We start from the raw sequence: 72,089 nt of genomic DNA on the forward strand, positions 1-72,089 counted from the left end.
TTTTTTGTTGGTATTCAGACGGGTTATCTTTTGTATTGATTGTTGTCATCATTGTAACAACCACAAAAATTGACTTTTTTTCTAGATTTCGTTTTTTTATTACGTTTAAGGCCACATCAATGAAAATTTGTAGGCTGTACATGTACGTTCATGTTAATTTAAGGTTGTGGTTGGTTTGAAAATTTGTAAGAGTATGAGTTTAAGGAGAAAAAATTTTATAATATAAAAGGATTATTTTTTTGTATGAATGGCAGCTTTAATGTAAATTAAGGTTAATATGAATTTAAATGTAAATTTTGTGTTGACCTAAAAAAATAGTTTAATGCAAAACACCTAAAAGTTATGCTATAGTTTTTTAAACAAGATTTCTTTAACAAATCTACATAAACTGATTTGCTTTTTAGGGTTAAAACAAGCATTTAATGAAATATTTTATATATATATATTGTAGCAACATATTTTTATAAAAAGTAAAGCATACTTTAAAGAGTTTTAGTAAAACTTGATTAATATCTTTAAAATCTTTTAAAGTATGCTTTACTTTTAATGTAATACCATAAAAATAAACTGCAATTTGCCAAAAATTTGTTTAAACCATTAAATTTGTTAATACTTCAAAACTTCCCCCTAAAAAAATTTGTTTTCCTCTCCTTTTAAACCCAGTTTGGCATATTCAATTTGTTAAACATTAAAGTTAAATTAATTATAACATCAGTGATGTATATGGTGTCAATTTTAAAATGACTTCTCCCCTAGTTTTTTTTTTAACTTACGTCTGCTAAGTAAAATGCAGACAAAAAAAAAACCATATTGAAGCTATTAAATTGAATAAAAACATTGCATACATTTAGGCCAAAATCGATAATCTTTAAAAAAAAATGAACGCAAAAATAGAATAACAAAAAAACAAGTACCCAGGCATTTTAGAAAACACAAACTTACTACATTTACAAAAAACCTACACACACTTAAACATTAAAGTGGCCAAATTATCTCTCACGCTTGCTATGCATTAAATTTGCTTTTAAGTAATCGAAAAGCACTTCAAAGTCTAGCGAAACGTAAACAATAATATAATGATGGTTGGCTGGTTAGTTGGTTGCCTAGTAGCAACATCAACACAGCAGCACAGTAGCAGCGTTATAAGCAAGCCACCCAAAAAAGTATGCTACAGCAAAACAAACAAAAAACAATGTGTGAAAATCTATAGAAAAAAACTGCTGTTTAAATAAAATAAAAAAAAACCCACGACCTACATCTGTTATAGGGAAAATATTCATTCTAACATAAAATCAAGCTTATAACCAGAGAGCATAAGAGCACAAGAGAAACCTTTAGAAGAGGTTGGTTGTGTCAGAGGCAAGAGAAATAAATATTATTGCTAATACAAACTAATGCCTGGTACGCGTTACTGAATTTAAATGAGGAATTAATGCCAAATATTACATTATTTTGGTTTTCTTGTGAAATTCCAATAACACTCTAAACGAAGACAAGCAACCATGTTGCTTCTCTTTTATATTCACCATTTTGTTCACTCATTTTCATTTTTTTTTTTTTTATTTTTATTTTTTTTTTTTTTTTTTTTGAAGATGAACACGTTGAAAATTAAGATGATGATAATATTGACAATGTAGATTCTAATAATGATGACTAAGTTGGGGAAGGAGGAAAATTTTTCTTTTTTTTTTTTAACTAGGGTCAAACAAAACCATAACATTTACGTTTTAAATAAAACGGAAATATTGATGGTTTTGCCATAATGGAAATATTTATATTTCCAAAGAAAATATATTTGACAGACGGCGTAGTGTCTTAAGGAATTTTAATATTTAGTTGATGCCTTTGTAAATGTTTTGTTTTTAGGTGTCTGTCGTCTGTATTTATGATGACAAACGAAAACAACAACAACAAAAAAGAACTGTATCTACTTACTGTTTATGGTTGGTTGTTTTCACAATAAGTAATTTTAGTTTCATAAAACAACATTTGGAACGGGAAGCGTTACCATGATAAAAAGCAATTGTAGTGGGTGGTTTGGTGCTGGCTAAGAAGGGTGAGTGGGTGCTTAAGTGTTAAGTCTTAGCCCAAGAAGACTATCATGATAATAAATAAATTTAGCACACTTGAGAGCTCACAAACATGCTTTATATTCTAAAAGGTCGCTGGTTCATTTTTTCCACTTTTATTAAATCTATTTTATTGCCATTGTATGTGTGTGAGTGTGGACTGCTAATAAGCTAAATAAACTTCAGGAATTGCCCAGTAGTTCGCGCTGAAAGTCCCCTACTTATGATATCCTCTTTTACTTGACTAGACTATAGACTAGACTATAGACTAAACTATAGACTAGACTATAGACTAGACTATAGACTAGACTATAGACTAGACTATAGACTAGACTATAGACTAGACTATAGACTAGACTAACTAGACTAGACTAGACTAGACTATAGACTAGACTATAGACTAGACTATAGACTAGACTATAGACTAGACTATAGACTAGACTACAGACTAGACTATAGACTAGACTACAGACTAGACTATAGACTAGACTATAGACTAGACTATAGACTAGACTATAGACTAGACTATAGACTAGACTATAGACTAGACTATACACTAGCCTATAGACTAGACTATAGACTAGACTACAGACTAGACTATAGACTAGACTACTAGACTAGACTATAGACTAGACTATAGACTAGACTATAGACTAGGACTATAGACTAGACTATAGACTAGACTATACACTAGACTATACACTAGACTATAGTCTAGACTATACACTAGACTATAGTCTAGACTATAGACTAGACTATAGACTACACTATAGACTAGACTATAGACTACACTATAGACTAGGCTATAGACTAGACTATAGACTAGACTATAGACTAGGACTATAGACTAGACTATAGACTAGACTAGACTATAGACTAGACTATAGACTAGACTATAGACTAGACTATAGACTAGACTATAGACTAGACTATACACTAGACTATAGACTAGACTATAGACTTGACTATAGACTAGACTATAGACTAGACTATAGACTAGACTATAGACTAAACTATAGACTAGACAATAGACTAGACTATAGACTAGACTAGACTATAGACTAGACTATAGACTAAACTATAGACTAGACTAGACTATAGACTAGACTATAGACTAGACTAGACTATAGACTAGACTATAGACTAGATTATAGACTAGACTATAGACTAGACTATAGATTAGACTATAGACTAGACTATAGACTAGACTATAGACTAGACTATAGACTAGACTATAGACTAGACTATAGACTAGACTATAGACTAGACTATAGACTAGACTATAGACTAGACTATAGAGTAGACTATAGACTAGACTATAGACTAGACTATAGAATAGACTATAGTCTAGACTATAGGCTAGACTATAGACTAGGTTATAGACTAGACTATAGACTAGACTATAGACTAGACTATAGACTAGACTATAGACTAGACTATAGACTAGACTATAGACTAGACTATAGACTAGACTATAGACTAGACTATAGACTAGACTATAGACTAGACTATAGACTAGACTATAGACTAGACTATAGACTAGACTATAGACTAGACTATAGACTAGACTATAGACTAGACTATAGACTAGACTATAGACTAGACTATAGACTAGACTATAGACTAGACTATAGACTAGACTATAGACTAGACTATAGACTAGACTATAGACTAGACTATAGACTAGACTATAGACTAGACTATAGACTAGACTATAGACTAGACTATAGACTAGACTATAGACTAGACTATAGACTAGACTATAAACTATACTATAGACTAGACTATAGACTAGACTATAGACTAAAATATTGTCTAATAAAAACTTTTTAAAAAGGATACTTTGTCTTCTTGTAAAACTGCCGGAAATGTTTAAGTTCAAAAGCTTTGTGTCAATATATAGGTAAGTTTCGTAACTGTGTATTGAAGTTTCGAAATGAAAAGTAATTTTTGTGAAATTTGTCGATTGATGGTGGTGGTGGTGGGTCAGAGGCCAAATGTGTCAGCAAATTCATTAAAATTTAAATTTTTACTTGAAAATATTAGCAAATCTAATCGATGTTTATGTTTTAACAAGCCAAACATGACATGTTTTAAATTGGCCAGATGTCATTTCTTTAGAAACAACAAATGACACATTATGTTGAAACTTTTTTGTCTTCTAATTTTTGGCTTCGACAAGTAATAAAATAAAACTTTTTTGATTTATTTTTTACATAGAGTGAAATAAAGAATTGCGGCGGTAGCGAACTTTTAAAAGATTTTGTTAGACATTTAAAGAAATTATTTTTTAGTACAGCTTTATTGCTATTTTGCTGAAAAATGCTGTGGCGTTGTTAGCAGTAGAGACTTGAGACTTGATTTTATTCAAAAGCAATAAAAAATTTTACTTAAAGAGATATGACATAAGAAAATAAATAAAAAATTTATTACGTTTTAAATCAATATCTAAACTCCCTAATTTTAAGTTAAACTTTAGAAAATATGTTAGTATTTTTATTTTATTTTTGTTATAAAGTAACTAAAACCTATTTCCCCCCTAGGACTGATCTACTATAATTAAAAGTTTTCACAACAACAACAAAATCCTTTATTTCTAATGAAAATTATTTGCCATTTAATATCCTGCTTTGGTCGTTTTATTGATTTTAGCCTGCATGTATGCTTTTGCTTTTTTTCCTATTAATAAAACGACTTAAGTGCTGTTTGAGTACAATTTCTATTGCAGTTTTTATGTGTTTTGTTCAGCATCTTCTTCTTCAACTACTAACATCTAATGATAAAAATAACAATTTCTATATGTTTTTTTAGACCAATTTCTTTACTTGTCTGGCTACTTTTTAGTCATTAAAGTTGCATTGTCTTAGGATTATTGCTATACTAGACTTAACCACATTATATTGTTTTCTTTACTTTTTGCAACAACTATTAAAAGAATGTGGTTGCAAGCTTAGTACATGTCCATAATCATAAAAATCAAACACTATATATATTATAATATAATAACATGGTACAGTTACAGCTAAAAGTTTAGCAACAATTTGAGCACAAAATTATTTTAATAAATAATTGAATATTTAATAATTTAGTTTTGTATTTCAAACATTTAGTTAGTTAATTTAAAATATTTAAAAGTGCTTAATTATCCAAAAGTTATTATGTGTTTTAGTTTATATAAAATTCTTTTAGGTTTATATTTTGTTGTATTATTACTTTTTAATGTTGCACCATTATCTACTTTTCCCCATTGCTAGGGCATTTTTAAAAGTCTTAACATTAAATTTAATTAAAAAATATTTTTGGTTTCATTGCAATTTCTTTATGTTACTTTTGTTTTTACATCTTTTAACTTTTTTTTTTTTTTTGCTTGTATTTTTGCAAGAATGCTGTGGAGACATTACCGCAACATGCTGGAAAATATGAAAATACTACTGCAAAAGAAACTCATAATAATAACTATAAAAATAATTGCAAAATACATACATATTTATGTATATATTGTACATGAATGTTAAAAGTTTAAAATAACAAGTTCTAATGTTTAAACTAAGTTAACATTTTTTAAAAATATCATTAGTCTGAAAAATTTTATAAAATGGTATTTAATCCGTATTAAACATGCCTTAGCAACATGTTGCTTAAACATGTTTAAAAGTTGTATTTCTTTAAACGCGTAAACTATAATGAAATATATAAAACTTTCAACTTAAAATACAATACAATTTGACATATTACCGTTTTATAATTGCTAGCAACATGTTGCTTAAACACTTTGTATAAACAACTTAACTATGTTTCTATAATTTCAGCAACATGTTGGTACAACATCTGAAACAAAAAATCTTGGAAAATTATCTTTTTATTAGAATTAATTTTATACATTTATTAGTCCTTCGGTAGGTGAGTGGTTATTGTTCTAGTCTGTAAGACCGGAGGTCGTACGTTCAATTCCCACCTGTGGCTCTGCTAAAAGAGCGCTCTACAAGTCCTATTGAGGCCTAAGTGTATTTCTTCAAACTTGATGTATGTATATCCTGCCCTTTCCTTTTAACCAACTAATTAACTGCTTTATACAGTGATGTTTTGGATACATATTTTCTATGCCAACATGTTTTTGAAACATTTTCAAGATTTTTAAAACCATTTCCTAAAAAATATTTAAACTTTTTGAGTTTGTTTTACAAGAAAGAATTGACATTATTTTTGCATAATCTTATTTAGAAAAACTGTTAAAAAAACTGAATAGATTTGATTCAGCAACAAGTTTATATATGAAAGTTTAGCAACTTGTTGCTGCATCATTTGAAATTTTTAAATATTCTTTAAACATTTTTTCAGTACAATTCACTTAAAAGGTTATATTTCCATTAGATTTTTCATGTTGCCATGTTTTAGTTACATATTTTTTATGGCAACATGTTGTTGAAACATTTTAAAGATTTTGAAAACTATTTTCTTAAAATGATTTGAACTTTTTTATAAAAAAGAATTGTTGTTGTTTTCGCTTAATCTTGATTCAAAAAGTTGTTAAGAAAGTTAATAGATTTGATTCAGCAACAAGTTTATATATGAAAATTTAGCAACTTGTTGCTGCATCATTTGATATTCCAACATATTCTTTAAACTTTTTAAGTTAAATATATATAAAAACTTTTTTGGTTTGTTTCATCTAAAATAGAATTGATTTTAATTTCGCTTAAACTTAATTCAAAAAGCTGTTAAAGAACTTAAAAGATTTGATTCAGCAACAAGTTTATATGCATATTAAGCAACTTGTTGCTGCAACATTTGAAATTTCAAAAAAATCTTTATACCTTTCTTTTTAGTACATTCCAATTTAAAGTTTATATTTTAATCAGTTATTTTTAAGTGCAACATGTTGCTGCAACATTTTGAAATGTTTTTAAAAACTAGTTTCATATATAATATTCCAAAAAATTAAAAGTCAGTTCAATAAAACTTGCAATTTATAGCAAATTCAGTGTTTTTAAGTTTATACTTTAAAAATTCTAGTAAAGTATATACCTAACAACATGTGGCTGCAACGTACTTAATAAATTTTGCTTTTGTTTTCCTCAAAAACCTTCTAAGTATATTAAATTTTTCGTAATTATATAACATTACTTAATTCATATTCTTTCTCTTTAGTAATAAACATTAAATAAAGTAATTCATTTACAATATTACAGTTGCTTATAAATTATATTATATTACAACTTTTACAAACCCCTCAGCCCCTTACCAACTACTTATAAATACTTTAGACATTACATTGGTTTGTTTATAATGCTAATAATTTTATTATTATCTTTATCTTGTGTCCTAGAATTTCTTACAACTAGTTAATAAGACGTCTTCTGTTAGTGATATGAATTGTATGAATGTCTTAAGTTTATAACCATATAGTATATATATACTTCATAATACTTAGATAACTCTTAGACTATTGTATCAGGGATAATAAGTAAAACTTACTTAGAAACTTATATTCATAAATAGTTGCAATAAACAATGCAAGATTATAACTACTATATACATATATATATATGTATGTATATCCTTATGTTGCTAAACAATTAAATATTGTAACTAAAACATATATACAAATGTCTATGTTTTCATATAAATTTATTAGAGAAGTAAATGTGTATACAAGTTAAAAACATTTTATTATGATTACAACATATTATTGCTATTGACCACCTACTAGAAGAAAAAAACAACAAAATTAATTTCTTAAATCGTTTTAAAGAACAATTAAATTATGTAATTGTATTTATATAAATTAGAAATATGTATACAGTAAAATTTTATTCTATATACACATGGAAAACAGCTTGTTTAAACGTTTGTTTTATATTAAATTTAATTGCCTACTTTTAGGTTGGTTAGTTAAAATGAACTAAATTTCCTTTAAATCCAATTATTTCTTTTCAATTGTTTATTTATATTATATTCTATAGAAAAGTTTTTCAACTAAATTACTACAAAATTTTGAGTTAATCCCTAAATCAAAGAACTATAGCATATTTTTAGGTAAAAATTATATTGATTATTAATTGCCTAACTTAAAGCTAAAGTATTAATGAATTGTAATACGATATTTAATAACTTATTAAAAACTTAACATAACATATAATACTAACAACAAAAGCTGGAAAAATTTGAAATTTGTAACAATATTTAATTACTTTTCTAATTCTCAGTAAGCAATAAAGTTGCTAAACTTAAACCTACTGCTTTTAGTTTTAAACTTTTCTTATTAACTGAAAACAAATATGGCTAAACACATTTATAACAAAAAATACCTAATAGTCATGACTCATAGTTACTTATTTTCTGCATAAATTTATTACAAAGATTTTCAATGGTTTTGATGATAGAGAGAAACAAATGAGCAAATAAATATTTATATTATACTTTGCCATATTATGACCATATTTGTAAAACATAAAACAAATTGCTAAAACAGCAAACACCTGTGTCAGTGGGGCAAACATAAACCATTAAGAATTAAAGCTTTATAGAGTTAGAAGCGATAACTTTAAACTATGTTTGGGTTAATAACTGGCAATGAACTTTTGTTTTGTACATGATTTGTTTGGTTAATAATATGAATTGTATGCAGTATAATGAAATTTTTTATTATAACAATTAAATGAATGACATTTAAAACATAAATTAAAAAATGTGATAAATTTTAGTTTTTAATAAAATAAATTATTTATTTAGAAGTAATAATCATGAAATTCTGTTCAGACAAAAAGTTTTGCGATTTTAACAAAACTTCATGCTATTGCTTTAATAAGAATAATTCATAGGCTATAGACAAGTCCATATACTAGTCAATAGACTAGTCCATTAATTTTCTACAACAGTCCGTAGACCAATCTATAGACTAGATCATTGACTGGTCTATAGACTAGTCCATTTACTGATCTATACTCTAGTCCTTTGACTGATCTATAAACTGGTCTATAGACTAGTCCATTGACTGGTATACAGATTATTCCATTGAACGATATATAGATTAATCTATTGAGTGGTCTAGGGACTAGTTCATCTACTGGGATATATATCAGTCCATTGACTGTCCTATAGATTAGTTTATTGACTGGTCTATAGACTAGTCTCTTGACTAGACTATAGATTAGTCCATCGATTAGGCCCTAGACTAGATCATTGAATGGTGTATACACTAGTCTATTGACTGGACTAGTACCTTGACTGTTCTATAGAATAGTTTATTGACTGTTCTATAGACTAGTCCCTTGACTAGTCTATAGACTAGTCTCTTGTCTGGTCTACAGACTAGCCCATTGACTGGTCTATAGAATAGTCCATTGACTGGTCTATAGACTAGTACATTGACTGGTCTATAGACTAGTCCATTGACTGGTCTATAGACTAGTCCATTAACTGGTCTATAGAATAGTCCATTGACTGGTCTATAGATTAGTTCATTGACTGATCTATAGATTAGTTCACTGACTGATCTATAGGCTAGTCCATTGACTGGTCTATAGACTAGTTCATTCACTGGTCTATAGATTAGTTCATAAACTGGCCTATAGACTAGTCCATTGACTGGTATATATATAGTCCATTGACTGGTCTATAGATTAGTTCACTGACTGTCCATTTACTGATATACTAGTCCTTTGACTGGTCTATATACAAGTCCATTGGCTGGTCTATATACCAGTCTATTTAGGAATAGCCCTTTTTTACCAAAAGTCTTGTCCTTCCAATTTTTTTTCTTACTTTGCTACAGGTCACTATTTAAACCTTGAACTAATGCATTAAAGGTTGTTTTTCCTAATCCAATTTGGTTTTAATCCTCCTTCTGCTGACAACAAAAAAAATAAAACTTTTTAAATTATAGTTATTTAAACAGTTAACATTTCTTTTCCTAAGAACATCTCAATGATAAATAACGTAACAAGCTTCCAACACAACACATTAAGGGAATTTAAGTTGGCATGACAGTAATAACTAACACTAAAAAAAAAATTTTTCTTGCTCATATCCGTTTCCTTAAAACGTATACACACATAGCAAAACAAGCACACCAACACAAAGCTATAAACATTAAAAAAGAAAACTTACACACAAATGCAATGACAAAACAGAAATTATTTTTCAGCATTCATTCATTCGTTCTCTCATTCATTCTCATATAGAAAGATTCACAGTATTAGTAGTTGCGTAATGTAGTGTTAGTTATTTAGGCATCAAATCATGCCTTTTTTCACTCTCATACACACACTTAAATACAAAACACACATACATACATATAAATTGTTTTACTCTATACGAGTATTTATTTATTTGTTAAAGAAAACTTTTTCTTTACAGCATTTCTTTTTATATGTTGTTTATGTATTTAGTTTATATACTTAGTTATTTCTTGTTAAAAGCAAATAATATTATGTGTGACAAGTTAACAATAAATATTGATAAAACAAAAAATGAAAATTGAAATACAAACAGCCAGAACAAAAACAACAACCAAAAAAAAATTAACTACATAATTTCTTATCCAAGCTGAGAAAAACAGAAAATTTATGGCATAAATATTTTAACAATAAAGTAACTTGATACAGAATTTTTTAGACACACAGCTATATGTTATTTGTTTGTAAGTCTATATTTTACATTTAATGAGTTGAAATATGTATAAATGTCTATTTGAGTGTAAATATACATTTTGTTCAAAATGTTCTAAATACACTGTCATCAACAAACTCATGCTTATTATCATGATCATCGTCATCATCATCATTATTATGGCAACATTTGCATTTGTAACAATTAGTTGTATAAATTAACGCTCTTAACTGTAATAACGTTACAAATATTTGCCTAAACCCTAACCAGCTGGTTTAAAAGGAGTCAAGGTATCCTTTTGACTCAAGCTTGTATGTTTTTAGTTCATTTGATACATATTAAGTACTTAGTAGTTACTTAACATAACAATTGTAAACTATTGCAGAACCAATACATTTGTTTTCGTTTAAAAGTTTGTTATCTGTAAATAGTCTTTTGACCGCGAACTGCCGAATATTTATTTGTTTATTATGTAAACACTTTAGTACCTAACGTTAATACACTAATATTACTATAAGTACACATACATTTACAAGTACCCCTTTATTTATGCTTCAAAATGTTTCTGTTGTTTACATTTTACTTTAACGAGTACTTTTGTTTTGTATATTCGCAGCCAAAACAATTGATTCAATTAATTAATTATAAACTCAATTGAAAATTTTTGGCAATAACACTTTTAAGCTGTAGTTGTTTTTAATAAACAACTAATTTACATCAAGTTCTTGTTAATATTTAAATAATTTATGTTTATTTTTTTTTTTAATATTTATTGCACTTGAATATTTTATTAGTTAAGAGGAAGGGAAAATTATTAAAATATTTAAAAATATAAGGGTATAACTTTAAAATGATGTAGATTTTTGAGGTTTTTGTACAATGAAAATGTATTCAAAGTATTTGCCATCTTTAACTTCGAGCTTTTTCCCATCTTGTTGGCTACAAATGGATTCTTCGCCAAAAGAACTGTTTGTCTTTGGAGGCCAAGAGCGACTTAAGCTTATATCAGATAACCTATTCGGAAGTTTTAGCCATGTTTAGCTTTTTCTCATCTTGTTGGCTACAAATGGATTCTTCGCCAAAAGAACTGTTTATCTTTGGAGGCCAAGAGCGACTTAAGCTTATTTCAGATAACCTGTTCGGAAGTGAAGCGTATCCTAGAGAGAGAACATTCTAAATCGATCGGAACAGATATCAGTCGAATGGTTCGAGGTCTACCAAATACAGAGCATTACCTGGTTAGTCTGGCTTCACATACGATCCCTTACGCTTCGGGTTATCAAAGTGAATCCATTTTTCATTGCATGGTATCACGTCTTGTTGGCTACAAAGTGTAGGGAGTCATTCCGTTTGTAACACATCGAAATATGGGTAAAGACCCACAAAAATATATATATTCTTGGTCATTATTAAATTTTAAGGTGATCTAGCCACGTCCGTCCGTCTATCTGTCCGTCTGTCTGTCTGTCTGTCTGTCTGTCTGTCTGTCTCTCTGTCCGTCCGTCTGTCTGTCTGTCTGTATACCTCTCCGTCTGTTAAAATAACGATAGAGTCGGAATGAAAAGTCCTAAGGAACTGAAATGTTGCACAAATATTAGTTTGGTATTGAAAATGGGCAATATCAGCCAATGTTTTCACCTGGTCCCCATACAAGTGGCCTCCCGGAATACAGTTTAAGCAGACGATATTCGACATAAATAAGTTTCATATGACCCAAAATTTCTCTACCAAATATTATCGTTCTTAAATTGACCCTACTCCCCATATAAGGTAGAAAAAACTCGGTCCATAATCCATAGCCGTATAAAACACTCTTACTTGTTTATATTTTGAAAAAATATGGAGCCGAAATGAAGTGTTTAAACCCATATAAGTGCCACTAATTAATATTTAAATGCTGATATTGTAAATTCAAAGTATTTAAAGGATTTAACTAAAACATATTTCAAACTAATAAATTCGTCGTTATTTTTAGTTTTACACTAAAATTAAATTATAGACAATCAAAAACACACAACTTAAAATATAGTTTTTCATTTAGTAACACATTTGCCATTTGAAAGCAAAAAGGAAACAAAACCAGATTTTTTTTTGCGTTTTTGAAAATTGTAAAACTTTTAAATAACCACATACATACGTATGTGTGCGGAGTATAGCTATGTATGTGTGTGTGTGCTGAACATAAATAGCATAGGATGGCCAAAAGAACTGAAATAAATAACGCGCCAAAAAAATATTTTCAAAAACTAAAAAACATTAATCATTACACATGAATAAAATTTTTGCTACACTGATGCATAACTTAGCTATTACTTTGTAATACTTAAACGCAGTGGTTGGTATAAAGAGAACACGAAGTTGATTTCGTGTAAATAAGTAACATTTCATTGAGTTAGTAGTAAACTTGTCTCTTGTATATATACAATTGTTCTTACATACATATGTATGTATGTGTGTGAATAGCCGACTGAGCTCGGACTCTGCTTTTCTTTTCGCTGCCAACCTATGATTTAAGGTTTAATATAATACAAACGTTCATATGTATGTATGTATATGTAAAGTTTTGACTATTTTTAACCATAAATCTATAAAACTAAAAAAGAAAGATTTTTTTTGGAATATTTAAACACGGGATTTCTAATGGAGATAAATGTAAAAGAGGATATATACTATTATACATAAAATTAGTTTAAAGGAATATACATATATAGTTAAGCGAGAAAAATGTAAAGCAATTATTATTTTTGAAATACCATTAAAATGATTTACTGTAAAATGTAAATGATAAAATTATACATTAATTTCAAATTCTATTGTTATTCTTATTTTAGAACATTAAACGTTTGTTTGTTTTACACAAATGGTCAGTTTTTTTTAAGTAAAAGTAAAAAATATTAAACTTATTTTTATTGAAATATGATATTTTTATTGAAAGTAAAGAACCCTTTCACATACAATAACTAAAACGCCGAAAAGTATACTTTGATTTTTATGTTATACGTGTTAAACGTGTAAAATTGGTTTATTCTGGATATAAAACAGTATTTGTGTGTGTGTGTTTTTTTTTATCTATATAAAGTATGATATATGAGCCGTTAACTTGTAATTTATAGAAATAAATCTTATTGGAAATAAATATCAAAAGTATACGCATGATAACTTCAACTGTCTGTAGCTGTAGCCTACGACTGTGTTTATGGTTCATCAGTTGTTTCTGACTAACAGCCATTTTTTTTTTGTTTCTTTGCTCTTCTGCGTGTGTCTGTGATTTATTTACTACTAAATCCCTTTTCTTTGGGTTTAAATTTTTTTTATTTTGGGGGGAGAAAAACTGCTTGTGTGTGTTAACAATATTGTCTAACGATGTAATTTAACGCTTTATCTATTTCAAAAGTGAAAGGGTAGTAAAGCACAAGTCATTTTTTAAAATATAAAACATAAAAATTCTCATTTATTTTTTTATTTTTTGTTCTTGTTTTATTTTTATTTCTTTATAAATTACCTCAAATTTATACTTATTACAAATGCCTATTGAATGATATATATTCGGGTAGTAAATATGCCAAATTATTGTTAAAAGAAATTTATAAAAAAGGTGTTTTGTTGAGATATAAAAATGGAAGACATGATAAATCTAGCAACATAAAGTATGCTATGATATTTTTAGACACCTAAACATATGCAAAATGTTTTAAAAGGTTGAGTTTTTAAGTTGCAAAATGAATTAACTCGGTTTGTAAAATGTCCAAGCTTTCCTACAACTTTTTTTAAAAAAAATATAAAAAGGTGTTATTTTAGATATAAGATGGGAAATATCATAGCAACATAAGTTATGCTATGATGTTTCCAAGCACCTAAACATATGCAAAGAATTTTTAAAGTTAAGTATTTAAGTTGCAAAAAGAATTAACACCATTTGTGAACCATTCGTCCAGCTTTTACTAAAACTTTTTACTTTAGAAAGAGTTCCAATGAATATTTAAGAAACTCTTTCTTTTCAACTACCAATTTAAAGCATATTTTCATATTTTCCAGCGCCTGAAAATATGCAACGAGTTTTTCAAAGTAGTGTATTTAACTTGCAAAAGGACTTTTTGCTTTAGAAAGAGTACCAAATGAATATTAAAGAAACTCTTTCTTTTCAACTAGCAGTTTAAAGCATATTTTCAAATTTTCCAGTGCCTGAAAATGTGCAACGAGTTTTTCAAAGTAGAGTATTTAACTAGCAAATTGATTAAATTCCATTTGCGGGATGTTCTCAAACATTTCTTCTTTAAAAATATTACGAAATGTAACTTATAGGAAAAATCTTTTCATTTTACTGAAGTGATAAGTGAAGAGATCCCTTGATCTTTCGTAACACATTTCAGATTTTTTTAAAAAATTTCTATTCCTTTCAGTTTCATAATCCCAATTTGAATTTAGATTATGTGATAATAACTTAAATCCATTGATTTTGTAATAGCGTATCTTTGAGTGTCTTTATTGCTTAATAACATTAAATCAATTGCCCTTTTTACTGTTTTCTTTTTGCTGAACATGGAAAATCATTTAATTTTTTTTCATATTGCAAAAAAATATATATATTAATTTTATTTCCTTTAATAGAAAATGTAAATCAAAACATTAAATCATAAATCACCACATAAATCCTTTAAAGACAGCATATGTTTTTTCCCTATATATTACCCATAATATCAGAGACCCTGCAGTATGGAGACAATGTCAAAATCAAAACACTTGTGAAAGTATAACACACCAAAAGGTTTAAAGTGACTACCCTTTTGATTACTTAGGGACTTTAAAGGAACAATTGACATATCGCCTGACTAAGGGGACAGCAAAGTATTTACTTTTACAAATACAAGTTTTCTAAGAAGTAAGAGATTGCGTAAAAAAGGATACATTGACTGCTACAAAATCCACTGGGTTTATGGTGCATGCTTAAACACACTCATACACACAAATCTTAACCACAAGCCAAAATAAAACACCAAAAAGAGAAAAAACTTATGGTCAATTCTCTGCACTTTCTTTTAACATAACGTTATATTTTGCTTTCACTCAAAAAATGATTATATATATACATATAAAAAAACACACACACAAAAGCAAACATATAAATGAATATAAAAAACCATAGCATACTGTAAGGATTTAAAGCCAATTATTTTCACAGTTATCAAAATAATTTATTACTCTGAGATTTACAGCGATTGCAAACAAACAGATGTACAAAAAAAAACCAAAAATATAATACATACAACAACAATAACATACAACAACATATAAGAAAAAAAGAATATAAATAAATAAATTTCAAAAACATAAAGGAAAATTTAAAAACATATTTCATACACTTACAGTCATTTCCAACAGACACCAACACACAGTCATTATACATGTTTTTTTTTTATTTTCTTCAACATTTATAAAAGAAAAATTTATTTCCAAAAAGAAAAAATAATTCAAATCTTCTTATCTTATTATGTATATTGGTTGTATTTCTATAAGATTCGTTTACATACATGAGTGAATATATCTAAATTTTCTCTTTTACTCTAAGCAACTTTTTCATAAACCGCCTAAGCTTAATAAAAAATATAGAAAAAAAAGTTTATTATTTATATAAACTTAAATTCATTTATTTACAGCTGTATGCTAAATCAAATTTCTTTCTTTTGGTTTATTTTCTCAAAACAGAGTATATTTGTATTTGTTATTGGCTGAGTGTTGTTGTTGTTGCAGTTAGATAACAATTTTTATATGTGTCTAAAGTTTGTTTACAATTACCATAAATCATTTAACAAATAACTGCCTACCCCTTCTTTAACTACTCCCACCCCCTAAAAGCAGGCAGTGCTTTTGTGTATGTATGTATGTCATTTGAAATCATAAAAAGAGAGAAAGAAAAGCAATTACTTTAAATGCAAAACGATTAAAATTTAAATTGTTTATAAAACCCTAAAATTCTCTGTATTTTTTTAATATTTTTTTACAATTATGCAAACAATCAAGCCATACATTTAACGCCATAATAACTTATCAACTATAGTCGTTATTGATGTTTAATTTTTCTTGTTTTTTTTTTTGTTCACCATCAGACCAAAATAAATATTTATTTTACAATATTAACCAAAGGTTTACACAACATTTATTTATGTTGAAATAACTGCGTCAATTCCGTGAGTACAAAGGTAAATCTCTGTTGTTTGCCAGCACTATAAGTATTTTTAATTGAGTTCGATTATTAAAGCATACCGTACAGGCGCTAATTGAAATGGGAAGAAAAATTAAATTTTTAATTTAATTACAGGGGTTTTATTTTTTGAAGAGCTTAAAGCTTTTAAAAGGATTTTTAAAAAACATGTTTGGTATTCAGGATGGTGAAATGAAAAAATTATTAATTATTGTTTTAAAAGCATATCAAACAGGCGCCAATAGTAACGAGGCAAAATTTAAGTTTAAATTTGTGGTAAAGCTGCCAAATCTATGTTTTTTATAAAATTCTGAAAATATCAGGCAATATCGGTGCTAAACTGATGAAATTACCCGAGTAATCAAAAATCCTTGAACTATTGGTTTGTCCGTTCGTCCGACCATCCAACAGAATTAATAAATCTCAATGAAATAACTCAGATAACTGAATATATAATATAATTTATTTTAATTTTATTAATATAATAAAATAAAATAAATTTAAGTAAAAAATCTTTGAAATTTTAAGAAAAGTTTTTAAAATTTATTTTAAAAACTATTTTTTTCTAATTTTTTCCAAAAAAATCGATTTTAGTTCATATAATATTTCCATTCCTGATTTCAGCTTGTATTGTTATTGTTTTCAGCTATTAATATCTTGTATATAAAACTAAATACAACAACAACATATAACAATTAAGCTGCATTTTGTTGTAGTTTTCATTGTGTTTTGCTGAGTAATGACGATTATTTTTATGGGTCGTTTTGAAATTTAGCTGATATCACCATTATTTAAGGGACGATTTCACTGATTTTAAATCTCAAACTTTTTAAAAGCTTGACTTATAGAGTTACTGAAGATTCGAATCACGAAGATATCTGGCGTCTTCAGAAAATTGATTTCAATAGACAAACAGACAGACAGACAGAGGGACAGCCAGACGGACAGACATAGTTTAATCGTCTCCGCTATATATAAGAATCCAGAATATATATGTACTATATAAAATCGGAAATTTATATTGTGAACTTAATAACGACATTACAAACTTGTATAAACTCTTCTCACGTAGGTGAAGTGTATAAAAATCCTTTCTTAAACCTGTACAGTTTTACTAAAATCTGTTTTATCAATCTTTGACTTTGAGTTAATGTTAAAAATTGATTTCCCCTGATAATGCGGTAAACGGCAATAGCTAAAATTTCAAAAGGGCGTAAGATTGTTTATGTTAATGTAAAGGTAAAAATTACAAGTTTCCAACTCAAACACACAGGTTTTCATTAAAATGAAAATAAACTTTGTAATGTTTACTTGAAAGAGTTTAACTACTACACCATTTCCGGTTAAATATGAGAAATTTTTGGAAAAATTACAAATCTTATTGGGAAATTTTGTAATAACAAGAATTCTGAAATAAAAGTTTCCGAAATGGGAAATTTCTGTTATACCATTAGAATTTATAGAAGAACAATTGAAAACGGTGTAATTGCAGTAAAATGTTTAATATGCCTGTAGTAGAGATGTATGTGTAAGTTTCTTTGCCCAAGGTCTCTCAAAAAAACATCACACAAATGTAAACAAATTTTGTCGGTATGCATGACAAAGGTTCTTCCTATTGAAGTATTTTAATCAATTGCATTTATAAAAGTCCTTAAACATTTTCAAGCCTCCTACAATGAGACAACTACAATCAATAGTTTTATACTATACGAAAGAAGAGATAGAGTAGTTTTTTGCAATCTATTGTTAGGGATAAAACACCCAAAAAAAACTGTATAAACAAAAGTTTTGTATGTTATTGTCATTTGCACAAGATCTGCTTGTGGCTGCAACAAAATGTTATTTTACATTAATGTTGCAGCTGTTTAGAACCACATGGTTTTGCTAGGAGTCATGGTATTCATAGTATTCCAATTATTTAAAGAGGTCCCGCTGATTCTTACATAATTTAAGATGTTTAAAGGATCTACTGTAGTATTGAATTCTAATCGAATTGTAATGGGATTGTAGTTTGTTCTCTTATCCTGAACTGCAGGGTATTGCGAGTGTTTTTGTGTGCGTGTATGCATAAATGTGTGCTAGTATATGTTGGTAAATGTTATTTATAGTTTTTCCTACTGTCTGCCCAAATTAGTTAGAGTATAATCATAAAATATTGTTAAACTTTTAGTTATGTAAATTTTTTGTTTATACATTAGGTTGGATCACAGAACAGAAGTTGCAAAGTTGGGTAGTGGTATTCTATCATTATTTGGGTCTTGAGGTTCGATTTCCACTAGTAAAGGGGCACACAAGAGACCCTCTATTGGTCTTCTGTATTGGGTCAGATCTGATATAACTTAACTTTTAAAATAAGAGTTTAAATCAATATAACAGTACTTACTGGTGTTCCATAATATGGTTCCGCTTGTATCAGATAAGAAGTCTTTTTTCAAAGTTTTTGAAAGCTACTCTTAGATGGAGTAAATATAACCTATTGTCTAAGGCCCCTCTTTACAAAAAACCTTGTTTTTCCCTTGCTAAAATTAGACATGAAAACACACCCGTTTCTAACCAATTTTTGTATATAATTTACTAAACAACTTATTCTAAATACTACCTTTCATCAACCTACAAAAATATACTGTTTCCCTTTAATTGCCATTCATTTACCTTTAAAAATTCTTTTCCCTAAAAATAATATTTAATTCTCATAATGTTGTTTTTATCTACTTTGTTAGAACATTTTCCTCTTTCATGTCTAACTGCTAATTTGTTAAAATTAATTTCTTTAATTTTAAATTACATTTATTATCAACTTCCCCCATTAGCCGCAACGCACATACACACACACACACAAAATGGCGGAAAAGGAAAATAGGACATGAAAAAGAGTATTCAAATGTATGGATGCACTTTATAGAATTGAGGAAAAACTTTGTTTTTTTTTTTTTGGCTTTTTAAATAGCTCTGCACACATACTTAGAATAATGGTATATAAAAACTTTTACACACACACACACATTTTCATATAAATAACCCACATTAATTGCGTTCATAAAATGTTATTATTTTGAATTTATGATTATACATGTTGGCACATTAATTTCACGCCAAACTTTGAAAAAAAAAACATATTTATACAAACCAACAAAGACCAACCAAACCATACCAAACCAACCAACCAACCTACAGATAGACATTCAAAATATTTTATATAATTTACTGAAACTGATGTATTTTTTCGAAATAAATTTCAAAAGAAAAAATGTAAATAAAATGATGCTACCGCACATTAATGCCACAACAACAACAACAATAACAACACATAACAATGTTCATAAATTTTGAAAAGAAACAACAATAAATAAATAAATGGCTTTTTTGAAAAAGAAAAAAAGAAATATTCATTCTGAGGTAAATTTAAGTTGTACTCTGGCTTCTCAGTTAACTAACCAAATTGCAGGGAAATTGTTAATTTTCCATCTTCTTAACAATAAACTCTAGTAGCAACAGCCACATTTTAGGGGCAGCCACATAAAACACTTCAGTTATTTATGACAATTGTTAAGTATGAACAAATTGAAATTGAATTACTTTCAGTGAAAAATGTTTTTGCCTTCTACTCCTGCCAACAACAACAACAACAAAAAATACATAAAATTAACACTTACTTACTGGGGTAGCAGTTTATTAAAATCATCATGCAAACTTGTGTGTCTGTTCCAACTTCTGTTATAAAAATACCCAAAATGGTCAAATTATATTAACAAAAAGATTCATGATAATTATGTTGTAAGGGAGCAAAAACGCCCATAAAATCATAAAAATGACATACTACATTATATTTATGTCTGCAGCATGATTATAATGATTATTTATATTATAATTTCTTTCTCTTTCTTTTCAGACCTGCTACGAGTTAGAACGTTATTTGCGTGATGAGCCCAAATTACAGTCCTATAAAAAACTACACAGTGAAATTGATTCCTGGGAAATATTCTCAGCACCTGCACGCATTCTAGAAGAACTTAAAATTAAGGAACAAAATTTGGACTCTATCTCGACTACATCCTCAGTTTCATCACAATGTTCGGGCATGTCATGGGACAGTACGGGTTCTCAGTCATTAAGCTGTTCGGTGGTGGTTAAGAAAGAAAGACTGGACGATGAAGATGACGAAGAGGCTCTCAGTTCGGATAATGGTGAGGAGAAAATGATAATTGGTGGCATACATCACAGTACGGAATCATCACAATCTGCGCTACAACATGTTTTAAGTACAAGCCATATACTAACAACGACGACTGCTACGCCAACCACTACCACAACAACGGTTATGCAACAATGCCCGTTAACGGAAAAGGCCATTAAACTAAGGGTAGTGGCGGCTAAAACTCCTACTGATCAACATCATCATCACCATAGTCCTCAGCTTATTAGTCACACTAATAATCATGATTATGCTTTACCCACCCTAACACCGCCCTCATCGCCTGAATCCATACGTACTAACATCTCATCCAGCAGTTGTCATCAGCCACAGCAGCAGCAACAACAACAACAACATCAAGCAACAGCCCAAATTGATGCCAATGAATTGGCTGCTCTGATACAACAACAGCATAAACAGCAGCAGCAACAACGTCTTGGCCATCAACAGCAAAATCAGCAACAAACCCATGTGCCACCTACTACTACTGCCATTTTACGTTTTCCCGCCGCTGTCGCTACTACAGCCACTGTAAGTCCCACTACTAGCAACACAGTTCCTCTGTTACAACAGCAACAACAACAACAACACCAGTCACATAATGTACAACCAATAACCACCACTCAACAGCAGCAACAACAACATCAACAGCAGCAGCAACAACAACAACAAAAACAGTCTCAGTCTCCAGCAAATCATGTCAGCACAGCTGTACCTCATCATTTGACTATACAAACAGCTAGTGCTGCTACCAATACCGATCCCCAATCGGTTAACACTACCACTACACATCAACTCAGCCATACAACAAACATTCCCCGCAGCACTATTGTACGCTTGACCACTACAAATGGCAAACAGAGTGGTGCCATTAGTTTGGCCCGTGTCATACAAATGCAAAGCAACAATAGTGGGAATTTATCAGTGGCCGCTGCTGCTCTACTCAATACAGCTCAGGCGGCTGCCGCTGCAGCAGCAGCTGCTGCTAATGGTGGCAATGTTGTGGGGAATACGACGAATAATTTGACATCGGCTCAGATCACACAGAGGGGTACTCAGCTACAGAATCCTCAAGTAACAACACGTAAGTTTAATATATGCTCGAAAAAAATAGAATCCTTGAAATATGCTTTATATTTCAAAATGTTAAAATATTCCACTTATGCTTTACTTTCCTTATCCCTAAAAGTATGCTTATATTAAAAATAAAAAGAAACTCCCTCATGTCACAAACACACTTGTATAAACTATAAAAGAAAAATAATGTTATTCAATATTAAACCAAATCTTTTTCCTCATTTCATCATCATCATCATTAAATATCAATATATTTTATTAATTACTTTTTGTTTGTTCATTTGCTATTGTTATAACCTTGAAATTCATAATCAATTTTCATTCTCCCATTCTCTGTCTCTCTCGGTGTTATTGTAGTGACCACAAAACCTCATCAACGTCAACAACAGCAACAGCAGCAGCAACAACAACAGCCAACCTCAGTACAGCAACAACAGCCACAACAACAACAGCAATTACATGAACAACACAGTCCTGATGCTAAGCGCCGGATACACAAGTGTCAATTTGTAGGCTGCAAAAAAGTCTATACAAAAAGTTCACACTTAAAAGCTCATCAACGGACACATACCGGTAAGTGAAATTCATTTATAATTCACAATATGTATCAGCAACAATTGTTGAAATGAACTCTCATCCATACATAATATAAAGTATACGAAAGCATTCAATCTTAATAATAATCAAGTTGAAAACATGCAATAGACATGTGTTTATTAGGGGGGGAATTCGGAAATAAATTCTTATTCATTTTTTATCGTTTGAAATTTGTTTTGTTGGCTTTCCATTAAAATTGTATCAATTTTAATTGGAACCATCCTAATGTACATACATATGTAGGTGTATGTTTGTATGACAGAAACTGAAAACGAATGTATATAAATCCAAAGGCCAAGTAATTAATGACCATTCCATCCGTATATAAACAGACTGTGTTGACTCATTAGCATTTATGGACGTTTTAGCGTACTTTTCTATGACAATGGTTCTTGATGTCTTATTGGTACTCTCGGATTGATTAGTCTATAACTAGTCTACTGATTAGCAAACTGTCTTATCTACTCACTATTCAACTGATTAGTCTATTGACTAGTCCACTGATAAGTAAGCCTATTGACAAGTCTACTGACCTGCCTAGTAATCAGTATATTGACTAGGCTAGTCCGTTGACTAGCCTATTGACAACTCTATTATATTTTCTATTAACTAGTCTTTTGACTAGCTTATTGACTAGTCCATTATCTATCATATTGACTAATATATTAACTAGTCTACTGACTAGCCTTTTGTCTTGCTTATTGTATATTGAACAATCTATTGACTAGTCTACTGAATAGCCTATTGACTAGCCTTTTGGTTAGTCTACTGACTAGCCTTTTGAGCAGTCTATCGAGTAGTCTATTGAATAGTCCATTATCTATCATATTTACTAGTCTACAGACTAGCTTATTGACTACTCTTTTGACTTGCCTATTGATTAGTATATTAATATCCTATTGACTAGTCTACTGTCTAACTTTTTGTCTAGCCTCTTGGCCAGTATATGGAGTTGTCTACTGACTAGCCTATTGACTAGTGTATTGACTAGCCTTTAGTCCAGTCTACTGAGTAGTCTATTGACTAGTCCGTTGACTTGCTTACCAATCTATTGTCTTTTCTATTGACTAACTAATTAACTAGTCTATTGACTAGCTTATTGACTAGTCATTTGACTAGCCTATTGATTAGTCCATTATTTATTATATTGACTAGTCTACTGTCTTGTCTATTGGCCAGTCTATTGAGTTGCTTATTGACTATTCTATTGACTAGTCTACCGAATAGCCTATTGACTAGCCTATTTTTTAGTCTACTGACTAGTCTTTTGCAATGTCTTTTGTCTAGCCTTCTGAGCAGTCTATCGAGTAGTATATTGGATAGTCTATTATCTATGCTATTGACTAGTCTACTGTCTAGTTTATTGACTACTATCCTATTGACTAGTCTATTGACTAGTTTTTTGACTAGACTATTGAGTCCTTTTCTATCCTATTGACCAGTCTGTTGAATAGTCTGTTCCCTAGTCTACTGACTAGTATATTGACACGTCTATTGATTGGATTATTGACTATACTTTTAGTTAGTCTATTATCTAGCCTGTAGACTAGTCTATATAGAACCAAATAGGTCAATTTATTGGCAATCAGTGTCCGCATATTTGTAGATTTACCAATTTTCATCACATCCCTTAGTCTACTCCACTGGTTTTAGTAATTACTATGACAGCAGTCTCCTAAGTAAAAGAAATCCAAATAATACTGGCTTTGACATGTCTAATGAATGTAAAGAAATTAAATACATACCATAAACATACACACATACATACATAAATGTATAACATTTACAGGCATAAATAAAATTTCATCCATCATACCAATTTCTCTATACATTAAAATACAATCATATTTATAAAGCAAAAAAAAAAACTCCTCTCTTGAGATCAAATTGAATACAAAAACACATACATACACAGGGGGTATACAGTTTCATATATGTGTGTGCAAACACATACATAAATATTAAAGGATATTTATAACATAACGGAAGGACAATTGTTATATGATTTTATTAATAAATCATGGACACATACAATGTATATTACATATACAAACAACGTCATGTTTAATATATACAATGTATACATCTACATATGTATATTAAACATACATACATGTAAATTTATTATTTATTCATCTAAAGGGACCTTTTTTCGGATGACAACAAACAGAAATTTTTGACATTTCAATCTAGGTATTGAAACCATGTCATCATATAACATTTTACTTTTACACCCTTTCGTCTGGCATTGACACTGCTTACGTCCCACCATTCAACTATAAATAAATGTTGACAGGCTCCAGCATTGTATACAATTTACATTTAAGTTTCTTTTCTTTTTTTTTTTTTTTTGTTCAGTAACTTTTGGTGTTTGTAAGCGTGTGTCGAGAGTAGTTTGGTGTTAAAATAAAGCTTTAAAGGATTTAGTGGCAAATTTTATTTTGTATATGTATGAGTGTTCGAATGCCATAAAGTGAATTTTATATTTGAGAGATATTAAAGCAAAGTAACTATCTCCATCTTTTCAAAAACTGATTTGATAGAGTCTTCTAATTAAATTTAATAATGAAATTAAAATAAATTAATGAAACTGATTAAAGCAAAGCCGGCTAAGACCAAATTCCAGATCTGAATTTCCTACAAACATTAATAGAAGTTAGATTCAAACTTTCTTTAAGATCTTTAAATATTTTATTTAAGAATATGAAATCTTTTTTCTTCTATTTATTTAAGAAATTTACAAAATTGGAGTTTGTAACTTTTGCTTCTAAACTTTACATTTAATTTTAGGCATTTATAACAAATTTAGTTTGATTTTGTTCTTGTCTATGTGACATTTTGTAAAACAATTCTTTAATGTTGTCTTTATTGTTGGAATTTCAGGGGATTATTTTCATAATTGTAAAGTTAAGGGTTTCAAGTTTAAGACAAAGTGTATTTTCCTTTTCATTCTAAGTATTAAATTAAAAAGGGGTTTACTAGGAATTTGTTGTTTGTGAAAGTAGTTTTGTGTGATGTATGATTTAGAGGTTAGAGTGTATTGGGTGAAAAGATTTTTCACTATTATTCTTTTTAGTTAGAACAACAGAATTTTTGTAATATTTATTGATATGACTTACTTTTTGAGCTTTGAGGTTTTTAAAGGGAGGATTATATAAAATAGTTTTTGCTGAAGAATTTTAAACTAAAATGTTTATGATTTTTAGATAATTGGAGGGGATATTATGTCTCCCGAATGTTCTCTTTTGATAAGAAAGCCTTTTTTCCACAGAACAAAATGCAGAAATTCTTGTTTTTTTCTTAAATTTCTTAAAAGCTTTTTTGTACCAACTTTTCTCTAAAGTTTAAACTAAAGAACTCGCTCCTCTTACAGAAAACATACTTGACATTTGTGTCTTAAAAGTGTTGTTTAAGAGCTTTTAAAAGCTTATTTGTGAGATACAAGCTTTTGAAAAATAGTAGAATGTCATATGTTTAATGAATTTCCTTTTTTGACATAAAATATTCTTGACATTTGTAAATGTTTTAAAAGCTTCACTTAAAAGCTTCTTTATTAAGTAAAAGCTTTAACTTATAACTTTTTAAGTATAATGTAATTCGCTTTTCTTGCATAAAACATTATTGACCTTTGTGGCTTAAAAGCTTTTTTTAAGAGCTTTTAAAAGCTTATTTGTGAGGTATAAGCTTTTATTCTTGAAAAATAGTGGTATATCATATACATATGTTTCATGAATTTCCTCTTTTAACATAAAACATTCTTGACATTTTTAAATGCTTTAAAAGCTTTCAAAAGCTTCTTTATGAAGTAAAAGCTTTAACCTATAACTTTTTAAGTATAATTTAATATCAGTGAAGTTATGGAAAGGTTTTTTCTAAAATTTTGTTTAACAAACTTTTCACAACAAAAAAGCTTAATCCTGTAATAAATTATAAAGCTTTTTTTAAACATTCATAACATGTTTAGTGCTTATTTAGGTGCATTTAGAGGTTAAATAAGACATGTTTTCTTTAAATAACCCACATTTACTGCCAACTTATAAACGATTCTTCTTAATTGTCGTCTTAAAGCTTTTATACAAAAACTTTTCTAATTTTTCCATCTCCAAACTTTTAAGTATTTCTTTAGCGCTCAAAACAAAGATCTAGATTGTTAGAAATTTTCCAAAAATATCCTCCTATGTTAAGAAATATTTAGTATTCCATATTAATTAGTTTTTCAAAATATCTTTAGATGAAAAATTTTTTTTTAGCTGGAACCCATTTTAATGCTCAAACCTTATAAAAGGTTAATTATTTATAACCACCACAAGGAAAAACTAATTTTACTGTTTTTGACATTTTCTTCATTCTCATTATATATTTCCCAAAAAAAACCTACGACGACATAAAAACAAATTTGTTTAGCCTGATTTTCTTATTATTTGTTGTAGGTATTTTGTTTCTGCTAACCAAAACTTATTATCAGATTCTTATAAATTTTGATGTAATCATTACAAAAGATTTTACCCCAACACCTACAGCATAACATGGCTACAAATAGAAAACTTATAGAGTACGTCAGTATGTCTATAGTAACCAGCTTTTATGATTTATTTCTAAACGAAAAAGTAAAACTGGCCCACAAACACTAAATAACAGCGCCTAAGGGAGCTTTTGTAGTTGCTTACTAAAACGACAGTATAATGGTTATAAAAGAAGTAGTAGTGGTGGTTTGGTTGGTGGGCGCTCTGTTAAAGGATGGATGTATATGAAAATGTAATTTAATATTTTTTTATCTCCTCTGCCAGTATGCAACGATAACCTTTCAACAACTTCAACTTATTTAAGTTAAACAACTAAAATAGAACTTACATAAATACATACTACAATAAGACCAAACAGCTTTGATTTTGCTTCCGTTAACAACTTAGCAGGGTTGATTATGAAACACAAATTAGGAAAAAACCCAAGTCAAAGCAAATGTTATAGTAGTAGGTGGTTAAAATAAGGAAAAGAAAAAGTTTTCAGTTATATTTTTTTCAAAGAATAATATTGTTAACCAATAAGAATAAATAACAACAACTTTTTTTAGCAAACGAAAAAAAAGGCTTAGTATAATAACCAGCAGAAACAATAGCAACAACTACAGCAGCAGTAGCTATAAATAATAGCAGCAAACTTGAAAAAATAAAGTAAAAAGAAAGAAAGTTAAGTAAACAGCCACAATAAAAACAAAAGGTTTTAACAAATTAACACCTTTCATATTAACGCCTCTCTATTTTACACACAATCTAACCCAGACACTATTTGCTGATGTTGTTCCTTAACAAACTGACTAATCAATAGCTTTACCTTAAGCAAGAGTTTAAGGAAGGAAGTGGTGGCAGTAAAGATTTACCACAAACAAAGTCAAATAAACGTTAATGGCTGTGAAACAATGTTCAACATGTTTAAATAAATATGGTTAATTTGGTTGTTGTTGTTAAATAAATAAATAATTTTAATGGCTTACTTAAGTTTTAACAATTTCTTTAAATAAAAAAAACAAACAACCAAAAAACCACCAAATAGTTAGTAACAGCTTTATAAGGATTTCATACATTATTGATTAAAAAGCCTACCTAGTGGGTTAGACAAGGATGGTGAGAGTAGCAAAAGTATTTTGTTGTTTAAAAGTTGAAGGTTATTTTGGTTTGGTTTTGTACTTTTTTTTTTGGTTTCAAACCTTAGACAAATCCCAACAGACTCTAAAGATAATTTATGACAACCAATTATTCAATTTGAAGCCGAAAAATATAAAAAAAAAGAAAAATTTAAATCCCCAACACATCTATTCAGATTTAAAGTGACAAACACACACATAGCAAATATCGTTTTCTTTTTTATTAGAACACATGTTTAGTAGACTCATTGCCGTTAGTAGAAGCAAAAGCACCTGGGTATGCAAAAGCTGATAGTGTTGTAATGTGACAAAAGTTAATCCCTTTTTAAAATATTTTGGTTTAAAAAAAAAAGAATAACGAAAATAATAAAATAAATTTCTAAAGCCTAAAAAATCGAAAGAAAGCTGCTGTCAGACAAACAGTTATACAAATTTTGTCAGTCTTTTTTACAAACACACACACACACGCGCACATTGAAACATATACTACATCACATTTTCTCATCAATTTAGGAAAATGAGCTTAAAACACCATCTTAAAAATGTCTGTAGATTATCGCTAAGAAAGCTGAAAAATAAATACGTTTCTAATACCCTACAGAAGTTAATAAAAGCTTGAAAGAGTCATTAAGTTAGAGTATTTTCTCTAAATGCCATTATAATGTTTTATCGTTTAAGCAGAAGTTTCATCTTTAAATATCAGTAAATATTTAAAGCTTAATTTACTTAAGTAGTCGTTTTTGGATAAGGCAAAAGCTTTTCCATTGAGAAAGCTTTTTCTTTCATATATAAAAGCTTACGTTTATAAGTCTCCTTATTTCTTTTCTTTTAAAAAGATTTATAAGTCTCCTTCTTACTATTCTTTCAAAAAAGCTTTTAAGGAACTAGAATATCAATACGCATATACAAACATTTCTTCTTAGAAGTTTGTAAAGGATTTTTAACATATTCTTGTAAAGCTTTTCTAAAGCTTTTTAAAAATATCCTTCCTTATTTTCTTTTAAAAAAATTTATAAGTCTCCTTCTTTTATATGTTTTTAAAGAGCTTTTAAGGAACTAGAATATCAATACACATATACGAAAGTTTCTTCTTTAAACTTTGTAAAGAACCTTTAACATGTTCTTGTAAAGCTTTGCTAAAGCGTTCTTCTAAAGCCTTTTAAAAATATCCTTATAAAACTTTTCTAAAGCATTCTACTAAAGCCTTTTAAAAATATCCTTAAAAAGCTTTTCTAAAGCATTATTCTAAAACATTTTAAATGTATCCTTATAAAGCTTTTCTAAAGCATTATTCTAAAGTTTTTTAAAGTATCATTGTAAAGCTTTTTAAAGAATCTTTTCTAAAGTATATTTGTTAAGGTTTTTTAAGTATTCTTGTAAAGCTTTATTAAAGTATTGTATTAAAGCCTTTTTAAAGCATTCTTGTATATATTTGTACAGCTTTATTAAAGCTTCCTCTAAGAGCTTTTATTAAAGCTTTAAAATATCAGTAAATATTTAGCATCTTCTGAAAGCTTTTAATAATAACTAAAATTAAAACTTTCAAAAAGCTTTTCTAAAGCATTCTTGTATAGCTTGTTTAAAGAGTTTTCGTACAGCTTTCTTAAAGCTTCCTCTAAGAGCTTTTATTAAAGCATTTAATAATAATTAAAATTAAAACTTTCATAAAGTTTTTTAAAAGCTTTCTTTACATATTCAGTAGCTCTCGTAAATAAATTATAAAACTTTTGGTGTAATGGAATATCATTAAAGATTCAGTGTTTCTCGAAAGCTTATTTTATAAACTTTTTAACAATTAGAAAAAGCTTAAAGCAATAATAACTTATAAGCTTTTTCGTTAATATTACATAAAAAGCTTTTGTAATAAGACAAGTTTACTCTAAATCTTCCAGCTTTTTTTGTAAGCTTTTATTAAACGTTTTCTTTAACACTTTCGACCTAAAACTTTTATTAGCTTCGAAAACTTTTCTACATAACTTTTTTAAATCCACAAACTTTTAACAATTTCTTTAGTGACAAATTGTGGCAAACAGTAAAACTTCAACTTTAATACCACCAAAACCGCTTTGTGGCAAATGTTTACAGCCAGAATTTTTTAAGATTTTTGTATTAAAGTTAAAACATACACACACATAGACATGCTACAATGAATACCACTCAAATTATAATAAATGTGACTTAAATCTGGCTGACATTTGTGTGATTTGGCGAATTTGTGTTTCCTTAAGGCTTCCTTTCATACGACTAAGAGACAAGAAACAAAAAACACAGTTTTTCTTTTGTTGTAAACTGCTTTCATGTATTATGAAGTAAATGAAGAATGGGAGGGACATATTCAAGAAAAATAAAGATTTAATATTTGCAAATTTTTTTTTACATGTGTATGAAGTGGATTTATATTTTGTGTATTTAGTAAGGAAGAGATTTTATGCCGGAGAAATTTACTTAAAGCCTTTTTCTTTCATTTTGCCTTTGGTGCTTTTTTGTCATTTGCTTGACATATTTCTTAAGCTAAAAGTGTGGGCTGTAGAAAGAAAAAACTAAACCCACAATATATTTCTACCAATATTTTACATACATACATAAGGAACAGCACAAAAACCATTGAAAATAGAAACACACAAATTGAAATTATAAAGAAAACAACATTTCCAGCTTTTTAGCCAAAAGGCCTGCAAATACTTCTTTTTTACCATTTTGTTTCGTCATTTCCTTAACGCTTTTTTTTGCTTTAAGTAAATAAAGGAATATGAAGGATAAAAAAATAGGCCGTCGTTGACTGACTGCTTCGTTTTTAATTTCTGCACACAAAAAAAGGAAGAAAAACATATAAATCTTGGCACAAACGTCAGAGTAAGGGTGCTAGTAAGCGAAACTGTATAGAAAAAATATTAGTATTTTTTTTTATTATTTAAGGGAAACGGAAGTATGTGTGTATGAATCTCTCTCTTATTCCCTTTTATTGAAAGCAAAAAATATTGTCGAATTGCTTTAAAAAGCTTTAGACACAATTAGGAAATTGGGCCTAAATAAGCTCCAGGGAATATTTTTCTTTAAATCATGCAACTAAAAAATATTTAAATATTTTATTTCTTTAGCAAAAATTATTTTAAAGTAATTAAAACACAAATTATAAATTTTATCACCCCCCCCCCCCCCCCAAAAAAAAAACTAGATAATTGATAAGCTACTCACTCGTGTTGATGTTAACAAAAAAGCTTTTAAATTAACTGTGACAACAACAACAAAAATATATTTGAACCCTTTTTAATTTTTCCCTTTCTCACTTGATTTTATTTCCTTTTTAAATGGCCATAAATTATTGTCGATTTTATCGTCATCAAGGAAGAAAAAAACACTTTTTTTCCCTTAAGGATTTCTACACGACCACTTTAAAATTGTAATGGTTAGCGGGTAATTAAAAAGTTTTTACGACCATTAAACTACAAGCACCAGGAATAAAGCAAGTAAGTCGCAGTAACAAACCGTTAAACGCCAGGACAGACATTTAACATCTTTGTCACTGTTTTTCCTTCTTTTTGTTCGCAAACTTAATTCAAGCCTTTAGTTTTTAGACTTTGAATTGATTGAATACTGCTGCAAAAGCCAAAGGAATTTTCCTTTAGTGTGTGTGCTTTAAAAAATATTTTACTATCTTCTAAGTTTTATCAAGCTGAACTAATATAAATGAAATTAAAAAATTCCTTTTTACAAACTATTGGACACATTTTATTTACAATTAATTGCTTTGTGTTTCAAAAGCCATTATCATCCAAATGCAGCTGCTAAGACTAAAGCTTTTTCAATGTTATACATACATACATGTAGCTGTGTATTTACCCAGTAGTTTTCCAAGGAGTAATATATTAGTTTTAGTCAGTATTTTATTTCAAATGTCTATTGACAGCTTCTCCGTACTTCAGGGTATTTATTGTATTGTATTCTATAAACTGGATTAAATTATAACCATAAAAGAAGACAAAGCCAACAAGCTAGAAGGTTTTTATGAAAATTGTATTAAAAACTTGTGAGAGAAGAAAATGGAAATTATTAAGTTCAAAGTGAATTATTGACAGGGGCAAACGGAAGAAATTGAAATTTTATGAAAATTTAAATTTTTTTTTATTTTTATAAAATTTTTGCTTTATTGAAACATGTTCATCGTAATAGAATTGATCTTAGCTTTGCTGAAAAGCTTCTTTAAGAAAAAGCTGCTTTAAGAGAAAACTTCTCTACGAAAAAGCTGCTTTAAGAAAAAGCTTCTTTATAGAATGCTTTTTATGAGAAAATGAAACATTTTTTGTGAAAGAGCTTCTTTACGAAAAAGCTATTTTAAGAAAAAGCTTCTATATAAAATGCTTTTTATGAGTAAAATGGTTTTTAAAAAATCTCTATGTAGAAAGCTTTTTATGAAAAAGCTTGAAGTAAAAAACTTTCTATGTAAATGTTTGCTATGTAAGAAGCTTTGGGTAGAAATGCTTTATTTTGGAAAATCATTATGTAAAAACTTAAAAAAAAACTTGAAGTAAAAAAGCTATGAAAATACTTAGAGTCTAAAGTTTTTTTGTGTATGAAGCTTTGTGTAGAAATGTTTTTATAATAAAATTTATAAAACAATATTTTTATGGAAAAGATTTCTATACAAAAAACTTTAATTAGAAAAGTTTTATAAAAGAAGCTTTTGACAAAAAAGTTTATTGAAAAAAACTTTATGTACAGAGCTTTTATAAGAAATCTTTCTTTAATTAATTAAAGCAAATAAGATTGTTATGAAAAAGCTTTATATATAAATATTTTTATGAAAAAGCTTTATATGAAAAAACTTTACATGAAAAGCTTTTTGTGAACAAGTTTTATGAAAAAACTTTATAAGAAATCTATAAAAATCTTGCTATGAAAAATTAAAGCAAAGAAGATTGTTTTGAAAAAGCTTTATATATAAAGTTTTTTTTATGAAAAAGCTTTGCATGAAAAGCTTTCTATGAAAAAACTTTACATTAAAAGCTTTCTGTGAACAAGTTTTATGAAAATTTTCATTTATAAAATTGTAAAAAATTTATAAAAAAGAGAGAAAACTTATGAAACAGTATTTGTTTCAAAAAGCTCTTTATGAAAAGACTTCATGTGGAAAAACTATTTATTAAACAGCTTTTTCTCAAAAAGCTCTTTATTAAAAAGGTCTCTTACAAACCTATTAATGTATATTTCACTAAGAAAAAAAAACTTCCCTCTCCCGCTTTTACAAATTATTTATCACTTTAACCCTATAAGTATGCTTCAACATTTATAAGGATAATTGGTTGATACTTAAAATTGTATAAATAATGTCAAATATATAGTGAACAGAAACATAACTAAACTGTTCAAGTGCAAAGCAGTTTAAACATGTTTTCTTTAACTTCCTGTAAGTGAAAAATGGCTGCTAGCGTATAAGTATATTAATGCAGCTGAACTGCATTTAGTGGCCACTTAAATGCGCCATAAAACTAATATGCAGGAAAAGAAAATGCAGTAAAATTCTTAAGACACACTAAGCATTTCGAAGAGAAAGGATAGATTTATAGCAATGCTTAAGCTCTCTCGTATATTTTCTTCTCATTAGCATTAGTGCTTTTAAAAAGCTTATTTACTTTTCTCTTAAACTTAAACGTTTAAATATTTAAGCTTAAATAGTCAATGTTCTCATGAATTTTATATAAAAAACTTTTAGAAAATTATAAATTTAACATATACATTATTAATAGAAATTATTACACACCCATACAAACTGCTATAATTTGCATTTTACTAAAGTTTTAAAAAGCTATAATCTTCCAATGGTTGTTGCAATTTCTCAACCCTAAGCAAACAAAATTAAATGTAATTTTTTTTTGTTCTCTTGGCACATCCTGATTGCGTCGTTTCTTCTTTTTTTCTGCTTCTATATAACGTCCATTCTTTAGTTTAACAAACTACGATGTTTTACTATAAATTACATTCGATTTTTATGTACGAAAAATGTTCGTGAGTTTAAGTGTTCTTGAACATGTTAAGCACGTCGTCTGCATAGATTTTGAGTGAAAAAATTTGCCATTTCTTTAGAAATTAAAACCTTAGATGTATTAGCAAGCAGCCACTAAGGTTATAGGTATCCGACAGTTTAAAGGGTACAATTTCTAAATCCTTAAAATGTTATTTTTCCCAAAAGTAACACTTTAGTGTCGGTAAAGGAAAGACTGGTCTCTTTAAAGCTTTATTTTCTTTTAAAAGTTATAAAAAGCTTTTTACTTATAGCTTTTTCATAAAAAGCTTTATAAAAACTTTTTAATAAAAAGCTTTTTTATAAAAAGCTTTATAAATGCTTTTTAACAAAAAAGCTTTTTTATAAAAAGCTTTATAAAAGCTTTTTAATAAAAAGCTTTTTTTTATAACAACTTTTTACTTATATATTTTTATAAAAAGCTTTATAAAAGCTTTTTAATAAAAACTTGTTACTTATAGCTTTTCCATATCAAGCATTTTAGAAAGCTACTATTGCAAAGCCAACTGTATTAATGCAGTTTGCAACAACCATTCTCTAATGATTTTCTCCATAGTGCAGGAACTTGCAAAACTGCAGGGTTATATACAGTTTTAAAGCATTTATTAATGTATTGTTGGCTGTTGAAGATGGTGGAGTAAAGCATTAAGATACATTGCAATTGTATGATGTTTGTATATGAGTTCAAGAGTTTCTTTTAAATTTGGGTCGTTTTTTGGTTGTCGCCATTTTTATGTGCATGTCTGCTTGAGATTTTCCTTGTTTCGTTATTTCAGTTACTCCTCATTTTGTTGTAGCTTTATTTTATGGTTTTAACCTCATTCGAATTTCCTTGTTTTCCATCTTTTTTCTTGTTTCTTGTATAGTATTAAGCACAGGCACAAAGCAAACGGAAATTATATTTTATTTTTTTCTGTTTTGCAAAAAAGAAAAATAAAGCGAACTGATTCTAACATATTTTATCTGTATTGCCAAGAATATATAAATGAATTACATACATATACATACATAACAAATGTCTTTTTTTTTTGTACCAAATTGACCTCGTTTTCAATTAAGTTAAACTTATTCAATCATAAATTTTGTACAAGATTTAAAATAATGATATTTTTCTTAATATACATAAACTATTAATGATAAAATTCACAGAGTTTATTTAGAAAAAAGAAAAGTCATAAATCTGAAAGAAGATTTAAATTAATAACTTTTTTTTTTGCAAGAATTTAAAATGTTTTCTTTCCTTCGTAACTCCTACTCTATTGTTTAAATATACAAAGCTTACAAAGTTGTGTGTCTCTACTTAAATTACAAAAGTTTAATTTGGTTTCTTGCTTTATTAATTTTATTTTTGTTTTATTTTTTTTATTTACCTTAAGAAACATTTTCAACAATATGCAATTGCTATAAATATTTATTTAATAAAACATTTTTGTGCTTAAAACTTGCAAATGAAACGTAGAAGGAAAGCAAAAAAGTTTGAAAAACTAAAAATTAAAACTAGAAAAGAAAATGAAAAAAAAAAATAATTTCATTAAAATTCTTTCGTCAGAAACAAAACAACCGGCAAACAACTTTTCTGTAGTACGTTTTATTATTCTTTTTTCTTTTTTGATTTTTCAATGAAACAACAATTTTACTAGAACAACAAGAACAAAATGTAAATGAGCCAAGTTTTTAAAAACAATATGAACGAACACACTCTTAAAAAACAGGCGAAAGCTACAAAAAAAGCTATACATTTGAAATGAAGAAAATAACAAGAAAACAGGCTTGCAAACAAAAAAATAAATAAAGGAAGTATGAAAAAAAAAACTATCTACTCGAAAGTATGTAGATAGTTAGATAACCCTACAGTTCTGAGAAACTAACATTGCAATAGAAGCTTTCAAAAATTCTTCATATGAAAAAGCTATAAATAAAAAGTTTTTGTAACAAAACTTTTTATGATAAAGCTATGAGTGAAAAGCTTTTTATATAAAAAGCTTTAAAAATAAACTTTGAATAAAAAGCTTTGGATAATAAATTTCCAGAACGCTTTTATTAGAAAGCTATAATGAAAATGTTTTTATACAATACAGCTTTTTATGAAAAATATATGTATACGTTAAAAGCTTTTAAAAGCAGCTTTCAATAAAAAGCTTTATTTATAAAGCTTTAAATTGAAAACTTAACAACTGCAACTTTAGATCTGATATATCTATTCATATTTTGCAACAACAATGTTTTCATAGGCAGTACATAGGGAGTGACACATTTGAGAAAACTTTTCTCTAAAGGCGTTACATAGACTCTGGGTAACACTGCTGGGAAAACAACAACAACAATGAAAACAAAGTTTTGTACAATTTATAAACACAAATAAAGACGTATTGTAATCTATACTTGATGCATACACGTACAATGAAGGAAAACAAATAAAAACACTTGTATACAATGACATTTGCCGCAGCTTAAGCTTTGATGACAGAGCTTTTTCTCAAAAAAATATTTAAATAAAGAAAAGTTAAAAAAAAAACTATTTATGTGAAAAAGCTTTGCTATTTACTTACAATATATTTTATTGTTCTTATTAAAGATTTGAATGCTATAAAAACTTAAAAGCTTTTCTTCTCAAAAACTCTTCCTTATACACACAAAGGCAATATAATTGATACTAGATTTACTTAGCAGCTTTTTATGAAACAGCTTTAGGTAAAAAGCTTTTTATGGAAAATATTTTTATTGTAGAAAACTTATGTAAAAAATTGTGAAGAAAAAAAATATGAAAAAGCTTTAGAAATAAAAACATATTAAAAAGCATTTTAATCGAATTACTTTTTGCAAAAAGCTTTATGAAAAAGCTTTTAACTGAGTTCTTGAAAACTCTTCCTTATCCTTTCTCATAGCTTAAGTCTAAGTAAACAACATTTAAGCTGCACAGTAAAGCAATAGAATTGATCCAAGCTTTGCTTAACAGCTTTTTATAAAAAAGCTATAGGTTAAAAGCTTTTTATGGAAAACATTATATAGAACACTATGCAGAAAACTTATGTAGAAAATGTGAAAAAAAATATGAAAAAGCTTTAAGAATAAAAACATTGTAAAAAATATTTTAATCGAATTACTTTTTGTGGAAATACTTTTTTGTTGAAAAGCTTTCCATCTCTTTCCATCTTACATAATGCAATTATGTTAAAAAAATGTGAAAAAAATTATGAAAAATCTTTAGGAATAAAAACGTTGTAAGAAACATTTTAATCGAATTACATTATGCAAAAAGCTTTATGAAAAAGCTTTTATCTGAGTTAAAAGCTTTTAAAGTAAGATATTTTGTATAGAAAGTGCTCTTTTTAAGATTTGTGTAAAAAAAAACTTTAGATAAAAAGCTTTATGTCAAAAGCTTTTTATTGAAAAGCTTTATGTAAAAAACTTTTTATAAGAAACTTTATATAAAAAGCTCTTTATAAAAAGCTTTATATAAAAAAACGTTCAATGACAAATTTTTATGTGAAAAGCTTTTTATGGAAATACTTTTTTGTTGAAAAGCTTTTTTCTCTTTCCTTGCAATAAAATTATTTTCCAATAAGAGGAATATAGGTTTAAGTAGCCTAAAAAGCTTTATTTAATTGTATATTTTGAAAAATATTAATTTAAAAATTTTTTGTATTTCTCTTTACAGGCGAAAAACCGTATAAATGCTCCTGGGAAGGTTGTGAATGGCGTTTTGCCCGCAGTGATGAATTGACACGTCACTATCGCAAACACACTGGCGCCAAACCCTTTAAATGCCGCAACTGTGATCGTTGTTTCTCACGTTCCGATCATTTAGCGTTACACATGAAACGTCATATGTAAATCAAACTATAAAACTAACAAACCATCACCAGCCCGAGATTAAAAGCGCTAGAGAGAAAGAAATCTTCCAACTGAAATTTAAATAAATAAATATATTTTATTTAATTATTAAAAAAGAAGCAGTGCAAAATTCCTGGAAAAAAACAAAACAAAACTATACTGTAAAACTCCTTACAAAAACGTAATTTAAATTAAGTTTCTTTAAGAGCATTTAAGAGAAGTTGTAGTATATAATTAAGAGCAAAAAAAAAATTATTAGAAAAAAGGTAAGTAAAGAGAAAAAGTTTTACACTAGGAGCGTTATGTGCCATCATCATCACACATTTTTTTATCAAAAAAAAATTAAAAAAACAAACAAACTTTAAGAAAAATGTAAATTAAAAAGAAATTTAATTTTTATTTAAGAGAAAAAAATTTTATTAATTTTTTTTATTATAATTTGTGGAGTTGATAAAAATATGTTTTTAGTTTTTTAAGTAAAATAGTGAAGTATGAATGTATGTAGTAATATTAACAAGAACAAATCAAATTTCTACCAAAGTAAAGCAATTTATGTTTTTTTTTATATATATATAGAAGTAATACGATAATTATTAATTAATTATTAATTATGTTTTAAGTAAGTTTTATTTATAAGTTTTTCAAAATTTTCTTTTTTCCAAAACTGTTTAGTAAAAAATAATATTTAGAGTAAAAAATTTGCTAGTGTAAAGCTAAACACTGCCAAAACAAAATTATTACAAAAAAAAATCATAACAAAACTTAAATGAATTAAAAATTATTTTCGCAAATTTAGAGTTTCCAGCCTGGATAATAATTTACAAATATTAAAATCAAACCATTTGGGCAAGTAATTACTTATATGACTTAGGCAAACTTTGACAAAAGCTTTTAATTATATTATAAGCTTTTAAAGCAGCATTGCTTAGTCATTTGATTACTGGCTTAAAAGACTGAAACATTTTTTTATTAATTTGTGCTGATTTTTAAAATAAATTTCCAAATATTTGTTTAATATTATATCTAGGCTTTAGTTTATATATATGTTTTTTAAATTTTTTTTAACAAAATAAATTTGTTTATTTTTATATTAAAAATTTCAAGTGCAAATAATGTTTCAAACATTTATGTTAAAGATATTAGTTATTAAGTTCTCATATTTATTAATTTGTTGTTTAAAAAGAAAAAACATTAAACCAACAATTTTGATATATTATTATTTAAATAAAAATGGTATTCTATTCTAATCAATTCTATTCAAAACTAAAACAAATTATTCCCTCTCTTACGATCTTAAATTAAATTATTTAAAACAAAATTTTAAATTTAATTTTTTTATTGAAATTTTTTTGAAAAAACAAAAATTTTTTGCTATTTTTTCTTCTATTTTTAACAATAACAAAAGTATTATTAATCATATTCATTTAAATTTTTTTATTTTATTTTTGGTCTTAATAAATAACTATTTATATAAATTTTTTATAAATAAAACGGTTGTGCACTCAAAAAAAATAAACAAATATTCAAACATATTTTTTTCTTCAAATTTAAAAAAAAATCTGTATTTGAACCTTAATTGCTTTATTTAACATTTCAAAGAAAATATCTATATATTTGTTCTAATTTGGCCTTAGCTTTTTTAAAAAAGTTTATCATAATTTTAACTGTTTTTTCTTAAATCTTTAAATTTATATATATAGTCTAATATTTATGTTTTTTTTAATTAAATACTTTACAAATCTGTCTGTCAGTCTTATTAATTTTTAATTACAAAATTTATTATTTTTTCGTTTAAATTTTAAGTTCTATTTTTTTTTGATTTTAGTTCTATAATTCAGTTTATAAACTTAAATTGTATTTAAATTTTAAACATAATAATAATTTTTTTATGTAATTTTTATTATTTGAATAAATGCTTTAAAAATAAAACAAATGCTTCTTTTTATTTTATAATTTTAAATGATTTTTAGTTAAACTTCCCAAAAATTTCAAAAAAAAATTAAAAATTTTTGATAAAACCATCGTGATGGATTTAATAATGTTAATTTTATTTCAAAATATTTAACTGCTTATAAATGTTCACATACTTTAGGGATGCTGTAATAAATCATTTATACCGCCGTCTTAAAGTATGTGTTTGTTATGAATTAAGTTCTGTGTTTTGTATTGTATTCAGAGTTCTGCACGGATGGAGAAATTTTTATTCCCACCTTAAAGTATACCAATCGGCTCAGAATCACTTTCTTAGTCGATTTAGCTATGCCCGTTTGTCCGTCCGTCTGTGTGTCCATTTAAACCTTGTACGCACTCTACATGTCGCAATTTTCAATATAATTGAATGAAATTTGGTACATACTCATCTTTCTAAAGACGAAGCCTATTGAAAATTGTTAAAATCGATCCTTTTGAGCTCATAAATATATTAAATGTTCTTGTATCACTTTAAAAATCGGCAAAACTTACAATTATATACGTCTTAATGATACTGCTGATTTTCGTAATGATCGGGCCTCATTTGACCCTCTCCCCCCTATATAAAGTCCCCTTCGGTGAATCACTTGATGGTCAAACACTAATAACACTATAATATTCTGCATAAATAACTAATGTAGACATAAATTCCTCTATCAAAATTTATAACCCCCTGTCCCCATTTAACCGCTATTTTTGAAAATCTGGAATTGTGTGTTTCAAACCCCAAAAATATTTATAAGTTGACTGCTAAGTCAAAGTTCATTATTTTGTGTTAAAATGGCCATAAATTAGGGTTCTTGAAATCGACTTTTGAACATTTAAAATATCGCCTATTTCGTTCAAACGGTCAATCAACTGTCTGTTCTATAGAAATGTTCTTGATAACTGTTCTATACTAGAGATCGATGACTTTAATATTCTAGAGAAAAATCACTTTACTCTTATAGAGAATAATGACTTTACTCTTTTAGAGTAATATAATCGATAATTGTACCATTTTATAGCAATGTTATCGATAACTTTAATATTCTATAGAAAAGTCAGCTATAACTTTATTATTCTAAAGAAAAGTTATAGAGAGTAAAGTGGGAAAAATCGATGATAGTGGAATAGAAGTTGAAATTGTCGAAAAGTCTATATAAAAAACTAATTGAAACCCTGTTTTTTTTTTGCTACGAATAGCAACCGTTATTATTACAAACATATGTATATGGAAAGTCGAAAAGCCGTTCATTATACCCTACTATAGTGGGGAGGGACTATACGTTTGTGCTGATGTTTGTAACACCCAAAAATATTAGTCCTACATCCACCCTAAAGTATACCAATCAGAATCACTTTCTGAGTCGATTAAGCTATGTCCGTCTGTCGGCCCGTCCGCTACATGTCGCAATTTTCAATAAAATTTGATGAATTTTGGCACATACTCTTCTTTTGACCCAAGGACCCATTGAAAATGGTTGAAATCGGACCATTATTTCGAAAGATCAGCATATAATCATACATACATTTAAAATGATTTCAGGCCAATAAACACCGCATCTATTCTTGACGAAGCGCAGATCATTTTCTCAAATCACTGCTTGTGGTCATTATATGGCACATAGAGCCAAACCTGTTGAAAACACATTTCGCACAGATCAATGTCATTCATAATGTCGAACAAAAATTCGATATTCATTGGCCGTTTTGCGAGCAGTGGATTTATTTTTTAAAAAACATGGTCTGCCACAATCATTTAAATGGAGAATTTTTCTAGATGTTGGGGATTGTTTTCACCCCATATGTGGTAATTTTATTTATTAAAAAAGTCAAGCGATAAATAAGCCTCATAATTATGTTATAAAACATAGAGTTAGTTTCTACGTATCGATAGAAACTGACTCGTTGTTCAAGCGTCAGATTATACTATCACAAATGATAAAAAGGTAGGGCAGTATGATAGTTCGTTTGACAGTAACCCCCTTCGCAAGCACTAGTAGGCTTAAACATCCGCATTTTGACTTAACGATCAATATGTTTAATAACGAATGAACAAATCTGCACATTTTTAAAAATTGCCTAAAAAAATTAGAAGATTGTTTAAAGAAAACAAAGGTGATAAAAGTGGGAAAAATACAAAAAATTTCAAAAGTTAAAATACGACTCATCAAAACTGTAAAAGCTCTAATAAATTGAACAAATTAAAAAGTTAATTATTTGTTTAAACTGTAGAGCCCCAATACTAGGGGGAACTGATATTTCCAATACCAAAGATTAATATTGTAATAAATATGAATATTTCGTCAATCTGTTATTGTCAAATTTAAGTTCCGGAAATATTTTTTTATTATTTTGTAGTCTTGAGATTATTAGCATTATGTACATGTTTATTTTTATCTATTAATGTTAGCTTTTTATTTGTATATGTTATAAATATAATTAGCAATTTTTTCTCAAAAATTACAACAAATTCATTCACTTTCACTCTAAATTTCCATTATTTTCATCTAAAACATAAACTCTATTTTAAAATTAAAACATAAAACTCAAATATTTGCAGGCATGTCTAAGAGTTCTTTAAATGTAAATACTTAAATACAAATCATAATAATTTAAATATTAATATATAACGTTATACTATATCATGCGGTAATCTTACTGTTTAATATTTCAAGTTTTACTACTTTGTTTAAAATTTCACAGATTTTCTCTTTAGAAAACTTCTTCTAATAAAACATTTTCTTCAATTCACCTATTACGATCCTAACGACACTCAACTCAGTGACATGCCCTATATATTTATTTGAACAAAACATTGTAGAACAAAATAAATATTTGCTAAATGCAGTGATGTGTGATGAAAAATTCTGTGATCCAGCATTTGAGAAAAAAAAAAAAAAAACAAAAAAATATAAAATAATAAATAAACGAATATATTTAAAACATTAATACAAAAATAAAGACGTAACAAGCATACAACCGAAAATGTTGCAAATAAAATATATATAAAATTTTCATTAATAAATAATAATTAGCTAAATATTTTTTCCTATTAATTTATTTTATTATTATTTTAAATGTTTTTGTAAAATGTAGCTTTTTAGCAAATTTGTATAAAAAACAAACTTAAAAATAAATAATTTGTAGCTTAAACTCTATGTAGGTAAAAAAAAACTTTTGGCACAAAGCTTTTTTTGAAGCCATAAGAAAATTTAGTAAAAAAAATAACTCATTCATTATAAAATTAAAATTACAAATAAAAAAAAATACATTTATAAAATGCTTATTAATGTCTAACAAAAAAAATATGTGTCTTTTACTTTGTGTGCTTAAATTAACTAATTTTAATTAAGTAATTATTGATTAATTAAATAAATTTATTGAAAAATATAAGATCGTCTAATATAAGCAAATAAAATGTAATAAAACTAGGGCCCCTCCCCTGTTATAACAAAGAGAGTATGAAAAACGCGATCTCAGCTTCCAGTCTAATTTATTTGCTTCCTTTAAATGATTGAAATAAAACGATGAACTGTGTATAATTTGGCTAATTTTATAAAAATTAAATAACAAAAAGCAATCTTCCGCAAAATTTAGAACTAAAAAATTATTATTAAAAAAAAAAAAATCAATAAATAAGAAGACTTTTCTACTAAAAATGTCTTCTTATCTACGAATGTGTCAAATAAAAATTCAATCCTTTTTCAAAAAAAAAAAAAAAAAAAAAAACAAAATGCATCATAAAAAAAAAATTATAAAATCTCCAAAAGCAAACAAATCATATTTTGTAAAAATATACATATTTTATACAAAACTAAAAAAAGAAGAAAAATTTAAGATTTAAAATAACAGAAAAAAAAAACTCTTTCACATACACGCCCCAAAAAAAAACACACGTTTAATCAAAAAAAGAAGAAGAAAGAATAATACATTAAAAAGAAATCCAATCATAAGATTTTATTCACATCAAAAAAAAATTATCTATATATTTCATCTATATTTATAAAGCTAAAACAAACAACCAACACTTACTATTTAAACTAATTACATATATAATAAAAATAAAAAAACAAGAACAAAAATTATTAATTTCTATAAATAAATTAATTTTTCATTAACATCAACATCATCATGCCATCAACATTAAAGAATTAATTTAATGTGAAATTTTTTTCCCCCAAATAAAGAAAAATAAAATACATATTTGAATTAATAAAAGAAACACATAAATATATATTAACAAAAAAAAATCTTAACATTTTTTTACACAACAAAAGCAAACAATTTAAAGACTGGTCAACGAGGTGTTCCGCGTATATGCAAAAAACAAACATTTATAAAAAAAAATAACAAAAATGTATAATGTAATTAAATTAATAGACAAACACTAGGAAGTAAAATCTTAACAACTAAGTTAAATTAAGAAAGTTATAAGTTAAAAAAAAAGTAAATTATAACAAAAAAATTTAAATATTTTCCTTAACGGCTGATGAAGGACAACAGTGAAATAATAAAAACCATTTTATTTTCGTGAAAAGTTTGCGGAAATTGCCATTTAAAGCTTTTGAAGAGCTTAACTGAATAAATGATATAAAAATATCTTTAAAGTTTTAAAATATTCCATATAAAAGTAATACTTATATATTAATATTTTTCGAAATAAATTTCAAAAATGTTTAGTAAAGGAAATTATTTGTAAAAATTGGTTCAACAAATTTGTACTCACATTTGATGAAAATTTATTGATTTGCTTTGCACTTTTCAATTGGTTTGTAACATATAGAAATCTTGATCGTAGACCCACTAAAGTGTATATAACTGTGGTAAAAAAGGTAAAAGTACATAAGTTGTTCTTTTGCACTTTTCAGGAGAACGTTTTAATCAATATCAAAATATAGTAAAACATATTTAAAAATTTCGAAACTTTCAAAAGTTCTGATCCGACTTTAATGCAATAATTTAATAATGTAGAGTTATTTATGGGTGATGTAAATATTAAGAAGTCAGAAGCTGGAGTAAACACATATTTCAAATGTCTCGGTTTTCTTAAAAGGTGTCAGTCATACTTCACTCCCTCTGACCTCCTTACTATCTACACCACTTATGGAATACAACTCTCATGTATGTATGTGGTTGATTGGCCAGTGGAACAAACTTTCCCCAGAAATCTTTCCTGTCACTTGCAAGGTGGGTAGTTTAAAATCGAATGTCCACAAACACTACTCCCTCTATCCTCCATCCCATAACCTATTTTCCAAGTTCCAACACAATGCAGTGCATGAGTAGGGGTCATCCCCTGAGTGCTGATCCTAAAAACAAGTAAGGATTCAAAATTGACCGCATCATCCATATCCCCCTTCAGAAATTAACTTTATGTTCCAAAACTTACAAACACAAGTATTGCGATGAAGTTCGATATAAACAAGACAAATGGCATAAGAATTGGTTAATATTGGATCCAGGCCCGAGAGCTTTATTTTTCCATCAAATTTCTCTTATAAATCATAGAGTTCGTTCATTATTACCCCAAGTGACCATGAAAGTCACTCTTCGGAAAATAATCTTGATGTTCACATTAATATCGAAAAATATTAAGATTTTAGCTTTGGATATATTAGACTCGACATAGATTTTAAGTTGTAGAGACAATCAATTTTGTAATACAGAATTTTAACAATTTCACAAAATGATCACCGAGAACAGTTAAGACTTTAAACAGCCAAAGTTAAGTACTTAAGTGTAATCCTTGAGCAGAAATTCAAATGGAGACACCACATAGAGTATAGGATTAACAAGGCAAATCGGTGCTGGGCGATATATAGCAGAACTATAGGCATGAAATGGGGTCTTAGTCCTACCATGAAAAATTGGCTTTATAAAAGTGTAATTAGACAAATCCTAGCTTATGCTTCAATAATCTGGTGGACTGCTTTGAACAAAAAGTGTAATATCAAACTACTACAGGGAGTAATACAGGTGTAAAGCTTGACCGGAAATTAAAATGGAGACACCACATAGAGTATAGGATCAACAAGGCAAATCGGTGCTGGGCGATATGTAGGAGAACTATAGACATGAAATGGGGTCTTAGTCCTACTATGACAAATTTTCTGTATAAAGGTGTAATTAGACCAAGTCTAGCTTATGCTTCAATAATCTGGTGGACTGCTTTGGACAAAAAGACGGTTGGTGAAGCTACAAAGACCCTATGGGGTAACCTTGATAAGACCAAGATGAGAAATCTTCTCAAAATGAGCAAGTCTGAAGTTAGTTTGATGGTACGTATTCTGAGTGGACACACAAGATTACAAGCACATCAATATAAAATTGGACGTGCGGATTCAGACGAATGTAGAGAGGACAGTGAAACTCGGGAGCACTTTCCTTACCACTGTCAGGCATTCGTCGAAGTTAGATCCTGTTAGTTAGATCTTGGAAGTGATGTTATTCCGGAAGTAACATTCCTGATTAACATTGATTGGAAAATTTTTAGGAATTACGTGCAGGATAGTGAGTTTCCGAACATTGAAAAATAATACATTCGGTGAAATATTTTTTTCATGAAAAGAGCACACAACAGGCCCGATAGAGGCCTAGGTGCATTTGGTTTGATGTACTCCTATCAACTTAACCTAAAAATGTTGATTGATATCATTAGAAATTTTTAAAATTACATGATATTAAAATTAAAAAAAAAACGCCAAATGTTAAGAAATACGGCAAAACTCACATTTATCACGACATCAATACATCTGGCAGCCTTATCCCAGTGTAGCCATAACAGCTTCAATATGGAAACTTTATTTCAGCACTTGCAAATTAATATCTGAAATCAAAGCATACTTTGAGGCAGAACTTTTAATTTAAATTTATTTCACTGTTGTATTAAACCAGCAAACAAGAAAAGAAATTAAAATAAAACAACTATGTAGTAAATATTTTTATTTAGTTATTGCCGATAAGAGAACAAAAACAAATATTGTTAAAATAAAAATCCAATGAATAGTAATTTCGGTTTTTATATACATACATATGTATTTTTGTTTAAATTATTTCTATAGCGTGAGATATACAGAAATGGAAACTAAGAATTTACAGTAGAGAAAATATTTAACAAATAAAAATACAACAAAAATGATAAATGAAAATCTATATACTAAAAGAAGAAATTTATGTAAAAGTTAAAAAAACAAAAGCAACAACAATAAAATACAGAGAAAGATTTAAACAATTTAAAACGAAAAATATTTATATCTACAATATAGAAAATATTTTTTGTAAGACAAAATAATAACAAAAATGGAAAAAGAAAACAAATATATATTTAAATATTTATTATTAATTATAAGAAAAAATTAAATTAAGCAAAAAAATATAAAAACAAATTCTTTTTTATTTATACTTTAAAGCAAGACAAAAACAAAAAAATTAAAAAAAAACATATTAGATTTTATTAAAATAGTTGCCATAAGTTAGTTTTATTTTAAATAATAAATATATTACCTAAATATTAATTAATGTTTAATGTATAAAAAAAGAAATATAAATTTAGCTTAATTGGTAATGTAAAAAATAATTATTATAAATAAATTAAAAAATATTTAAAAACTTTCAGTAAATAAAATGCTAAGCATAGATTTATATAATGGTATAAAATTGTAATATAGAAGAAAAAAGAAAATTTAAAAAATATATATTTTTACGCACAAAAACGTTTAAAACTTTATATAAGAATAAAATATATATTTATGTTTAATTAATTTTTTTATTATAATAATTTGTAGTAAATTTTAGTTGGCAATTTATGTTTCTTATTAGTAATTTATTTATTTAATTTTTTAATTTTAGTACTAGAAATAATCATTACATTTTCATGCCCTCCACCTTTAAGAAACTTTTAGTTTCCGGTTCGTCTGTTACAACTCATCTAAATATTGATCACAGACCCAACAAAATATACTTATATTTTCAGGGTTTTTAAATTCTGAGACGATCTTAAAGATTTTGTTATTTCGTTGACAACTTTTCGAAATATTGTTCGCAGATCCAATGAAGTATATATGTACATAATGTACATTGTATATATATTCTATATAGTTTTATGGTTCAAAACGATCCAGCCATTTTCATCCGGCAGTCTATACTTCTATTCTTCTATTATAGAAGAACGATAAGGCCCAGACGGGATAAGCTGGAGTACTAAAGTTTTACACAAATATTCTCTACATGTGGTCCAGTGTGGTTGAACGACATACATATAAGGTTTTTCCTTTGTCGGAGTTAGATTGAGCTTACTCATGACACCTGTTCCTTCTCAATGGGACTACTATGGCAAGAGATTAGATAGCTCGAGTACTTGAGCAAAGTGGCAAAAATTCATTTTTTATAAGTCTTAATGATACTGCTGATTGGTTCTCATTTCACCCTATCCCCTATACTAAGTCCCCTTCAGAAAATGACATGATGGTCAAAATTCACTTACAGACATTAATATCACTATGATATTCTGCATAAATAACTCCCTTTTTTTGTCAACAAATTGTTAAAATATTTCTGAATTTAGGTAAAATTTGTAACATAATCACTGGTGTAGGGTATCATAAGGTCGGTCATGACCGACTATAAATTCTTACTTGTTAGTTTCACATCTAGCTAAGTCCGACCGTCCGCCAGTCTGTCCTTCTGTCTGTGAAATACACGAAGGTCTCAAAAGGTTCCACAATGAATCAAAGCAACAAAAAATTACAGTAATTTCCAGTCGAACCACGTGGTTGCCTCTAATTCGTTTTTTATCGCGAATATACTCTTTGTAAACGAGAGTGAAGACTGTCGTCTCTTTAGTATCTCTTTTGTAAGCAAGTGGACACTAGTTTGATAGAGTAGATACTAGACACCAGTTTGCATTCTTTATATGTAAGTGAGTGGGAAGACAGTCGTCACTTTAGTGTCTCTTTTTTAAACGACTGCGTAGTAATTCGTCACTTTAGTATACCCAAGTAATCTAGAGAGTAGCCAGTAGTTAGAAAGAGTAGAGAGTAAACACTAATTTAGGACTGTCCCCAGAAATGGTTTGTATAGAGAATTTATACTTTAAAGTTAGCAGAACATTGGAAAAACAACATTAAAGTTTAGAACTGACTTAAAAATACCTCCAAAGTGATATAATTTTTTTATACACCAAAAACTATTTACCAAATTTCATGAGGTAAAAAGCAGAATGTCTGATTCTTTTCTAAGAACGTTCCAAGATTTTCGAATTAAGAAAAAAATCGATAGAAAATTATTGTTTTAAGAATACGAAATTACTCAATCTAGCCTTCGGTTCTAATTGAAAGGACCCTAGTTCCATAATAACCAACGTCCAGGGTCGCATAACAAGGTGGAGGGTATACCAACTTCGGCTTAGTCGAAGTAAAGCACTATAACTTGTTTATACTCTGTATGTAAGAATTTTACTTATAAATAAGTAAAATTAAAGTTTTTGAGCGAGATAGCATTAATGGCAAAAAATAATAATAATAATAAAATGTAGTAAAAAACACTAGTATATAAGTTGAAGTAAAAACTAAATATACATTTTAGAAATTTTTCTTTTTCATTTATAAATGTTAGTTTTGTATATGTCCTTAAGGAAAAAAAACAGAAACAAAAGAAACGAATGTTTAAGAAATAAAAAATATTTAAAAAAATCAAAATTTTCGGAACTAAAATTAAGTAAGAAAATAAAAACTGGCCAATGCTAAAGGAAAACAAGAAAAACTAAAATTCCCCTGTTATTTATAAATGTAAAACAAAAACCAAAAAATCCTAAATGGAATTGTATGTATGTAAGTAAAATAAAACGTAATTAAAATGTATAAAAAAGCAAAACTATTAAAAAAAAAACATATAAATATAAATTGTTTAATTAGACTTCATTTATATTAGTTTATTTAACATAAAAAGCAAAATTAAGTTAAAACTTAATTTATGAAAAAAAACATATTTTTTTACTTAACAAAAAAAAAAAACCCAAAATTACTATAATATATATTTAAATTACAATTAAATTAAATTAAACTAAATTAAATTTATTAAATAAAACGTTAGCATTAAATGTATGTATAATTAATTAATTAATATTATTATTATTACAAAACCCAGCTTGTTTTTTAATTTTTAATAAAATAGTTTTTATAATTTGATATTTGATTTTTCGTAAAAATGAAATAAAACAAATATAAATTGTTATTTATTTTAAGCTTTAAATAAATTAAATTTACTTTTTTTTAGAAAAAAAAACTTTTTTAATAATTTAATGTAAACATTTTTGCTTAATTGTTGCTGCTTTTTGTGCATTATTATTAATTATTAAAAAAAAAATATAAATAAAAAAAATATTGAAAAAAAACCAAATAAAAAAAGTAACATTTTCCTTTAATCATAAAACGTGTGAAAAAAAACAAATTATATTAAATAGTAATATTTATATTTTTATTCAAATGTCAAGTATATTACTACAACCGAAAATTAATATAAATTACAAAAGAAAAAAACTCATTTAAACATAAAATATTTAAAAATAAAATGTTTAAATTAAGAAGAAAACATAAAGAAAAAAACAAAATCCTTAAAAAAAATCTCCAGATAATGTACGTAATTTGATATTTTGATGATGGAAATTACTGTGAACAAAAAAAAAAGATATAAGAAAAAAAAACTAATGAAAAAACCCAAAAAATATTATGAAAAATATAGAAAATGCAAAAATTTTTTTATTTCAATAAAAAATGAATAAAATTTAAAATAAACTCAATGTTTTTCTTTAAGTAGTTAAATAAAGAGGTAAGATGATTATTTTAAGTTATAGAAGATATCATGTATTTAAAGTCCATTTTCAAAATTCAATTTTTCAGTTAAAACATAAAAGTCCATTTTCTGGCTAAACGGAAGGCCCTAGGCCAAAAAGGATCTGTGATCATTCTTATTTCCCAACAAAATTCAATTTTTGTGTGAAAACAGAAAAGTCCATTTTTTGGCTAAACGGAAGGCCCTAGGCCAAAAAGGATTAAAATATGTGATCACTCTTATTTCCCAACAAAATTCAATTTTTAAGTGAAAACATAAAAGTCCATTTTCTGGCTAAACGGAAGGCCCTAGGTTAAAAAGGATTAAAATCTGTGATCACTTTTATTTCCCAACAAATTTCAATTTTTGTGTGAAAACATAAAAGTCCATTTTCTGGCTAAACGGAAGGCCCTAGGCCAAAAAGGATTAAAATCTGTGATCATTCTTATTTCCCAAAAAAAATCAAATTTTGTGAAAACATAAAAGTCCATTTTCTGGCTAAACGGAAGGCCCTAGGCAAAAAAGGATTAAAATCTGTGATCACTTTTATTTCCCAACAAAATTCAATTTTTAAGTGAAAATATAAAAGTCCATTTTCTGGCTAAACGGAAGGCCCTAGGCCAAAAAGGATTAAAATCTGTGATCACTTTTATTTCCCAATAAAATTCAATTTTTAAGTGAAAATATAAAAGTCCATTTTCTGGCTAAACGGAAGGCCCTAGGCCAAAAAGGATTAAAATCTGTGATCACTCTTATTTCCCAACAAAATTCAATTTTAAGTGAAAACATAAAAGTCCATTTTCTGGCTAAACGGAAGGCCCTAGGCACAAAAGGATTAAAATCTGTGATCACTCTTATTTCCCAACAAAATTCAATTTTTGAGTGAAAATATAAAAGTCCATTTTCTGGCTAAACGGAAGGCCCTAGGCCAAAAAGGATTAAAATCTGTGATCACTCCTATTGTGATCATTCTTAATTCCCACAAAATTCAATTTTTAAGTGAAAACATAAAAGTCCATTTTCTGGCTAAACGGAAGGCCCTAGGCCAAAAAGGATTAAAGTCTGTGATCACTCTTATTTCCTAACAAAATTAAATTTTTGTGTGAAAACATAAAAGTCCATTTTCTGGCTAAACGGAAGGCCCTAGGCCAAAAAGGATTAAAATCTGTGATCATTCTTATTTCCCAAAAAATCAGTTTTTGTGTGAAAACATAAAAGTCCATTTTCTGGCTAAACGGAAGGCCCTAGGCCAAAAAGGATTAAAATCTGTCATCACTCTTATTTCCCAACAAAATTCAATTTTAAGTGAAAACATAAAAGTCCATTTTTTGGCTAAACAGAAGGCCCTAGGCCAAAAAGGATTAAAATCTGTGATCACTCATATTTCCCAACAAAATTCAATTTTTGAGTGAAAATATAAAAGTCCATTTTCTGGCTAAACGGAAGGCCCTAGGCCAAAAAGGATTAAAATCTGTGATCACTCTTATTTCCCAACAAAATTCAATTTTTGTGTGAAAACATAAAAGTCCATTTTCTGGCTAAACGGAAGGCCCTAGGCCAAAAAGGATTACAATCTGTGATCACTCTTATTTTCCAACAAAATTCAATTTTTGTGTGAAAACATAAAAGTCCATTTTCTGGCTAAACGGAAGGCCCTAGGCCAAAAAAGATTAAAATCTGTGATCACTCATATTTCCCAACAAAATTCAATTTTTAAGTGAAAACATAAAAGTCCATTTTCTGGCTAAACGGAAGGCCCTAGGCAAAAAAGGAATAAAATCTGTGATCATTATTAATTCCCACAAAATTCAATTTTTAAATGAAAACATAAAAGTCCATTTTCTGGCTAAACGGAAGGCCCTAGGCCAAAAAGGATTAAAATCTGTGATCACTCTTATTTCCCAACAAAATTCAATTTTTGAGTGAAAATATAAAAGTATATTTTCTGGCTAAACGGAAGGCCATAGGCCAAAAAGGATTAAAATCTGTGATCATTCTTATTTCCCAACAAAATTCAATTTTTAAGTGAAAACATAAAAGTCTATTTTCTGGCTAAACGGAAGGCCCTAGGCCAAAAAGGATTAAAATCTGTGATCATTCTTATTTCCCAAAAAAATTCAATTTTTGAGTGAAAACAAAAAGTCCATTTTCTGGCTAAACGGTAGGCCCTAGGCCAAAAAGGATTAAAATCTGTGATCACTCTTATTTCCCAACAAAATTCGATTTTTGAGTGAAAACATAAAAGTCCATTTTCTGGCTAAACGGAAGGCCCTAGGCCAAAAAGGATTAAAATCTGTGATCACTCTTATTTCCCAACAAAATTCAAAATGAACGTAAAAGTTCATTTTCTGGCTAAACGGAAGGCCCTAGGCCAAAAAGGATTAAAATCTGTGATCATTCTTATTTCCCAACAAAATTCAATATTTGTGTGAAAACATAAAAGTCCATTTTCTAGCTAAACGGAAGGCCCTAGGCCAAAAAGGATTAAAATCTGTGATCACTCCTATTTTCCAATAAAATTCTGTATTTGAGTGAAAACATAAAAGTCCATTTTCTGGCTGAACGGAAGGCCCTAGGCCAAAAAGGATTAAGATCTGTGATCACTCTTATTTCCCAACAAAATTCAATTTTTGAGTGAAAATATAAAAGTCCATTTTCTGGCTAAACGGAAGGCCCTAGGCCAAAAAGGATTAAAATCTGTGATCACTTTTATTTCCCAACAAAATTCAATTTTTAAGTGAAAACAAAAAGTCCATTTTCTGTCTAAACGGTAGGCCCTAGGCCAAAGAGGATTTAAATCCGCGATCATTCTTATTTCCCAAAAAAATCAGTTTTTGTGTGAAAACGTAAAAGTTCATTTTCTGGCTAAACGGAAGGCCCTAGGCCAAAAAGGATTAAAATCTGTGATCATTCTTATTTCCCAACAAAATTCAATATTTGTGTGAAAACATAAAAGTCCATTTTCTAGCTAAACGGAAGGCCCTAGGCCAAAAAGGATTAAAATCTGTGATCACTCCTATTTTCCAATAAAATTCTGTATTTGAGTGAAAACATAAAAGTCCATTTTCTGGCTGAACGGAAGGCCCTAGGCCAAAAAGGATTAAGATCTGTGATCACTCTTATTTTCCAACAAAATTCAATTTTTGTGTGACGGTCCATTTTCTGGCTAAACGGAAGGCCCTAGGCCAAAAAGGATTAAAATCTGTGATCACTTTTATTTCCCAACAAAATTCAATTTTTAAGTGAAAACAAAAAGTCCATTTTCTGTCTAAACGGTAGGCCCTAGGCCAAAGAGGATTTAAATCCGCGATCATTCTTATTTCCCAAAAAAATCAGTTTTTGTGTGAAAACGTAAAAGTTCATTTTCTGGCTAAACGGAAGGCCCTAGGCCAAAAAGGATTAAGATCTGTGATCACTCTTATTTCCCAACAAAATTCAATTTTTGAGTGAAAATATAAAAGTCCATTTTCTGGCTAAACGGAAGGCCCTAGGCCAAAAAGGATTAAAATCTGTGATCACTCCTATTGTGATCATTCTTAATTCCCACAAAATTCAATTTTTAAGTGAAAACATAAAAGTCCATTTTCTGGCTAAACGGAAGGCCCTAGGCCAAAAATGATTAAAATCTGTGATCACTCTTATTTCCTAACAAAATTCAATTTTTAAGTGAAAACAAAAAGTCCATTTTCTGTCTAAACGGTAGGCCCTAGGCCAAAGAGGATTTAAATCCGCGATCATTCTTATTTCCCAAAAAAATCAGTTTTTGTGTGAAAACGTAAAAGTTCATTTTCTGGCTAAACGGAAGGCCCTAGGCCAAAAAGGATTAAAATCTGTGATCATTCTTATTTCCCAACAAAATTCAATATTTGTGTGAAAACATAAAAGTCCATTTTCTGGCTAAACGGAAGGCCCTAGGCCAAAAAGGATTAAAATCTGTGATCACTCCTATTTTCCAACAAAATTCAATTTTAAGTGAAAACATAAAAGTCCATTTTCTGGCTAAACGGAAGGCCCTAGGCACAAAAGGATTAAAATCTGTGATCACTCTTATTTCCCAACAAAATTCAATTTTTGAGTGAAAATATAAAAGTCCATTTTCTGGCTAAACGGAAGGCCCTAGGCCAAAAAGGATTAAAATCTGTGATCACTCATATTGTGATCATTCTTAATTCCCACAAAATTCAATTTTTAAGTGAAAACATAAAAGTCCATTTTCTGGCTAAACGGAAGGCCCTAGGCCAAAAATGATTAAAATTTGTGATCACTCTTATTTCCTAACAAAATTAAATTTTTGTGTGAAAACATAAAAGTCCATTTTATGGCTAAACGGAAGGCCCTAGGCCAAAAAGGATTAAAATCTGTGATCACTCTTATTTCCCAACAAAATTAAATTTTAAGTGAAAACATAAAAGTCCATTTTCTGGCTAAACGGAAGGCCCTAGGCCAAAAAGGATTAAAATCTGTGATCACGCTTATTTCCCAGCAAAATTCAATATTTGAGTGAAAATATAAAAGTCCATTTTCTGGCTAAACGGAAGGCCCTAGGCCAAAAAGGATTAAAATCTGTGATCACTCATATTTCCCAACAAAATTCAATTTTTGAGTGAAAATATAAAAGTCCATTTTCTGGCTAAACGGAAGACCCTAGGCCAAAAAGGATTAAAATCTGTGATCACTCTTATTTCCCAACAAAATTCAATTTTTGTGTGAAAACATAAAAGTCCATTTTCTGGCTAAACGGAAGGCCCTAGGCCAAAAAGGATTACAATCTGTGATCACTCTTATTTTCCAACAAAATTCAATTTTTGTGTGAAAACATAAAAGTCCATTTTCTGGCTAAACGGAAGGCCCTAGGCCAAAAAAGATTAAAATCTGTGATCACTCATATTTCCCAACAAAATTCAATTTTTAAGTGAAAACATAAAAGTCCATTTTCTGGCTAAACGGAAGGCCCTAGGCCAAAAAGGATTAAAATCTGTGATCACTCTTATTTCCCAACAAAATTCAATTTTTGAGTGCAAATATAAATGTATATTTTCTGGCTAAACGGAAGGCCATAGGCCAAAAAGGATTAAAATCTGTGATCACTCTTATTTCCCAACAAAATTCAGTTACTAAGTGAAAACATAAAAGTCCATTTTCTGGCTAAACGGAAGGCCCTAGGCCAAAAAGGATTAAAATCTGTGATCATTCTTATTTCCCAAAAAAATCAAATTTTGTGAAAACATAAAAGTCCATTTTCTGGCTAAACGGAAGGCCCTAGGCAAAAAAGGATTAAAATCTGTGATCACTTTTATTTCCCAACAAAATTCAATTTTTAAGTGAAAATATAAAAGTCCATTTTCTGGCTAAACGGAAGGCCCTAGGCCGAAAAGGATTAAAATCTGTGATCACTCTTATTTCCCAACAAAATTCAATTTTTGTGTGAAAACATAAAAGTCTATTTTCTGGCTAAACGGAAGGCCCTAGGCCAAAAAGGATTAAAATCTGTGATCATTCTTATTTCCCAACAAAATTCAATATTTGTGTGAAAACATAAAAGTCCATTTTCTGGCTAAACGGAAGGCTCTAGGCCAAAAAGGATTAAAATCTGTGATCACTCCTATTTTCCAATAAAATTCTGTATTTGAGTGAAAACATAAAAGTCCATTTTCTGGCTGAACGGAAGGCCCTAGGCCAAAAAGGATTAAAATCTGTAATCACTCTTATTTCCAAAAAAAAAATTAAATTTTTGAGTGAAAACAATAAGTCCATTTTCTGGCTAAACGGTAGGCCCTAGGCCAAAGAGGATTTAAATCCGCGATCATTCTTATTTCCCAAAAAAATCAGTTTTTGTGTGAAAACATAAAAGTTCATTTTCTGGCTAAACGGAAGGCCCTAGGCCAAAAAGGATTAAAATCTGTGATCATTCTTATTTCCCAACAAAATTCAATATTTGTGTGAAAACATAAAAGTCCATTTTCTGGCTAAACGGAAGGCTCTAGGCCAAAAAGGATTAAAATCTGTGATCACTCCTATTTTCCAATAAAATTCTGTATTTGAGTGAAAACATAAAAGTCCATTTTCTGGCTGAACGGAAGGCCCTAGGCCAAAAAGGATTAAGATCTGTGATCACTCTTATTTCCCAACAAAATTCAATTTTTGAGTGAAAATATAAAAGTCCATTTTCTGGCTAATCGGAAGGCCCTAGGCCAAAAAGGATTAAAATCTGTGATCACTCTTATTTCCCAACAAAATTCAATTTTAAGTGAAAACATAAAAGTCCATTTTCTGGCTAAACGGAAGGCCCTAGGCACAAAAGGATTAAAATCTGTGATCACTCTTATTTCCCAACAAAATTCAATTTTTGAGTGAAAATATAAAAGTCCATTTTCTGGCTAAACGGAAGGCCCTAGGCCAAAAAGGATTAAAATCTGTGATCACTCTTATTTCCCAACAAAATTCAATTTTTAAGTGAAAACATAAAAGTCCATTTTCTGGCTAAACGGAAGGCCCTAGGCAAAAAAGGATTAAAATCTGTGATCATTCTTAATTCCCACAAAATTCAATTTTAAAGTGAAAATATAAAAGTCCATTTTCTGGCTAAACGGAAGGCCCTAGGCAAAAAAGGATTAAAATCTGTGATCATTCTTAATTCCCACAAAGTTCAATTTTTAAGTGAAAACATAAAAGTCCATTTTCTGGCTAAACGGAAGGCCCTAGGCCAAGAAGGATTAAAATCTGTGATCACTCTTATTTCCCAACAAAATTCGATTTTTGAGAGGAAACATAAAAGTGCATTTTCTGGCTAAACCGAAGGCCTTAGGCCAAAAAGGATTAAAATCTGTGATCACTCTTATTTCCCAACAAAATTAAATTTTTAAGTGAAAACATAAAAGTCCATTTTCTGGCTAAACGGAAGGCCCTAGGACAAAAATGATTAAAATCTGTGATCACTCTTATTTCCCAACAAATTTCAATTTTTGTGTGAAAACATAAAAGTCCATTTTCTGTCCAAACGGAAGGCCCTAGGCCAAAAAGGATTAAAATCTGTGATCACTCTTATTTCCCAACAAAATTCAATTTTTGAGTGAAAACAAAAAGTCCATTTTCTGGCTAAACGGTAGGCCCTAGGCCAAAAAGCATTAACATCCGCGATCATTCTTATTTCCCAAAAAAAATCATTTTTTGTGTGAAAACATAAATGTCCATTTTTTGGCTAAACGGAAGGCCCTAGGCCAAAAAGGATTAAAATCTGTGATCATTCTTATTTCCCAACAAAATTCAATATTTGTGTGAAAACATAAAAGTCCATTTTCTGGCTAAACGGAAAACCCTAGGCCAAAAAGGATCACTCTTATTTCCCAACAAAATTTAATTTTCGACTGAAAACATAAAAGTCCATTTTCTGGTTAAACGGAAGGCCCTAGGCCAAAAAGGATTAAAATCTGTGATCACTCTTATTTTCCAATAAAATTCTATATTTGAGTGAAAACATAAAAGTCCATTTTCTGGCTGAACGGAAGGCCCTAGGCCAAAAAGGATTAAGATCTGTGATCACTCTTATTTCCCAACAAAATTCAATTTTTGAGTGAAAATATAAAAGTCCATTTTCTGGCTAAACGGAAGGCCCTAGGCCAAAAAGGATTAAAATCTGTGATCACTCATATTTCCCAACAAAATTCAATTTTTGAGTGAAAATATAAAAGTCCATTTTCTGGCTAAACGGAAGGCCCTAGGCCAAAAAGGATTAAAATCTGTGATCACTCTTATTTCCCAAGAAAATTCAATTTTTGTGTGAAAACATAAAAGTCCATTTTCTGGCTAAACGGAAGGCCCTAGGCCAAAAAGGATTACAATCTGTGATCACTCTTATTTTCCAACAAAATTCAATTTTTGTGTGAAAACATAAAAGTCCATTTTCTGGCTAAACGGAAGGTCCTAGGCAAAAAAGGATTAAAATCTGTGATCATTCTTAATTCCCACAAAATTCAATTTTTAAGTGAAAACATAAAAGTCCATTTTCTGGCTAAACTGAAGGCCCTAGCCCAAAAAGGATTAAAATCTGTGATCACTCATATTTCCCAACAAAATTCAATTTTTGAGTGAAAATATAAAAGTCCATTTTCTGGCTAAACGGAAGGCCCTAGGCCAAAAAGGATTAAAATCTGTGATCACTCTTATTTCCCAACAAAATTCAGTTTTTAAGTGAAAACATAAAAGTCCATTTTCTGGCTAAACGGAAGGCCCTAGGCAAAAAAGGATTAAAATCTGTGATCATTCTTAATTCCCACAAAATTCAATTTTTAAGTGAAAACATAAAAGTCCATTTTCTGGCTAAACGGAAGGCCCTAGGCCAAAAAGGATTACAATCTGTGATCACTCTTATTTTCCAACAAAATTCAATTTTTGTGTGACGGTCCATTTTCTGGCTAAACGGAAGGCCCTAGGCCAAAAAGGATTAAAATCTGTGATCACTCTTATTTCCCAACAAAATTCAATTTTTAAGTGAAAACATAAAAGTCCATTTTCTGGCTAAACGGAAGGCCCTAGGCCAAAAAGGATTAAAATCTGTGATCACTCTTATTTCCCAACAAAATTCAATTTTTAAGTGAAAACATAAAAGTCCATTTTCTGGCTAAACGGAAGGCCCTAGGCAAAAAAGGATTAAAATCTGTGATCATTCTTAATTCCCACAAAATTCAATTTTTAAGTGAAAACATAAAAGTCCATTTTCTGGCTAAACGGAAGGCCCTAAAATCCGCGATCATTCTTATTTTCCAAAAAATCAGTTTTTGTGTGAAAACATAAAAGTCAATTTTCTGGCTAAACGGAAGGCCCTAGGCCAAAAAGGATTAAAATCTGTGATCATTCTTATTTTCCAAAAAAAAAATAAATTTTTAAGTGAAAACATAAAAGTCCATTTTCTGGCTAAACGGAAGGCCCTAGGCCAAAAAGGATTAAAATCTGCGATCACTCTTATTTCCCAACAAAATTCGATTTTTGAGTGAAAACATAAAAGTCCATTTTCTGGCTAAACGGAAGGCCCTAGACCAAAAAGGATTAAAATCTGTGATCACTCTTATTTCCCAACAAAATTAAATTTTTAAGTGAAAACTTAAAAGTCCATTTTCTGGCTAAACGGAAGGCCCTAGGTCAAAAAGGATTAAAATCTGTGATCACTCTTATTTCCCAACAAATTTCAATTTTTGTGTGAAAACATAAAAGTCCATTTTCTGGCTAAACGGAAGGCCCTAGGCCAAAAAGGATTAAAATCTGTGATCATTCTTATTTTCTAAAAAAAAAAATAAATTTTTGTGTGAAAACATAAAAGTCCATTTTCTGGCTAAACGGAAGGCCCTAGGCCAAAAAGGATTAAAATCTGTGATCACTCTTATTTCCCAACAAAATTCAATTTTTGAGTGGAAACAAAAAGTCCATTTTCTGGCTAAAAGGAAGGCCCTAGGCAAAAAAGGATTAAAATCTGTGATCATTCTTAATTCCCACAAAATTCAATTTTTAAGTGAAAACATAAAAGTCCATTTTCTGGCTAAACGGAAGGCCCTAGGCCAAAAAGGATTAAAATCTGTGATCACTTTTATTTCCCAACAAAATTCAATTTTTTAGTGAATATATAAAAGTCCACTTTCTGGCTAAACGGAAGGCCCTAGGCCAAAAAGGATTAAAATCTGTGATCACTTTTATTTCCCAACAAAATTCAATTTTTGAGTGAAAATATAAAAGTCCATTTTCTGGCTGAACGGAAGGCCCTAGGCCAAAAAGGATTAAAATTCAATTTTTGAGTGAAAATATAAAAGTCCATTTTCTGGCTAAACGGAAGGCCCTAGGCCAAAAAGGATTAAAATCTGCGATCACTCTTATTTCCCAACAAAATTCAATTTGTGAGTGAAAACATAAAAGCCAAAAAGGATTATAATCTGTGATCACTCTTATTTCCCAACAAAATTCAATTTTTGAGTGAAAATATAAAAGTCCATTTTCTGGCTAAAAGGAAGGCCCTAGGCCAAAAAGGATTAGAATCTGTGATCATTCTTAATTCCCACAAAATTCAATTTTTAAGTGAAAATATGAAAGTCCATTTTCTAGCTAAACTGAAGGCCCTAGGCCAAAAAGGATGAAAATCTGTGATCATGCTTAATTCCCACAAAATTCAATTTTTAAGTGAAAACATAAAAGTCCATTTTCTGGCTAAACGGAAGGTCCTAAGCCAAAAAGGATTAAAATCTGTGATCACTCTTATTTCCCAACAAAATTCAATTTTTAAGTGAAAACATAAAAGTCCATTTTCTGGCTAAACGAAAGGCCCTAGGCCAAAAAGAATTAAAATCTGTGATCACTCTTATTTCCCAACAAAATTCAGTTTTTGAGTAAAAACATAAAAGTCCATTTTCTGGTTAAACGGAAGGCCCTAGGGCAAAAAGGATTAAAATCTGTGATCATTCTTATTTCCCAACAAAAATCAGTTTTTGTGTGAAAACATAAAAGTCAATTTTCTGGCTAAAAGGAAGGCCCTAGGCCAAAAAGGATTAAAATCTGTGATCATTCTTAATTCCCACAAAATTCAATTTTTAAGTGAAAACATAAAAGTCCATTTTCTGGCTAAACGGAAGGCCCTAGGCCAAAAAGGATGAAAATCTGTGATCATTCTTAATTCACACAAAATTCAATTTTTGAGGGAAAATATAAAAGTCCATTTTCTGGCTAAACGGAAGGCCCTAGGCCAAAAAGGATTAAAATCTGTGATCACTCTTATTTCCCAACAAAATTCAATTTTTAAGTGAAAACATAAAAGTCCATTTTCTGGCTAAACGAAAGGCCCTAGGCCAAAAAGGATTAAAATCTGTGATCGCTCTTATTTCCCAACAAAATTCAGTTTTTGAGTGAAAACATAAAAGTTCATTTTCTGGCTAAACGGAAGGCCCTAAAAGGATTAAAATCTGTGATCGTTCTTATTTCCCAACAAAATTCAATTTTTAAGTGAAAACATAAAATTTACTGCATAAACGGAAGGCCCTAGGCCAAAAAGGATTAAAATCTGTGATCACTCTTATTTCTCAACAAAATTAAATTTTTAAGTAAAAACATAAAAGTCCACTTTCTGGCTAAACTGAAGGCCCTAGGGCAAAAAGAATTAAAATCTGTGATCAGTTTTGTTTCGCATCCAAAATCCCATTTTTAAGTGAAAGAATAAAAGTGAAATAGCAAAATCCCATTTTTAAGTGAAAGAATAAAAGTGAAATAGCAAAGTAAAGATATAACAAGTAAGAATGTATAGTATTGGGTGTGGTACTAAATAATAGACCAATTTTAACTATTTCCAATAGACTTCTTTCTTTGGGTAAAAAGAAGAGTATCAAAGAGTATCATCAGTGTATCAGCACAAACTCACAAAACCATCCCCACTGTAAAAGGTATAAGTTAATACATTCAAATAAAATCCATGTTTGTGAACAACATTGAATATTCATTCCATCTAACCATAATGACTTCCGTAGTGGCTTTATGACCCTTTTCACTGCAAAAAAAAAAAACATACACATGCACATATTTGTATACATACATATAAATGGATGTGTATAACAATTTATTTTTAAAAAGGTTGTCATGTACTACACATATATTTGTTTAACATAACTCATATTAAATGTTATTTAATATGGTAAAAATAACAAAAAACATTTTTTGGCATTTGTAATTAACACAAATGTCAATTTTATTGTTTGCGGTTATTGTGATAATTTTATCACATCACCATCAAATTTACACATACATACATATATACATACAGAAATATAATTATAATATTTTACCACAAATTACAAGGGTTTATATTGGTTTAAACTTCAATTTGTTACATTCGGATAATTAAGCAGTTATCTAAAGCTTCCTTTTTATAGGTGAATGGGAATAAATTGTGTAGAGTGTCTAACATTCGCTGCAATCGAAAATTTTAATTTAATTTAAAATTTTGTTTAGTATGTATTGTTTTTATTTCTGCATTTTAATTATGTTTACATTGAAATATTTTAAATAAATAAACAGTCAAAGTGTATTTGTATGTGTATGTATTAAGATACTTTTAGTTTTATAAGCGTTCAATGTATTCTTTTGTTACCACAATTTTCGTCTAATAACTTGGCTAATATCAGTTTTATTCGACATTTACGTTTAATCTGTAAAGTGAAGATCTATCCCAGGTTGTTGCAACAACAGTTTTGCTGTTATTGGCTGACTTAGCTGAGTTGACAATATTTGGCCGAATGGGTATCGGGTGCCTCCGGTACGAAGATCTAATTGTTTGGGTAACACATTGTCAGCCAGAACTGCTGGGTATAAATGTATTATATACACGTTCATTTTGTTAACACAAATGTAGTTGGTTTCTTCTGGGCACGTCAAATTTAAATGACATAATTATATTTATCATTTATAATTTTAATTGGAAACGGAATTTTGTGAATCTAAATAATGAGTAACTATTTAAAGATGCAGTTATATATTTTTTAAAGATTAACATTTTTATATAGAAGTTATATTAAGTATTTAGGTTAGGTTAGGTTGATAGGAGGATGTATACTACATCAAATGAATGAATTATTTTTCAGTGTTCAGAAACTCAGTTTCCCGAATGTAATTCCTAATAATCTTCCAATCAGTGTTAGTCAGGAATGTTATTTCCGGAATAACATCACTTCCATGATACTTGGATCTAACTTCGACGAATTCCTGGCAGTGGCAAAGAAAGCGCTCCAGAGTTTCACTGTCTTCTCCACATGATCTACATTCGCCTGAATCCGCATGTCCAATTTTGAAAATGGTTAATATAACGATGATATTCTAACTTTACTAACTTTAATATAGAGGCCCAAATAACCCATCTTTTAGAAAACCCCTGTTTTGTCAACAATGAAAAAATGAAATGAAATGCTTTAATATTTAAAAAATAATCAATATTTGTAACATAATCACTGGTGTAGGGTATCATATGGTCGGCCATGCCCGACTATATATTCTTACTTGTTAGTTTTTGCAAAAATTTACATTAGATTCTATGAAAATCTATCCATTCCGTCCGTCTGTCTATTTAAAGTTCGATAGAGTCAATGAGAAGATGAGAGCTATATTGATTTTGCCTCACTGTTTGCAATGCATCTTAACATTGACCATAGATCCTCATTGGATTATAAGACGATCTAGCCACTACGTCCGTCTGTCTGTTTCATTTTTCACAAATCTTCACTATTGATATCGTTTGGTATTGAAAATTAGCAACAACCATGATTTTATGTAGACCCCATACAATGATGTTTTCATTGTACTCAAAATAATTTGAAAATCATGATCCCTTTGGAATTTGTTTTTAGGGAACCAGCTCTAGATTGCTAGACCTAAAATATAACTACTTATGAAAAAAACAATCTACATCTATGAAGGGTAACTCAAATACTTTTTGTACTCTGATATTTGAATTCCTCTATGTTTTAAGTTTATATTTTTTTTTCAATTTTGACAAAATAAAACACCAGCTCATAAACTTACTAACAAAAACTTATAAATTAACTTACACATACCAAATCTTTATGAGAGTTTGTTTATGTATGTGGCTACTAATACGACAAAGAAAAAAATCTGGCATAAAAGTAAATAAAATACAAAAACTAAAGAAAAAGTTGAAATTTTTTAAGTAAAAGGATTTTGTTTTTTTTTTCTAGTACTTTTTACTGTGAAATGTTTGTGCGAAAATAAAAAGAAACAATCACTCATACTTGTTGTTTACAATTACATTTACTCGTATGTACCTAGGAAAGGAAGACTAAAATAAATTGGTTGGAGTTTTAAAAAAGACTGTCGTTTAAGAGTCGAGTGTTGAGCCACTTTGAGAAGTTATACTTATATGCAATTTTAGGATAAAATTTTTGCTTAAAAAACAGTTGCACAGAGGCATACATGCGTGTTTATTTGTACACAAACACTTTAACACAGAAGTACCCAGTGGTTTTTTAAGGGGTCAATGTATTATTTTTGATACAAATTTTGTAATTTGCCAATCTATATAATTGATGATGAGAAGTAAAATGTCACATTAATGTCCATAAGTAATCTACAGTAATCACCTTAGTGTCTCTAAGTAAAACCGAGAAGAGCCTCTTCAAATTTTTTTCTGTTCTGTGGAACCAATTTTTTTACTCGCTGGATATAATCACTACTTCGGGACAGTAACCCGAAACTGTTGGCTTATATATACGACACTCATGTTTCTAAATATATGGTTATGTTTAACCGTGGCAATGGCAGCTATTGCAGCCTCAGGAGTAACACGAAAAGTTTTTGAACTTTTGGAAACAATTTAGATAAAGATGCAAGTCTCTGTATGAAATTGTAAAAGTAAAAAGTGCTCACACAACCATTAGCATTAAGGTGGCTTCCCTGCTATGGGACCAAGGAAAAGTATAATTAACTACATTTAAAGATAAATTATTTTTAAAACATTGTTTAGCTCCAGATTTAAATAAAGTTTTAATTAGCACCCTAATAAACAGTGATGTACTAAATATAATAATATTCTGCATTTGAAAACTAACATTTACAATGTAGTTAACGAAATTTGTTAAATTTTGTCTTCCATTGTAAACTGATTGCATTCATGCCCTCATACTCTTTTTTTAACACAAAATATTTTCAAAAAAACTTTTCATTTTGCAAGTAGCTCTGGCAAAAAGGTGAAACCATGTTCATGTTTAAATGCCTTCTGGTCCAAACTCTATTACTAGTTCTTAAAATACCCCAGTACAAATGGAACTTTAGCCCTTTTTGGCTTTAAGTATAACTTCATTTGAGTTGCCATGTCTACAAAGACATGCATGTGTGTGTAATTTTTTTTTTAATTGTAGTTGTAAGAAAAAAAGAATAATTAACTTTTCTCACATACTCTTCTATCTTTGTATGGACTGTTGGGTTTTCTAAATTTCACTACTTTTCTTTTCTATTCTTCTTTTTCCTTTTGGTCATGTATGTAATTAGAAGTTTTTCTTTTAAAGAAAATCAACAAGAACAAGTAAAATTGTTTTTATGGAAAAAAAAATATATCGTAAACCTTAGACCGGAAATGAAAAACTTTTTGTGTTGAATCTCTTTCGTTTTACTTTATTTGTTTTCTTATTTTGATTTTAATTTGTGTGTGAGAATTTTTTTCGAAAACAATATTTAACAGAAAGTATAAAACTTTACAGAAAATTTTAAATAAATTCAACAACAACAATAAAAATAAAGAAAAACACATTTTAAAAGCTAAAGAAGTGAATGTGAGGGCTTAAGAGTTTGCAAAGTGGTTTGAAACACGAAAAAGACATAGACGAGACTATAGACTAGACTATAGACTAGACTATAGACTAGACTATAGACTAGACTATAGACTAGACTATAGACTAGACTATAGACTAGACTATAGACTAGACTATAGACTAGACTATAGACTAGACTATAGACTAGACCATAAACTAGACTATAGACTATACTATAAACTAGACTATAGACTAGACTATAGACTAGACTATAGACTAGACTATAGACTAAACTATAGACTAGACTATAGACTAGACTATAGACTAGACTATAGACTAGACTATAGACTAGACTATAGACTAGACTATAGACTAGACTATAGACTATAGACTAGATTAGACTAGACTATAGACTAGACTATCGACTAAACTATAGACTAGACTATAGACTAGACTATAGACTAGACTAAAGACTAGACTATAGACTAGACTATGCTATAGAGTAGACTATAGAGTAGACTATAGACTAGACTATAGACTTGACTATAGACTAGACTATAGACTAGACTATAGACTAGACTATAGACTAGACTATAGACTAGACTAGACTATAGACTAGACTATAGACTAGACTATAGACTAGACTATAGACTAGACTATAGACTAGACTATAGACTAGACTATAGACTAGACTATAGACTAGACTATAGACTAGACTATAGACTAGACTATAGACTAGACTATAGACTAGACTATAGACTAGACTATAGACTAGACTATAGACTAGACTATAGACTAGACTATAGACTAGACTATAGACTAGACTATAGACTAGACTATAGACTAGACTATAGACTAGACTATAGACTAGACTATAGACTAGACTATAGACTAGACTATAGACTAGACTATAGACTAGACTATAGACTAGACTATAGACTAGACTATAGACTAGACTATAGACTAGACTATAGACTAGACTATAGACTAGACTATAGACTAGACTATAGACTAGACTATAGACTAGACTATAGACTAGACTATAGACTAGACTATAGACTAGACTATAGACTAGACTATAGACTAGACTATAGACTAGACTATAGACTAGACTATAGACTAGACTATAGACTAGACTATAGACTAGACTATAGACTAGACTATAGACTAGACTATAGACTAGACTATAGACTAGACTATAGACTAGACTATAGACTAGACTATAGACTAGACTATAGACATAGACTATAGACTAGACTATAGACTAGACTATAGACTAGACTATAGACTAGACTATAGACTAGACTATAGACTAGACTATAGACTAGACTATAGACTAGACTATAGACTAGACTATAGACTAGACTATAGACTAGACTATAGACTAGACTATAGACTAGACTATAGACTAGACTATAGACTAGACTATAGACTAGACTATAGACTAGACTATAGATAGACTATAGACTAGACTATAGACTAGACTATAGACTAGACTATAGACTAGACTATAGACTAGACTATAGACTAGACTATAGACTAGGACTATAGACTAGACTATAGACTAGACTATAGACTAGACTATAGACTAGACTATAGACTAGACTATAGACTAGACTATAGACTAGACTATAGACTAGACTATAGACTAGACTATAGACTAGACATAGACTAGACTATAGACTAGACTATAGACTAGACTATAGACTAGACTATAGACTAACTATAGACTAGACTATAGACTAGATCTATAGACTAGACTATAGACTAGACTATAGACTAGACTATAGACTAGACTATAGACTAGACTATAGACCTAGACTATAGACTAGACTATAGACTAGACTATAGACTAGACTATAGACTAGACTATAGACTAGACTATAGACTAGACTATAGACTAGACTATAGACTAGACTATAGACTAGACTATAGACTAGACTATAGACTAGACTATAGACTAGACTATAGACTAGACTATAGACTAGACTATAGACTAGACTATAGACTAGACTATAGACTAGACTATAGACTAGACTATAGACTAGACTATAGACTAGACTATAGACTAGACTATAGACTAGTCTATAGACTAGACTATAGACTAGACTATAGACTAGACTATAGACTAGACTATAGACTAGACTATAGACTAGTCTATAGACTAGACTATAGACTAGACTATAGACTAGACTATAGACTAGACTATGACTAGACTATAGACTAGACTATAGACTAGACTATAGACTAGACTATAGACTAGACTATAGACTAGACTATAGACTAGACTATAGACTAGACTATAGACTAGACTATGGACTAGACTATAGACTAGACTATAGACTAGACTATGGACTAGACTATAGACTAGACTATAGACTAGACTATAGACTAGACTATAGACTAGACTATAGACTAGACTATAGACTAGACTATAGACTAGACTATAGACTAGACTATAGACTAGACTATAGACTAGACTATAGACTAGACTATAGACTAGACTATAGACTAGACTATAGACTAGACTATAGACTAGACTATAGACTAGACTATAGACTAGACTATAGACTAGACTATAGACTAGACTATAGACTAGACTATAGACTAGACTATAGACTAGACTATAGACTAGACTATAGATAGACTATAGACTAGACTATAGACTAGACTATAGACTAGACTATAGACTAGACTATAGACTAGACTATGACTAGACTATAGATAGACTATAGACTAGACTATAGACTAGACTATAGACTAGACTATAGACTAGACTATAGACTAGACTAGACTAGACTATAGGACTAGACTATAGACTAGACTATAGACTAGACTATAGACTAGACTATAGAGACTATAGACTAGACTATAGACTAGACTATAGACTAGACTATAGACTAGACTATAGACTAGACTATAGACTAGACTATAGACTAGACTATAGACTAGACTATAGACTAGACTATAGGACTAGACTATAGACTAGACTATAGACTAGACTATAGACTAGACTATAGACTAGACTATAGACTAGACTATAGACTAGACTATAGACTAGACTATAGACTAGACTATAGACTACACTATAGATTATAGTACAAATGATTCGTGATAATCTGTTTCTTTTCATTTATATAAATTCCTAGCAAAAATTAAAAATTCAAATTTAGGCCACTGTGCAAGATGCACACAGATCAAAGTTACTTTTGCATCACATTTAAAAATGAAATACATTTGTAGTTTATCTTAATTTTATAAGAAAATTCGCAAAAGGAAACATTTACATAAAGTGAAATTTAAATGAACAAAATAACTTACACATATATGTGTAACAACAACAAACAAATCCAAATCTGTACAAATATGTGTGAAAATATTTAAAATTCAAATCGAAATATACTTTCACTGCAAGTAGTTAAGAACAGGATATTGTACTAACACCTACACACATGTCGACATTTATAGCAATTCGTATGTATAAAGAAAATAAAACTATTTGAGTATTTTTTTTTTGTTTTTTTTTTGTTCAAATTAGTAAGAATTCTGTTTCATGTAACTAAAATCTTATTACACAAAACCCGGAGAATCGAATATGGTTGGACATAGATTTTGTAATTATTTTGAAGAAGTTTTACAATGTTATGATGACCGTAATTATATGTTTAGTTGTTGTAACCATATGATATAAAACTGTTCATAGAAAAAACTTACTCAATTTGTTTGTGTATTTAGTTAGGTGTTCTATAATGACTTATCTAATCATGTAAAACTATATATATTCTCAGTGTGCTATTGGTCATAATACAAGAAAAAGAGAAAACGAAATGAAATATTTCTTATACTTATTCAAATCTATTTGTTTGTATTTGTATAGTTGAATTTGTACATAATACTAGATCTGAACCTAAAAAAATATTTGATTTAAAAAGTTCTAAACTAATTTTATTATTCTGGATATAATACTTAGATAAGAGATTAGCTCTTAACACTGTAAGCTTTTTATCTTGAAAAATAAAATTTTGGACGTTACTCTCTGACGATAGGATATGTCTAATAGTATATAACAGACATATTATATGTTATATTTTACAATAACCAAGTTCCTTTTGTTTGTTTATTTATTCTTTTTTGCAAGAAAAGTTGTTGATAAAATTTCTACATTAATTAAGTATGTTTTAAGGGAATTTATCTAATTGACAAACTCGATCTGTGTTGCATATATTGTTCCCTTGGAAAACAATAATAATGAAGAAGAAATAGCAAAACTATGTATATGTAGATGTTCTATATATTTTCACATAAGCACAATTTCTTAAAAATACATGTGTACACATACAAGTGTAAATAAAATTTATATGAGTTTAATTTAAACAATGGCCAAATGCAATTTGTTAGTTAGATATTTTAAATAATAATAATTGCTGTTGCTGGCTAACAACTGTTCTTTGAGTTCTATGTGTCAGTATTCATATATATGTATGTGTTCATTTGCATACAACCATACATATATATACATAAATGTGTTGAATAAGTTGGTACAATTTACCCTTTCTTGGTATGCTTTTTCATGGCCCGAAAATTTCAAGTCAACATTTTAATATTTAGTCTAGTTGGTAGTCGCATAGCAGTTGATAGTCCAGTCAAATAGTTAAGTCTATTGCTAAGTCTATAATTTAGTTTATAGTCTTGCCCATAGTCTGGTCTATAGTCTAGTCTATAGTCCAGTCTATAGTCTAGTCTAGTCTATAGTCTAGTCTAGTCTAGTCTAGTCTAGTCTAGTCTAGTCTAGTCTAGTCTAGTCTAGTCTATAGTCTAGTCTATAGTCTAGTCTATAGTCTAGTCTATAGTCTAGTCTATAGTCTAGTCTATAGTCTAGTCTATAGTCTAGTCTATAGTCTAGCCTATAGTCTAGTCTATAGTCTAGTCTATAGTCTAGTCTATAGTCTAGTCTATAGTCTAGTCTATAGTCTAGTCTATAGTCTAGTCTATAGTCTAGTCTATAGTCTAGTCTATAGTCTAGTCTATAGTCTAGTCTAGTCTATAGTCTAGTCTATAGTCTAGTCTATAGTCTAGTCTATAGTCTAGTCTATAGTCTAGTCTATAGTCTAGTCTATAGTCTAGTCTATAGTCTAGTCTATAGTCTAGTCTATTGTCTAGTCTATAGTCTAGTCTATATTCTGGTTTACAGTCTAATCTATAATCTAGTCTGTAATTTATTCTATATATAGTCTGGTCTATAGTCTAGTCAATAGCTTAGTTTATAGTCTAGTCGATAGCCTAGTGAATGGTACATCTATGGTCTAGTCTATAGTCTAGACTATAGCTAGTCTAATCTAGCGTGTAGTCAATACTATAGCAGAATAAAATTTCACATCCCTTTCCCAAACGCATTTATTGTCTTTTAATGTTCAATTGTTTGCATTTGTTTTCACATAAAATAACTTATTAAAATTTTAAAATAAAATTTAAATTGCATTTAGAATCTGTATAACAAATACATACATAAGTATTACTAGAAGTAGATATTTATAGTAGATTTTACTTATTTACTACATAAACTAAATTAAACTTAAATATTGTAAATGTTTGGATAACTAGAACACTGTAACAAAAGTCCTTGTTTGAGCAAGAAAAATTTTAATTATTTTAATAAATGGCACTTAAGTAGTATAAGATTTATTTGATAAAGTGTTAACTAGATATGCAGTTGAATTCACTTACATAGAATTTGTGAGATTTAATTAAAAGTTATAATTAAAAATCTACAAAACATTAACCGCAGTA

The 72,089-nt window shown here is 28.8% G+C and overlaps 1 protein-coding gene across 1 annotated transcript; it reads left to right on the plus strand.

The window, feature by feature from the left end:
• Positions 1-19,076: 19,076 nt before the first annotated feature.
• Positions 19,077-39,516, plus strand: LOC119608656 (Krueppel-like factor luna; the record flags this gene model as incomplete). Its single annotated transcript, XM_037963158.1, has 4 exons — positions 19,077-19,141; positions 20,768-22,154; positions 22,505-22,720; positions 38,063-39,516. Coding segments are annotated over 4 exons (1,844 nt in total), but the record flags the coding sequence as incomplete, so codon positions are not given.
• Between the last annotated feature and the right edge of the window lie 32,573 nt (positions 39,517-72,089).

Source organism: Lucilia sericata, unplaced genomic scaffold (assembly GCF_015586225.1).
Source record: "Lucilia sericata isolate MDLA Ls3-8-SP2 unplaced genomic scaffold, ASM1558622v1 Contig000864F_arrow, whole genome shotgun sequence".
Classification (NCBI taxonomy): domain Eukaryota; kingdom Metazoa; phylum Arthropoda; class Insecta; order Diptera; family Calliphoridae; genus Lucilia; species Lucilia sericata.